General features: G+C 42.9%; 2 protein-coding genes across 2 annotated transcripts; one reads left to right on the forward strand and one right to left on the reverse strand.

Annotated features, from left to right (window-relative positions):
- Positions 1–5,757: 5,757 nt before the first annotated feature.
- RAC1 (Rac family small GTPase 1) lies at positions 5,758–21,833 on the forward strand. The gene is made up of 6 exons (XM_075830203.1): positions 5,758–6,081; positions 12,693–12,764; positions 13,118–13,235; positions 16,374–16,436; positions 16,780–16,939; positions 20,201–21,833. Exons 1-6 carry the CDS (start codon positions 6,047–6,049, stop codon positions 20,329–20,331), a joined length of 579 nt encoding a protein of 192 aa, XP_075686318.1. The 5' UTR covers positions 5,758–6,046; the 3' UTR covers positions 20,332–21,833.
- Positions 21,834–30,756: 8,923 nt separating this feature from the next.
- On the reverse strand, positions 30,757–57,772 carry DAGLB (diacylglycerol lipase beta). Its single transcript, XM_075830204.1, has 15 exons — positions 57,412–57,772; positions 51,427–51,578; positions 49,207–49,381; positions 46,570–46,831; positions 45,412–45,534; positions 45,123–45,250; positions 44,685–44,811; positions 44,520–44,603; positions 41,648–41,725; positions 39,525–39,605; positions 39,302–39,429; positions 37,474–37,542; positions 37,321–37,393; positions 35,319–35,569; positions 30,757–34,591 (listed from the first exon to the last, which is right to left on the reverse strand). Exons 1-15 carry the CDS (start codon positions 57,504–57,506, stop codon positions 34,393–34,395), a joined length of 2,025 nt encoding a protein of 674 aa, XP_075686319.1. The 5' UTR covers positions 57,507–57,772; the 3' UTR covers positions 30,757–34,392.
- Positions 57,773–60,948: the final 3,176 nt, after the last annotated feature.

Consider the following 60,948-nt stretch of genomic DNA (forward strand, 5'->3'; position numbering starts at 1 on the left):
GTTTGCATCATTTTTTTTCACGTACTTTTATTTTTCTAGGACGTCACGAGGCTTAGAACTTTAGCAGCAATTTCTCATATTTTCAATAAAATTTCAATAAGCCATTTTTTCACGGACCAGTTCAGTTCTGAAGTGGCTTTGAGGGCCTTATATATTAGAAAGTCCCCATAAATCACCCCATTTTGAAAACTGCACCCCTCAAGGTATTCAAAACCAGATTCAGAAAGTATTATAACCCTTTAGGCGTTTCACAGGAATTAAGGCAAAGTAGAGGTGAAATTTACAAATTTCATTTTTTTTGCCGAAATTCATTTGTAATAAAAAAAAATCTGTAACACAGAATGTTTTACCAAAGAAACACAACTCAATATTTATTGCCCAGATTCTGCAGATTTTAGAAATATCCAACATGTGGCCCTAGTGTCCTAATGGACTGAAACACAGGCCGCAGAAGCAAAGGAGCACCTAGTGGATTTTGGGGCCTCCTTTTTTTAGGAATATATTTTAGGCACCATGTCAGGTTTGAGGAGGTCTTGTGGTACCTAAACAGTCGAAACCCCCAAAAGTGACCCCATTTTTGAAACTATACCCCTCAAGGCATTTTTCTAGGGGTATAGTTAGCATTTTGACGCCACAGTTTTTTTGCAGAATTTAGTGGAATTAGTCTGTGAAGATGAAAATCACCTATTTTTCTGTGGAAACATAGAATTTTTTCATTTTTACAAGGAATAAAGGAGAAAAAGCCACCCAACATTTGTAAAGCAATTTCTCCCGATTACAGCAATACCCCATATGTGGTCGTAAACTGATGTTTGGACCCACAGCAGGGCTCAGAAGGGAAGGAGCGCCTTTTGGATTTTGGAGCGCAGATTTTGCTGGATTGGTTTTCAGTGCCATGTCGGGTTTGCAACGCCCCGGAGGGACCAAAACAGTGGAAACCCCCCAAAAGTGACCCTATTTTGGAATCTACACCCCTCAAGGAATTTTTCTATGGGTATAGTGAGCATTTTGGCCCCTTATGATCTTTTTTAGAGCTTTTGGCGCTTTAAATTCTTTATTTATTACAGCGTTCACCGTGCGTAATAAATTAAGTTTTAATTTATTCTGCCGGTCGGTACGATTACGCCGATACCATATGTGTATAGTTTTTTTTAAGTTTTGCAGCGTTTGCACAATAAAATTACGTTTCTATAAAATAATTTATTTTCTGAGACACGCTATTCTGAGCCGTAACTTTTTTATTGTTTCATCAAAAAAGCTGTGGGAGGTCTTGTTTTTTGCAGGACGGGTTGTAGTTTTTATTGGTACCATTTTGGGGTAAATGCGACTTTTTGATCACTTTTTATTCTATATCTTGGGAGGGGTGGTGACCAAAAAATAGCGATGCTGACAGTTTTCCGTTTATTTTGTTCACCGTGCGGAAAAATGAACATTATAGTTTCATAGTTTGGGTCGTTACGAACACGGTGATACCAAATATGTGTACTTTTTTTTAACGTTTTCATTTTTTCCCTATAATAAATGACTTATTATAGGAAAACAAAACCTTTTATTTTTACACTTACATAAAACATTTTTATTAACTTTTTTTTACTTTTTACAATTTATATTTTTGTTTATTAACTTTTTTTCTACTTTTTACACTTTCTTTTTTGACCTGTAGCTCTGATCGCTGCTAGAATACATTACACTACATAGGTAGTGTAACGTATTCCAACTGTCAGTGTGACGTCACAGTCACTCTGACAGTTGGTCTACGAGGATCAGCAAAGGCTGATCCTCATAGGCTTCCATACATGGCAGAACCGGAGGCTGTTGCCTGGCCTCCGGATGCCATTACAAGCATCAGCAGCCCCCACGATTGCATGGGGGCTGCTGATGTGCTACAAACCCGCCACATGCGGAGATCGCAATCGAGCCCCGCATGTAACGGGTTAATTGCCGAAATCAGCGGTGATGAGACGCTGATCGGCAACACTGGAGTGTCAGCTGTCGGGGACAGCTGATCTCCAAGTTCCCGATGCACACCTTGTCGCCGACAGTGTGCATCGGGAACGACACAGTGACTTCCTGTCACTCTGACAGGAAGCCTATCAGGACCAGCCGAAGGTTGGTCCTGATGGGCTTCCGTCCATGGCAGACCCGGAAGCCATTGTTTGGCTTCTGTTTGCCATACTAACTATCGGCAGACCCCGCGATTTTGGACCGGGGTCTGCCGATATGCTAGAAACCCCTAAAATTCGGCGATTGCAACCGATCGCCGAATTTAAGGGGTTAATTCGCCGAAATCAGCGGCAAAGGACCGCTGGCCGGCAAGAGGGGAGTGTCAGCTGTCGGCGACAGCTGACCTCCCGGTTCCCGGTGCACACTGTCGCCGACAGTGTGCACCGGGAAAAACTCAGTAACTATACGTCCTCGTGCGGGAAGTAACCTCCCGCAACGACGGACAGTTACGTCCTCGTGCGGATAGGGGTTAACAGGAAAGGACAGCAGTTTGCATATGATGTCCTTAGGAGGTTCACCTTCTTTTGGTTGTGGACGGAGGGCCCTGTCGGCTCTTTCAATCTGTAGGTCTGGGAGTGAGTCAGGGCTGAGAACGAAGTCAAGGATTTTCTTAGTTATGGACATAGTTTCATGCGGAGGGAAGTTTTCTGGCATTCCCCTTATCCTTAGATTGTTTCGTCGCCCCCTGTTGTCTTGATCTTCCAGCTAAGTGTGAAGAGAATTTAGGTGGGTTTGACATGCCAGGAGAGCAGAAGAGGTAGCGTCTCCGTGGGTGAGAAGAGCAGTTTGGGTTTCTTCAAGTAGCTCGACTCTAGCCCCAATGTGTTGGACTTCCTGTTTAATATCGGCAAGTTCTCACATCACAGGTTGTAGGGCTTTCTCGATAAACTTTTGTAAGCCTTTAGAAGAAATGGAGATCATTGAGGTTGGGTCAGATGTCGCCTCCTCTTCCACATAACTCTTAGCGTCTGAAGTGTCATGTCAGTCGGTGGACACCAAGGTCCCTTTAGCGAAGGTGTAGACCGCTGGGGCCAGTGTCTTTTCAGGTATTTATCCATGTCAGGTTAGGATTTCTTCTGTTTGGGGGTAGCGGGAGGGTCTCCGTGCTTAGCCTGACCAATTTCCCCATATTGCTTTGTATATACGTCAGAGTGCTCCGGGAATGAAAAGTCTGAGTTGCAATCATATATGTTTAATAAAGTTTGGACGTGTATGTTGAAGTAGGAACAGCAGGAATGGGGTAGCTAGAAAAGTTTGTTGCGGGCAGTTTTCCTGAGGGAACGGTAATTGAGAGCAAGGCTAGACAGATGTGCAGCTGCAGCCGCGTATCAGAGAGGTTAGTTCACCGTCCAGGTGGTAAGAAAGCCGTGCAATGTAAGGATGCTTGCGTGGAAGGCCAGGCCCTTCTCTCGGTTGGCTCCAGGCAGGGAAAGACAGTCCAGCTCAGGGAGTGGGACAAGGTAGTGTATAAGAGGGGGGGTGGGCACATCAGGTTTCTGACAAACATTGCCCACTGAAAAGTTGCCAAGTCTATGTAGGGGCAGGACCGACAAGTCCCTTTGGAGCTTCCCCTAGCAGGTAGGGGGAATCTGGGTAAATGGGGTGTTTGCACTTACCCCAAGAAATGCAGACCCGGAGACAGTTCTCACTCCCGGGGGAGGGAGGGAGGGGGGGGGGGGTCGGCGTGTATGGAGGCCAGTCAGCTACGGATTTGGAATGAGGTGAGGCCACCTGTAGGGTGTTGAGGCCTATTAGCTGTTGTGGGAGGCTGCCACTATGGGCAGTACAATTAATCTGGCACTGTGGGGGACATTATGGGCACTACTTTGGATATTGGCAGTACTGTCTCGAGGGTGTAACCTGGAGGGTTTAGTTGTGGAAAGAGTATTCAAGGGCAGGTCTAACTTCTGAAAACTCTTTTTTTGTGGAAAGTCACATGCACCCATCGCCAGAGGTAGGCATCATTTTCCTTTTTTTTTTTACCTCTGCAACAGAAAGGCTATAATAATTTCTGATGTACCGAACATAACCACTAAACATGCACACAACCTTATTCTCATTAATTTCAATGAAGAATAGCCATGCAAAAGCAGCAACCTCTCCACTGAATAAAAGGGAAGAGAACTTATTTTGTTCATGATGACAACTGCAATACTACCACTTATCTTGAATGACAGACCACCTTTGACCCATAGGGTCAAAAATGAATAAGTATTGTGAATTATGACCCACTTCATCACACCCCTAAATAAATACAGACACCAAGACCAGATTTTGCAGACACTCACCCTCCCTCATTCCAGCAGTCCTCTCCCCTCTTGATGCTGCCACAGGCAACGTCCTGATGCCAGCTCCTTCGTCAGGATGTCTGTGGTGGCGCCCAGGAGTGAAGAAGTCTGCTGGAACGTGGAGCGGTGAGTATTTTGACAAGACGCAGGGCACCCGGTAGACTTGCCTGCTCTTCTGGGAGCTCTCCCCTTTTTCTGGGAGCCTCCTGGACAGTACTATATGCTCTTTTGTAAAAATTAAAATGTCATTGGTATTACAAAAACTGGCAGAATACATGATAAATATGATATGATCTTCACAATTTTTATTTTAATAGTTGTACAGAAAACGGCAGTAATTGCATTGATAAATCTCTGCAAAAATTGATTTTGTGAAATTACAAAAAATAATGTATTTACACTCAAGATTGGCAGCTGAATTTCTTTATTTTCAGCCTGAATTTATATGTCGTTGAGTAAAAAATCTGATTAGCAATTCAGAAGTACAAAAAACCTTTATGATTGCGGTTTGGGTCTACTCACATTGTTTGCTTGAGGTGCGGTCGGAAAACCCGAATTGGCCGCATCTAAAAATGCATTTGAAAACCGTATCTTACTTGGCTGAAAGTACATGTGGTTTTGCGATGTGTTTTGTTTTTTTTCGGTAGTGTAGTTGTTTTTGCGGTTGTCATGCGATTATATGAACTTTTAAAGACATTTCTGATATAATTCCTTTCAGTATGCAGGGTGCTAGGTTTTTCAAAGTGGTTTCTTATCAGAAAGTCCAACATGTGGCTTAGCCAGTAGTGTGGCATAGCCCATGAGTACAATAGGAGAAAAACTGCAGTTTACGAAACGAAAGTTGACCCAATTTCCCATTCTACCTTAATAGGCGGTTTTGTACCGCTATAGTCTTCATTTTTAAAAACTTCAAAGCCACATTTATCAATAGTGTTGTAAGAGCGTCACATTATAAAGGAGACGAGAGACATTTTATTAAAATGGCGCTTGCTATAAAATACCTGCGGTACAATTTACGACACATGCCACCTCATGGCTGTCATACATCAGTATTTTGCACCTAATAATAGTGAGTCAATTAGTGTGCAAATAAGTGATGCAAATCTTTTAAAAATATGGCGCACGTCATTTGACATTTTTCTAACATACATCGCACCATTTTTGATGCTGCATGCATTAAATAAATTTGATTTTTCCACTAGTAATTTTTTATTTTAAGGGCGAAAAAGAAAATGTCTTATGTCCTGGAGAGAAATGCCACGTTGGAGTAAAAATATGTCTTTGTACATTGCCACAAATATAAAGAATTTCGCTTTCATACACTTGCAAGTCAACATGTAATGACCGCCAGGGGGCGTGTAACTTGTCCCCTGAGGTAACGAGCTCCCGGGTGGACGCCCCTTGCCCGCGTTTTCCCCTATGACGTCATCCCCTCAGCGCGTCCCCGATCTCCGGGGCGCACCCAGCGCGTTCACTGCACGTTTCGAGGCGCGGCCGGTAGTGACGCGGGTAGCGCGCTTCCTGTATTTTATTATTGAGGTGGTGCAGGTTCGGGCTCTGGGTGGTGGCCGCAGCCTCCTTTTCCTCACGGTATCCTCCTCGTTCTCACATACACAGAGGCGCAGCCGGTGTCACCGAGACAGGAGTGTGCTCATCGGGAGACGGTCGTAGCCTCGTCCGGCCTTCTCGGCGCCGCCTTTTTATTTTCTCTTTTGCCTTTTTCCCGCTACCGGGAGCGTCGACGCGGAGCAGCCATGCAGGCCATTAAGTGTGTGGTGGTGGGAGACGGGTGAGTACTGCATCATGTCTCTAGTAGCCCCTATATAGGCGGCGCTGAAAGGGTTACTTGTCACCACCTTTCCTCACCCCACTCGTGTTACCCCGGCCTCAGGGTGTTGACCCCTGCTCCATCCCGTACACATAGCAGTGCTGGAGGGCGCAGTAACCTGGCACTGGATGATGACTTCGTGGCCTCCAGTCATCCGCCCACCTCTTGCAGGGCCGTCGGCCTAGAAATGTATGGAGCAGAGAGGCCCGCAGGGATGCACAGCTGGCGGGGGAGGAGGCAGACATCCTCCTTGTGTAGCTGTATAAAACCAGGACACTTACACATCTGTACGTAACACAATGATGCAGGAGCTGGCACAGATTGCTATGCAGGTGGCATCTTACATGACTATCATAGATTGCCCATTTACCTGGAGGGGTGTATCAGTGTGATCAATAATCAGCAGCTGGAAGGGGAATCCAAGTCTAGTCTAGAGACGTGAGGTCACATTGCTGCAGATCGCTGCTGCTTTCCACAATGAAAGGTCTCTATAGAGGGCATTACACCCGTGGGCACTATTTAAAGATTTGTTACTGAAAATCTCACACCGCATTGCCAGCAAAGGGCCATTCACATTAATGACTGTTTGCTTAAAGGGGATGTCTGGTTTTGGTAAAGTTAAGCTATACAATTTTCCAATATACTTTCAGAATTCCTTATGGTTTTCAAGAACTCTGCTTGCTGTTTGTTGTTCAGTAGGAATAGTTGTCGTTTACCTTCAGTGGCTACAATTCTGCCCTGGTAGTGATGGACACACAGGTGCGGGGATCGTTAGTTTGTGTATCCGAGTTCTGTCTTCTAACAATCCCCACACCTGTGTCCATCACATGACCATGGACAGAATTTTAACCATTGAAAGTAAACAATGACTATTCCTACTGAATAACTGCAAGCAGAGCTCTTGAAAACCATGAGACATTAATACAGAAAGTATATATTAAAAAATGTTAACTTTTATACAATACAATAGCATTAAATTGCTGAAACCGGACAACCTCTTTAATGTTTCCAGATAACAGAAAGCTCTGAGCAGCGCCAAAGGGATACCCGTAATGTACTGGGGCCCGGCTCGTCAATGTGACCTTTTACATATCATATATATGTTTTCCTTGACTGGATTTCCCCTATAGGGTAATGGGTTATGTGATGGAATTGTGTTATTAGCAGTAGATATAGCTGGAATGGTTGCCTAGTAGGATAATTCAAAGCCATAAAGTGCAGCTTGTATGGAGAAATCTTCGGGGCTGGCGGACTGTAGTGACTGGTATCTGTCAGGTTCCCTTTTACAAGAGATATGCCATCTGTGGCACCTGCAGGACTTTGATGGGAATTTTGATTCGGTTGGAATGGTTCCCTTTTGTACAAGTAGCGATTGCTATGATACTATGAGGGACTATCTATATGGTAAGGAGGCTCTAAGGCTGGGTTCACACTAAGTTTTATGGCGAGTTTTTCTGATGCGTAAACCATGCCGCAAAACGCACCAGAAAACTACCAAGAATGCCTCCCATTGATTTCCCATTGAGCGTAAAAACCGTCTCGCGGGAAAAATTGACATGCCCTATATTTGGGCATTTACGCCTCTGACCTCCCATTGACATCAATGGGAGGCAGAGAAAGCGTATTTCGCGGCGCTCAGTGCACGTGGAAATTGGCTAATCTGCCTCAAAATTCCAAACTGAATTTTAAGGCAGATTTTCCGCCTGCAAAAAACTGTGTGAACACAGCCTAAATCAGTGCCAATAACGATCATTGGCTTAGTCCTGAAGTGCCACAGGCCCAACATTTTATGAATCGGTGGGTGTCACAGGGCGCAGATCCCCTCTGATGTTTCAGTGATACATCATTATCTCTAAATTAACAATTTCCTATTTGTCAAGGTTGGACAAATCCAATCATCCAACGCACCAAGAAATTTCTTACCAATGCTCAACAACATGGTGTTTTTTATTTTATTCAGGTTTATGGAGACCCTTAGCCGACCGTTAAAAAATAAAATCTAGCTGTAGTTTACAGTACGTCGTCTATCCCTGGGAGTTTGTTGCCTAGTGAAAAGAAACCGTATAGGAATGCTACTGCTTGTGATGTGATGTATAGTCCGTGTCTGTATCCTGCACATCCCTCTGCGTCATGTCTATGGATGACTGTAACACAGCAGATCATCAATGCTGCTGTGGTGACGACAAGATCTGGGAATCTGCCCTGTCATTCAGATTATACATTGGCCGTGTAGGATAATGTCATTGGTTAATAGCAATTGACTGAGAATTTAACAGTGCATTTATTCGATCAAACCGAAAAACACTGACCTGTAATTCCACACACAGACTGTGGTCATGAGAGGCACTGTCTCTAGTAGAAGGTAGGCTTCGTTCACATATCCGTTCAGGCTCTATTCTGACATTGCGTCGGAGGTTTCCGTCAGAATGGAGCCCTGACTGACACAACGAAAACCATAGGTTTCCGTTGCCATTGATTTCAATGACGATAGATCCGGTGCCAATGGTGTCCGTTTGTCACCGTTGTGTAAGGGTTCTGTCGTTTTGACGGAATGAATAGTGCAGTCGACTACGCCATTAATTCAGTGAAAACGACAGAATCCTTTTTACAAATGGAAACCATTGGCACTGGATCTGGCACCATTGAAATCAACGATGATGGACACCTTAGTTTCCGTTTGTGTCAGTCAGGGCTCTATTCTGACGGAAACCTCAGACGGAACATCCGAATAGAGCCCGAAGGGATATGTGAACGAAGCCGCAGCTATATTTTTCAAAGGGGTACACGAAGCTGAGATAGTATTTGTTTGGCTAATGCTTTTAGCTGTGAATATTAGTGACATGGAGGCAATAAAGTGGTCAGCGATGGTTCTCTTCTGGGTCAGGGAGCTTAAAATAGATTTTATATTTTACACCCAGTAGAGATACTTTAGTATTAGGATATGTATCGTTAGTCAGTGGTTTAAAGGCATTTCACATTCCAATATAAACTGTGCTGAATACCGGCATTACCCTGTTCAGGTGTGCTGTGTCTCGCTGTAGTTATATAAGGTGCATGAACCTGGATGACAGGAAGCTCCTCGTTCTCAGTATAGTAGGCTACACAGGTCATAATTCATAAATGTGAGGTAAAGCTCATTTGAGTCATTATTAGTAATCTAAGGCAGTGCAGGCATGTCATATACAAATCTGCATAGGTATGTGTTTGTGGCTGAGTTCACACGGGGTGGATACGCTGCTTAAAAGCCCTGTACACCACTGGGAATTCCGGGCGAAAAACCGCAACATTAACTGGACTGCTAGCTGGCCGGCCTAATAGGATAACGTTTCATCACAGAAGACTGCTGCAGCCTGTGATTGGCTGCAGCGGCGGTCACATGGGATGAAGCTTCATACCAGGAGGCTGGCCTGGAGGAAGAAACAGACTTCTGGATAAGTATAAGATTTTTTATTTTCTTTGAGTTGCGTTTTCTGCAGCAGAATCGCTGCCAACACGCTGCAAAAAAAAAGAAAAAGCAACAACTGCTATTTGTTGCGAGTTTAGCCTCCTGCAACAATTAAGCAGAGTTTACACAAATACAATTGACCTGCTGCCGAATAAAATTCTACACCGCAGGTCAAGTTCCGAGCGTTTTTCCCGCTCAGTATTTACGCAGTGTGTGGATGAGATTTGTTCTAGCTCATCCACTCTGCTGCTACTGTAGTTGCTGTGGGTTTTCCGTAACAGATTATGTAGCAGAAAATCTGCAGTATTTGCGCAACCTGTGAACTGACTCTCTTATGTACAGGCAGGGAAGAGTATTAGTAGCCAGTGGGGCGATTTATGGGTAAACTGGATCCACTGAGCATAGTGATCAATCAAATAACTGATATCTAATCTGCACTGGGATCCTATTGGTTGCTATTGGCAACTGCTTTAATTTTCACTTGCACATGTTTTATGCTTCTCTTCCACAGTATCTGATAAAGTTGCTAATCTTTATGGTCTTGTCAGTAAGGCCTCATGCCCACTTCAGTTATTTTCTTCAGGGTGCTATCTGTTTCTTTTCAGCGGATAGCACCCTGACACATTCATTTCTATGGGGCCATGCACACTTCTGTTGTTTTAACGGAACCGTGTGACCGTTCCGACAAAAATAGGAAAGGTTCTACTCCTGTCCGTTATTGACGGAACAGTCTCGGTCATTTCATTCATTCGGTCCGTTGAAATAAGACTGCATGCGGAAGTCATCAATGTGCGGTCCATGTTTCAGAGCCATCGTTAGTGGCCGTGCGACCTACAACGGAAGTGTGCATGGGGCCTTAGGCTACATTCACACGAGCGTGACAGATTTACGGGTGTAAATCTGTTCCGTGTCTGTTGCATTATTGCATCTGCTTTGTGAGTGGCATGTGTGTTTTATGCACTCGCAAAGCGCATAATTTATTTCAATAGAATTGATGCGCAAATAACACACAGCACACGGCTGTGCATTCGTGTGTTGTGCGTGATTTTCACCCACTGACTGTCTTCAATGGGTGTGTAGGTGTGTGAAAAACGCACCAATATAGGACATGCAGTGAGTTTCACGCAACGGACACACGCTGAGAACTCCTGCCTGTGTGAACGGCCCCATTGAAATGAATGGGTCAGTGTGCCTTGCGTGATTTTCACACATCGCACACGGACGAGTTTTACGTTAGTTTTAACGGCCCTAAGGGTATATTCACACAGAGTTGTTGCTGTTTGCCAGTCAGAAAAAATCTTCCTCAAAACTCGAAAATTTGAGACAGGTTTTGAAATACAAGCATTAATTTAGCAAAAACAGGTTGTTTTTTTGGCGCTCATCCCGACGTAGTTTCCAGGTCAAAATCCGCTGTGTGACCGGAGTATGCAAATTAAAAACTGATGCCTGTAATAGTTCAATATATAATGACCAGGGACTGCTGTAATAAATGTCACCTTTCAATTTTAGAGTTTTCAACTAAACTTAGTATTTAGTGGTTGTCCCATTTTCCTTGTATAGCACAAGGTGACTTCGGTCACACGTAACAATATTTGAGCGGTGGTCTAGAGGTGCAGCGTGTGCTTCCAGTTCACACTAATAGCGCTTTTAGTTGATCAGGACAGATCAAAAAAGTCATAGGACGCCAGAGGTATAAGTCCCCGATCTTTACATTACGACCCATACTACTACCACCAATGTTTGTCTATGGAGGTTGCATGCCTGTGTGCTTGATTTTATGCATTTGTTTGCAATTGGTGTAGGGTATAGGTGTCCATATACTTTTGTCCATTCACATGTTGCGGTGCGGTTAGAACTGCATAAAAAAAACATGTGTTTTTACCGCAATTTAAGTTTTTCAATGCGACTGGTAAAAAAAGAAACAAAAAACCATCGCATTGAATGCACTAAATCGCTGCGAAATCACACGTTGTTTTCGGATACTGTTGATGCGGTTCTAAACACTCCTCAACCGCAAAGTGTGAATGAACTCTTCCCACGGGGCAGATACAATGCGTAAATATCACACAGCATGACCTTGAACCTGCAGTACGTTCCGTCCGAAAAATCGTTCCAAGTTGTGGTGCAATATTTCGAACAGATTATCCGCTGCAGAAGAAAGCCGTTCATGCTTACCCCCTCCATCCTGACGTCCGCTCCGGCCTCCCCGGATGACGCTGCAGCCGTCACATGGGATGCAACGTCATCCCAGGAGCCCGGACTGCAGGAAGGAGGACGTTCTGGTTAAGCATGAATTTTTTTAGCGTAATCGCTGCGAGTACGCCGCAAAAGTCGCAAAACTTGGCTTTCTGTTGCAGGTTTTGCATTCCCATTGAATTCAATGGGGAAAACCCGTGAGGGAAAATCAACAATAACGCAGCATAAACTGACATGCTGTGGAATTAAATTCCATACCGCAAGTAAATTTTATTAACTTGGGCATGGCATGAGATTTACTAAATCGCATCCGCTTTGCTGCTACTGTAAATGCTGCGGAATATTAGTGCGGAAGTTCCTCAGCGTTTACGCCACGTGTGAACCCGGCCTTATTGTGTACTAAAAAGTAGTTCTAGAACCACAAAACTTAGTTTCCTATATTTTATATTCTAATCCTTCTTCGTCACATTAGTCAAATGTCTGCACTGAGATGGGAAATGGGCTGTTCATACGAAATGTCTAATGTTTATAGGGGGGCTGTACGTTGTGGAGGATGTTTATCACTTTTAGGCCCAGTTCACACGAGTCTTTTGACGTGGAAATTTTCTCTAAACCGCCTCCCATAGATTTCAATGGGAGCCTTTTTTGCCACGGCGGCCCCCCACCCCAATTATAAAAAATAAAAATAAAACATGCTATTTCTTGCTGCTGTTCCACCTCTAACCTCTCATTGAAAACAAGGGGAGGCAGAGAAAGCGTTTTTTGCCTGCAGCGCTCAATAGCCAAAAACGCTGTGTGAACTGACACGAAGTGTTATCCAGCCGTATGTGTTAGAGTAATATATATTTTGTTGTAAGCGTTTAAAATCAACAAATATAGATTATGGTCACTTCTTCAATATCTCATCAGAATTTTTTTTGTTATATTCCAGTGCGGTTGGTAAAACTTGTTTGCTGATCAGTTACACAACAAATGCGTTCCCAGGAGAATACATCCCAACTGTGTAAGTAAAATCGTGAACATTCATTTGTTTGTTCTGTATTTGTTCAGAATATATTGCATCCCTCTCGAATGCAGAGAACTAGATGTTTAATCAATAATTACTGGTCACTGCTAAACGATTGCATAAGTTAATGTTTCCAACCAGTGACCCTCCTGTTGTGAAACCACAATTCCCAGCATGCCATGTCAGCTGAAATTTGTTAAAGCATGGTGGAAGCTGTCGTCTTACAATAGTTGGAGAGCCACTAGTTGGAGAGCATTGCTGGAAACTTTGGAAGCACTGTATGCATAAATTGGTTTGCGTCGGTAGTAAGATTTTAACTTTGGACTTTTTTCTTATTTATCCATATTTAGATTTGACAACTATTCTGCCAATGTAATGGTGGATGGAAAACCAGTTAATCTGGGATTGTGGGATACTGCTGGACAAGAAGATTACGATAGATTGCGTCCGTTATCTTATCCACAGACGGTAAATATCAGTTACTTTTCTTGAAGACCCAGTTATTGGATGTTGTGGCGCTAGTACAGTGTTGTATGGTTCTAGAGTTTTTCTTTTCCTATCAGATGCTTTCACTCCTTTTTAGCGCTGCGAGTTTCTTCCTGTGTGCTGCGCTTGTATGAGTGTAAAGCTTGCCTTTTTTGAACTTGTGATGCGATCAGTTCCTTGAATACATTGATCAGAAGTGGTTGAAGGTATTAGCAATTTTGCACGAACTGTTAATGTTTGGCAGAACATTTTGAGCTTTGCATGCCAGTATTGTTTGCCAGTCATGCGTTTAGCTTGGAATAACAATAAGGATAGCTCAGACTTGTGCATTTTATCCGTTTGTAGCCAGTCAGCCTGTAAAATCCTCTGAGGCTGTGCCTAAATCACTTATTAGGATAAAAAAAAAAATAAGATCAACTCCTGAAAAATTTGTAATCTCCATAAAATAAGAATTGTGGATCACCTTTCATCAGAAGTCTGTTTTGTGCTGTTCCTCTATTATTCCTCCTAGAAATAAATTTGCCACTGGCTGTTGGCATTTCACTTGTCATTGGGGCGGTTTTCTACGTACCTACCCTCTTCATATATAATAGAATAACAGAGCATGACACCGTTATAAGTAATGTTTTTCGGCAGAATTCTTGTTTCATGTGAAGTACCGTATTTTTCGGACTATAAGACGCAGTTTTTAGCAAGAATAAATCTTATAGCCCGCAGTCAAGGGACCCGGCATCGCCGGGCGCCGTGACCGCTTCATTACTTAACCCCTTCCCGACCCATGGTGTACCGGCACATCATGGAGCTGGAGGGGGATGATGTATGGAGCGGGCACACGCGCTGAGCCTACTCCATACACTGCAGGTGTCAGCTTCTGACACGCTGCTATAATGGCCAGGAACAGCAATTTTGCTATTCCTGGCAGTTTAAAGGGCTTGTGCCATAAAACAAATGTATCCCCTATCCACAGGATGGGGGATACATGTGATCGATAAGGAGAACGGGGACCGAAAGTTACCAAGAGCGCTGCCTGAGAAGCTGTGACTTCTGTGTCCGGCAGCTTCATGGATATTAATGGGATTCTTCTGCGCATGCGCGAGCAGCTCTCCATTGATCTCTATGGAGCTGTGGAACAGATAAGCCGGACACAGAACCCGGATGTCCAGGCTTCTCATGTAGCGCTTAAGGTGCCTTTCGGTCCCCTGTTCTCCTTATCGCTGGAACCCCCAACAATCTCACAAGTAGCCCCTATCCTGTGGATAGGGGATAAATGTGTTTTATGGCAAACCCCTTCAGTTAAATGCTGTGGTCAATAGCGACACTGGTATTTATAGGGGTTTTTCTATGAAGGACATTTATGACATATCCACAGGATTTGTCATAAATGTAAGATAGATGCGGGTCACACCTCTGGGACCCGCACCGATCTCTAGAGCGGGGCCCTCTAAACCCGGTTCTAGCTTTCTGTGCTCTCCCGGACACTTGACTGCATGTGGAGTTACTGAAACAGCGTAACTTGCGGAGCTATGCTGTTTCCGTAATTCCCATAGAACTGAACAGTAGTTATGGAAGCAGCGTAGCTCGCATGCTACGCTGCTTCCGTAACTGTCATTCACTACTATGGGAGTTATGGAAACCGCATAGCTCAGCGAGTTATGCTGTTTCAGTAACTCCACATGTAGCCAAGTGGCCGCTTTCAGAAGTGTAAAAAAAAAAAAAATAAGTTAAAAAAAAAAACAAACCTTTTCCCATTTTTCCCCAAGCACAATGTAAAAAATAAAATAATTTGGTATCGCTACACGCTGGTGTCCGTAAAAGTCAGATCTATTACAATATACCATTATTTAACTTGCACGGTGAGTTTAGAAATTTAAAACCGCAAAATAGTTTTTTGGTCAACATAGTGCTTGAAATTAATGAAATAAAATAAAAAAAAAGTGATCAAAAAAATCATGTGTCAATAAAACTACAGCTCGTCTCGCAAAAAGTAAGCCCTCACACCGCTCAATCGATTAAAAAAAATATAAAAAATTGTTGGCGCTCAGAATTTGGTGAATAAATTATTTTTTAACAAATAATTTTTTCCCTATTCTCTGTCTAAAACCTGGGTGCGTCTTATAGTCCGAAAAATACGGTATTTATTACTCACATGTACCCCTCTGAGGCAGATTTCTGTATGGGGTGTCTATTGGGATCAATAGGAGTCTTACAAATTAGTCCCCCTTAGGGTAGTAACAGGCAGATACATTTTTCATTTATTTTATTTTTTTATTGGGGATGGGGGGCAGTGGGAATGTTACCCTGTACAAAGAAATTGAACACTGAGCTTTTTACCAGCAGGATTGATAATGCTCAAACACTAATGCTGCTGATTTTTATCAACTTCAACACAAAGCGCATCCACACCCACCCGCAAATATGTCCAAACCAATGTAGAATTGCTGTTGAATGATTGATCTTGGTATATTTTATAATATCCATTTACTGTGTGTGTAGATAGAGATATTATTTGTTTATTTTTAATACTCTGGTTTAACAATGTGGAAGCCTACATCTAATTTTCTGCAGCTTTTTTTTTTTTCTCTCCTTTTCTTTCTGCATTTGCGTTAAGTAAAAAGCAGAGTTTACCGCTTCCATCTGTCTTATTTTCGCTTGGTCTTCAGTTTTGTGTAAGGGGCCAATTTAAGATTGTATGAGTGAAGCGCTAAACTCTGCTTTTGAATCTAAATATTTTTTGTTAGGCTTTAAGCCCGAGCCCCAAAGCTTCCAATGTTTCGGTGAGTTAATTAAAACCTTCAGCTAATGGAGTGGTCTGCAAATTCTCTCTGTTTATGCCCCTTCTGTCGGTGTAGGCTGCAATTTGTGGAACATGTCGCCTTGCTTGCAGAAAACAATTAATGCTTATGTCCCTTTTGATCTACAATCTAAACCACCCTGACTGGGAAAATAAAGAGGAAGAATTAATTTTGTTTTCATGTTCTCCTTCTGGTTTTAATGTGGTTTGCACTTCGCTGATTGTAAATTTGGAGCACACTTTTTTACCTTTCAAAATTAGCTTTTCCGATCTTTTTAAAATCTTATGTTCATTGAAAAATGTTAACATTTCTTTCCCTTGTTTTGTAGGACGTATTTCTAATTTGCTTTTCGCTTGTGAGCCCGGCTTCCTTTGAAAATGTCCGTGCTAAGGTAAACACGCGTTTCCACTGGGGGTTTGCTACAGTCGCAGGAATGTTGGGATGTTTATACGCTGTGCGTTTTTGTTCTGGGGGTGAGCAGTTCAGAGTCTGGTGAAATGAATCCACGTCAATGAGGCACTGACCTAAATAGGGGTATGCTGGAGCCATGGGCTTTAGTGTTTGGACTGGCGGCCAGCAGTGAGTCCTGACTTATGTCATGGTGTTAATGTTAAGCTGCTTCATTGTTTAGCAGGCAGCCTGTGTGCTTATTAGTGTAGACATGACACCGAGCTCTACATGACCCTACTGATGATGCAGATTCTTATTTTATTTGCCTTGTTTTTCTTTCGTAGTGGTACCCAGAAGTCCGACACCATTGTCCTAACACTCCCATTATCCTTGTGGGTACAAAACTTGATCTGAGAGACGATAAAGACACAATCGAGAAGCTGAAAGAGAAGAAGCTTACACCTATTACCTATCCTCAGGGACTTGCCATGGCAAAAGAGATTGGTATGCAAATGCTGCTACTCTCTTAAAGGCTATGTACAACTTTGCACTGAATTTTTATTTCCTTGATCATTTGCTTCCTAAATTAAGCAACTTTAATAGTCCTACCATTTTGTTGCTGTAGAGTCTACGACATCCATACATGGCTGGCTGTGCTGCTGTTTCTGTCCTAGATCCGACTACTCACTGCTCCTATCTGCTCGTTGCTGACTTCATTATCTGCTTTATTCCTTTCTCCTCTCACGGCAGTGTTGGAGATACCAGCAAGGAGGGTGGAGGAGGTTGTACCCACCAGAGCATGCAGTATTGGATTGTAGAGAGAGGAAAGCACTCACGGCAGAGTATTCAGGGAGTGAGGAGATCACGCGGGTTGTAGTGCATCAGAGTAGAGAGGGGCAGGAGAACACACACCAGGAGGGGGAATTGCACATTCTGTCAGTATTTGTTTCTATATTAGGATAAAGCAGTACAGGTATGAAGCTGTGCTGATACCAGAAAGTTAATGAAGACCTCATCCGGGGCGCACAAACCTCAGACCCAGCATGCATTACTGGAAGGGCCACTCGCACAGGAGAAAAGTCTGAAATTAAGAGCGTATTAGGGAGTCTCAAAATAAATGAAGGAATGGAGATTTAAGCCTAAAGATATGTTCACATGCTGTGTTTTGGGGTGTGAACGCCCGAGAAACCGGTAGCTGAACGCCTACAAACAACTGCCCATTGAATTCCATGGGAAAAACGATCTTTCGCTCTGGTGGGGCGGTTTTAAAACGGCGACTAAAAACGCCCTGTAAAAAAAGTAGCATGTCACTTCTTGAGCAGATTTTCATTGTCAATAGAAAAACCGCTCCAAAAACGCCTGTAAAAAAAAAAAAATTTTCAGCTTCAAAAAGGCTCTGAATCAGAGGTGGTTTTCTCTGAAAACCGCTCTGTAATTTTCAGCCATTTTTAATTGAACGTGTGAACGTTTTTAAATTCAGGTAACCCAAAAGTATATGGAAAAAAATGTGTTCTGGATGGGAAAAGCAGGCTCTCCATCAATGTAGGTTAGTGACTTATTATAGAAAAACTCCAGCAGGGGAATACAAAGGCTCTTACGCATTAAAACAGTCCATGTTGTCCACAGCGATCAGTCAGATCACTTATTTCATTTCCAGCACTGCCCTGGTTGCTATGGAGAATACTGCCTAATTTTAGTACTGCAGTTTCCATGCATGGGGGGGGGGGGGCATCCATTTCTCTCGTTATGTGCATGACAACAGAGAATCTGCACAAGAATGTGTCAATCTGGTGTTACCTGCTGGCTACATTATGAGTAAATGGGAAAATCTTGAAAGAGGAAAAAAAGCTTTTGTTAATATCCTTGTGAAACTTTCCTGTCAGACGGTCCTCTCTATTTACTAGGCTTTGGGGATATTGTATCCGTGCGGTCCAAGGCCTTGTTCAAACAACCTTTTGTTTTTTTCCATGCGGATTCCGATACTTTTTCAGCGTCTGAATCCTAGTGTAAATTTTTTTTTTTGTTCCGCCCCCCCCCCCCTCTCACCATGCTGTTCATCAATGCTGGAAAAAAATATATAGCCTCCTGATCTATCTAGGTGCCATATCTGTCCAAAAACACCGTTTTTGTTTTGTGTGCTTAAAGGTTTTGACTTTTAATGTTAACATTTAGTTTGCTGTTTTTTGTTTTTTTATTTATTTATTTTTAAAAAAACCTGCTGAAAAGCAGCCTAAGGGTACGAACACACAGCGTGTTCAGGGCTGATACGCTGCATCAAGCTGCGCAGCTTATCCGCCCTGAACACCACAGGGAATGCTGTCTGAAAATTCACACCAGACAGCATGTGGTTTTCCGGGATTTCCGCTGCATAAAGCAGTGCCGGAAAATAGAAAAAAAGTTCATACTAACCCCCTCCCTTTTCTCTGTGCGTAGTCCGGCGGCCTCCTTGGATTACGTTGAAGGCCATGTGACTGCTGCAGCGGTGACATGGGATGAAACGTAACCCCACGAGGCAGGACTGGAGAGGAAGCAGAGAACTCTGGGTAAATAACTTTTTTTTTTTATTTTTTTTCCTTACTTGCAAATTTTGCAGCGGAATCACTTCGTTGTGGGTTTTAGCACCCCATTGAATTCAACTGGGAAAACCTGCAACAGAAGAGCTGCGATTCCGCAGCATTAATTGACATGCTGCGGCTGAAGAAACTGCACCGTGGGTCAATTTCTGTGCATTTTTTTTTTCTGGGGATTTTTTTTCTTCTGCTGTGTGGGAAAGTTGAAATCTCACTCACTGCTTCTATTGTACTACGCTGTGGATTTTCAGCAATCAATCTGTTGTGGAAAATCTGCAGTTTACGCTATGTGTTCCTACCCGAAAAATCCGCGTTTAAAATCAGCCTGGAAAACACGCTGATTTTGGAAGGAAGATTCTGCTTTTGACACTTTTACCCCTTAATCTTATACCATGTGAACGTTCCCTAAAATACCCTAGCAAATAGTGTTGGGTTTTGTGGTGGTTTTGCCTCGCTCTATGCTTATAGATCACCTGACATCACAGGCTCTGTCACATGACTGATGCACTTTAATATGATTAGGACTGTGGTATTTAATGTTGTGTGGCACCTTATAATTCATAGGCTGTTCCTACTCTGGTATACGTTCTGCAAGGTGATATGACAGATATCAATATAAAATGTCTTGAGGAAATGAAAAAAGGCAGTGACTTCTTTGTTATCTGTTCCCAGCGTCAATAGACTCATTCAGTAAGATTGCTCAGAAATCGACCACATCCTTCTCTTGTTAGAGGGAGATTGTGGTCATTCATTAACATGCACTGATCCTTCTAACAAGTAGGGATTGTCCAAAGTGGACAAACTCTCAGAGTATTGTATCTGGCCGTATGGTTTGTGGTAGGATTGAGTTTGTTAAATTGGGTAAAAGGTGGCTTTGCTGCCTCTGGTAACAAACTGTGCTTGAATTGTGGACTGTAGTTGCCAGGGGCAATTGTCTAACTATATTGACTTGAAGCCCAATGTATAGAACAGTCCTGGTATAATAGTGATTGCTGGATAATATGGTCTCTATTCCAGACTTTGGCAAGTTTGGCCATACTTTTATCCTGCATCTTTGATATAACAGCGGTGTTGGTCCCAGATAAGGATAAAGCTGCTTAAAGGAACATTTTCCTCTTCTACTCTGGGATCTGTTCCTGCTTTGTATAATATAATCCCTGTAGAACAATCAACAATTTTGTCTTTCTTCCAACAGGTGCAGTGAAATACTTGGAATGCTCAGCACTTACACAGAGAGGACTGAAGACTGTGTTTGATGAAGCAATACGAGCAGTTCTCTGCCCACCCCCAGTGAAGAAGAGGAAGAGAAAATGTCTGCTTTTGTAATCCTTGCACTCCTCATCCTACCCCAGTCCTAGACGCCAACAATGCCAACTCCCCCAGCCCTATTTGTAATAATTCATTCTCTGCCTATAATCTTGAATCTACAAATACTACGTTCATTTCCTCGTGTGACATGCATCTTTTCCAGATTCTACTATATACCTTCCTAAATGATAGAATAATCTATTTAGCCTTATTTTCCTCCTGAAAACGGTTTTCCTTTTGCTTCCACTAATTAAATGTTGCCAAAATTGCCCATCCAACCCGGTTGCATATTTTGTGCTACAAACATGAGCCATTAAAACTCTTATTATAAAGATATGACTTTTTACTCAGATATGACTTCTGACTTTAAAAAGAAATGAACTGTAGCTAGACAAGTTGATACTGTTCATATATTTGCCAGAAGGCGAGGGCCTAACTGCGTATATTAAAACACTTTATTAATAATCACTGTATTGCATTGTAAATCTAAATGGTTATTTAGGAATGTTAGAGAAATTATGTATCTTTTTACTGCTTGGGTTACAAATAAAGTTTTGGTTAAAGGGTATTAATCTGCTCTTTTGGACAAAAAAAAAACTATTAAGACCGCAATGTAAAATAGGTTTCAGGGTTTTAATAGTAAACATAAGCAACAGTATTTAAAGGTAACACTACAGCTTTGAAACTAGGTTAAAAAAAAAATGACGTGTTATGGATGCAGTCGGAAAGGTTACTATAGGGTGAGTGTTTCACCAGCTGACAACCCCCCCCTTCCCAATTTCATAGGGCATTTGATCTTCCATCTTGCTCTAGGTGGGCAGAGCACGTATATAACAAGGAGTGCACAATGGTATTCCATGTTAGATTGTAGCACTTCGCTGGTTGCCACCCGGCCAGTGCAGTGCAGGGGCGTCCTTACAGTATAGAACAGTCATTCCCACAGATTCTGAGATGTACATGCTTTCCATAGTGGCTTGCGCATAAAATAACTTGTATTCTAATATCTAATTATTGTATCTTTTTTGTAGTTTATAAAAGTTATACCTAATACTGACTACTTCCATGTTATTTTGCTTAAAGTTGTGTGCGTAATACTTTTCTTATAACACTAGATGTACAATTCATGTGAAACTGCTAAACCAGTGTAGACCTTGTTGTTTTGGCGACTGAGGTGGCCATACAGATGCAGTAACTACTAATTCTTCTTATTGTCATCCTTCTTTTTTACGTTGTAAATTTAGCATTGCCTTAAATCGGTTCTGCTCTCTGGGGTCTGTGAGGTTTTAATTATAGGGCGAGTATTACTGACATGCTGCACATCCCTAACCAAACCCAATTACAAACGGCAAATGACGCAACCTTTCTACAACACGAACAAAATCAAAGCGCATTTCCGAATGTTGCAAAAGCGAAAAGGATAAAAAAAAAATTGTGAACAGTGTTTTTACATCGATCTTTTGCTAATGCAAATTAGTGTTTTACATGCATGTTTGAATTAATAAATCCTTAAACTACAAAAACTGGTGTACCGCTTTTTAATTAATTTTGTATGGTGTTATGTTTGATACTTGGCGTATTCAATAATTGCGTGCACTTGTCTGATACCTTTCATGTGTAGGTGGAAAGTGACCTTCATTATTGATGTAATTTTAGTAGGGGGAATAGCAGACCCTAGGTCCTCATGCACACAGCCATATTACGGGTGTGTTCTTAGCGCCTACTTTCCTGGCTTTATATGGTGAGCGTGAGGTTGTGTTTAGTTTATTTACTTTTCTCATGAATGCCATAATATAGACACTGTCCTAGAAGCATTGCTTCTATGGGAGAGTATGGGGCATCATTGAGGCACCAAACAGCGACCCCGTGCCTACAGGTCTGTAATACAAAGCCAAAGGTCTTTGCATGCCAAGTACATGGGCCCTTTAAGTACATTGTGCGAAGACACCAGGAACAAGCTGAGCAAGTGTTTAAAGGGACACTAAATCTAAAGTTATCCCATTTCCTTTAACTGCAGTTGGTTGCAATGTGTTCCCTTTTGGCAAGGTTCACACTCTGTTTTGGGGCAGTTCTTGTGGAGGTTGTTTGAGTTTGCCAATCAGGGACATTTATGGCCTATCCACAGAATGTGCCATAAATGTAAGATGTGGGTCCCACCTATCTCCAGAATGGGGCCCCCTAAACTCTGCTGCCTCCTAGGCCACTTCATAATTTCCAACCATGTAATGAGGAAAATAGCGCAGCTCGTTGAGCTACACTGTTAACGTAACTCTCATAAAAGGGAATGGCTGTTACGGAAGCGGTGTAGTACGCAAGCGATGCGGTATTCGTAATTCCTGACCATATCAGGAAGTTGCCGGGAGGCAGCAAGAGCCGTGAAAGGTAGAACGGGGTTTAGGGGGCCCCGTTCTAGAGATCGGTGTGTCCCAGAGGTGGCATCCGTGTATATCTGACATAAATGACATCCTCTGGGTATGCCATAAATGTCCCTGATGAGAGAAGAGAACCCCTTTAAGCTAGCTTAGTGGTCTGTTTTTTTTGGTTGTTTTTTAAATGCAGAAAGTATTAAAGGGGTTAATCTCTTTGAGAAAAATCTGGCTGCTTTTCTTAAGCAATGCCTCACCTGTCTACAGTTTGTATATGTATTGTGCTATTCACTTCAATGTAGCTGAGCTGTAAGAAAGACGCATGGACCGGTGTGGTGCGGTTTCTGACAAGCAGCTCGGTCTTCGTGCTTCAGATCTGAGACTTGCTGTCCCCAAAAAATGTCTTCCTCTTCACTGGGCAATATTCTGGCAATTCAGCATTGACTGGTATCAATAATTCCTCGTAATGCAGCAGTCATGCTCTAAACAAAAGTGGAACTGGACAAAATCAAGTTTTATGTATAATATATTTTTTCTCTTTTATAATTTCTGGAAACTTGGCTTGCGTTACCCGGAATCTGATTCCCACATTCTGTTACTCGCCGGCAATCTGGATGATAAGCAGATGTTCTCTCCAGTAACAAGACATAACTAGAATGGAATTCCAGAGTGTTCTGTAAATGTTCCAGGAGAGCCTCATAGTTACACATCCATGAAACTTTCCAGCTTGTAGCATGTGGGTGTTTAAAGAGCCAGCTGTTTCCCAGATATACAATGGATGAAGACAGGGACTTAGAATTCTCTAGTTTATATTCATGTTAAATTGAATGCACTATTTTTTTTTTAGCTCATAACCAATATGGCAGCAGAATGAATGGTTGGAGAAGGTGGGAAGTTTTACTTTAGGGAGAATAAGGTTCTTTGATTTCTTTTTTTTCTCTTTTTTTTTTCCTCCCTTCTGTTTACGTTGGCGATAAGGTTTTGAGTATGTGATCGCTCCGGTTTTCTCCTTTCCTCCAATATCTCATGATTCATCTCTACTATTTGTCTTTCTGTCTTGCAGGAAGTAAGAAATAGAAGAATGTAGACAGGTAAGATGCACTATATCTGGATATGTCATCAACAACAATTGCTGGAATTCCCCTAAAAGCATGTTCGTTAAATTTCTAGTTCAGAAGGTAAACACTTCCTTATCGTACCCCCCCCCCCCCCCCTCCTGTAAGACATCAATGCACTAGAACGTTCTGTTCTTTACATAAATTCTACAAAAAATAAAATTAGGGACACGAGAGTATGCATGAAAATAATAAGGCCTCTAGTTATTTTATTACTATATATTGTCCCAAACCAATAGTTTTGAAACTGAAATGGACAACTGCTGACCCCAACAGACTCTCACACTCTCTGTATATCCTATTCACATGGTAGGTCATCCATATATGATCAGTGGGGGTCTGACACCTGTACCCCGCAATGATCAGTTGTTCCGGCTGCCTCTGGGCATCGGAAGCTATTGCTGCAGCTATGCTCCTATTCAAGTGAATAGGAGCAAAGCTGCAGTAACCCAGCACGGCCGATATACTGTAGTCAGAGCCATCTGCGCCAGGCACCGACCCCTGTATAACTTAGGCCGCCTTTGGGTACTGGAACAGCTGATCGATGTGTCTGACCCCCCACCAATCATAGACTGATGAGCTATCCTGTGGATAGGTAATATAAAAAGTATTAAAAAAAACAGGCCTGAATGTGGACTGCCGCTTTAACCAAGAAGCGTGAAGTCTGAGGGTATGTGCACACACACTAATTACGTCCGTAATTGACGGACGTATTTCGGCCGCAAGTCCCGGACCGAACACAGTGCAGGGAGCCGGGCTCCTAGCATCATACTTATGTACGATGCTAGGAGTCCCTGCCTCGCTGCAGGACAACTGTCATGTACTGAAAACATGATTACAGTACGGGACAGTTGTCCTGCAGCGAGGCAGGGACTCCTAGCATCGTACATAAGTATGATACTAGGAGCCCGGCTCCCTGCACTGTGTTCGGTCCGGGACTTGCGGCCGAAATACGTCCGTCAATTACGGACGTAATTAGTGTGTGTGCACATACCCTGACAGTGGTATTGATTTCAAAAGTAATTTTTTTGTGCAAGTGAAGCACATCTTTTTCAGAAACTCCTGTGATTTCAATGGTACTTACAAAAAAAACAAACAAACACTGTTTCAGAGGAGAGAATTTCATCATCTTTAGGCCAGGATTACACAGTTTTGGTGCAGTTTTTTTGAGCCAAAGCCAGAAGTTAACACACAAGAAATTAGATGCATCAGTCTTTTCTTTATACCTTTCCTTCCTTCTGGATCCACTTCTGGCTTTGGCTCAAAAAACTGCATCAAAACTGTGTGTGTGTGTGATCCTGGCCTGCAGACAGGAGAGCGTGGCTGAGAGGAGTGCTACATTGAGCTTGCCAAGCACACAATACAGCGCCACCTCTCCCCTGGTGTTCAGCGCTGCCAAGCAGATAATTCAGCACCGCTCTCTGTGTGTTCGGCACCGCAAAGCACACAGTGGTGCTGGACACCGGGAGAAGGAAGCGTGCCAGAAAACTGCCCCACAGGTTGCTGACCCCATGGATATACTTAGGCCTTATTCATACAGTGCAGTTTTTGTAACCGTTTATGAAGCTACAACCAGTGAATAAAAAAAAAAAAAAAAGAGTAGAATCTTTCCTATATTCAATCCCTACCTTTACGATCCACTCCTAGTGGTGGCATAAAAAAAACTGCCCTTGTATCAATAATGCCTTATTCACAAACACCAGTTCCCAGCAGGATGCAGACAAGCCCTAATATTACATGTAGGGGGATTGCATAGGTTCAGCATTGTGGCTTTTCTGCATCTTGTTAAGCACCTGTGTTAAAACCTGCCCTCATATCGGTTTGTCCTTTTTCAGTGATTTTGAGGTGGTCTGAGATTAGAGGGGACAAAGAAGGGTCTGCAATCCCCCCCCCCCCCCCCCCTCTCTCTCGAAGCAGCACCACTCTTGTCTATGGATGGTGTCTGGTATTGCAGCTCAGCCCCATTCACTTGAATAAGGTGGAGAATGCAGACCTTCTCCTTTAGTAGTCTGGTTATGAAGCCATTATAGGACCTCGTATTCCCAGTAACTTCGAATGGAGCCCATCGACAAGCTAGAACTACAGATGTGGCCACCTACGGGTGGCTGTTGATGCTGTATGGAGTTTGCAACTCAGATTATATAGGGTTTCACATAATGGAAGTTAAATGTTTTCCCCAAACCAAAAGGTTCACTTTAAAGATCACTTTCATGATTTTTTTATTTTTATTAAACCACTGCACATTCCCCTATGACCTACTCTGTTACCACATGATAATTACCCAACTAGGCGACAAAGGTAACCAAACCAGATAAGAGTGCAGAGCACACTTTGTAAGTCTGGCTGGCATGTTATGCACTTTCTATTAATATAATCGCTGCCACTTTATGGATTTTGCCTTTTATCTGCAATAAAGATACTAATTGGCAGCAGTTACCACTAGATGGCAGTACAGCATTGCCAGTAGTCAAGTCATGGCTTTGAATTGATTGGGTACTTGTACAGCTCGCACTTTTATCCATTTAAAAGATTTCACAATTTGATCCTTCAGAGCTGATTTCGGGGACTGTTTCAGAAAAGCAAAAGCTATAAATATAGAAATGATGTTACCCCAGGTGTGCTTCACCTGTACTTGCTGCAGAACCACAGCAATTCACAGTACGCCGCATGAGTCTGCACGTTCTGGCTAAACAGTATATATTGCAATGTAATGCCACTAGAAACGCTTTCTCTTTTTAACCTCTTTCCTGCCACAGCCATTTTTGGGTTTTTAATTTTTGCATTTTGATCCCTACTTTGCAAAAGTAACTTTTTTTTTTTTTACATCAATATAACCAAATCAGGGCTTGTTTTTTGCATGACGAGTTGTACGTTTTCATGGCGCTATTTATTGTACCATATAATGTACTGGGAGAGTGCGCAATGTGTCGTGGAATGGAAAAAAAAAGAGATTCCTCCATTGTGTTTTGGGTTTAATTTTTACGGCGTTCATCACGTGGTAATATGTTAACTTTTATTCTGCAGGTCAATATGATTACCGCGATAAATTTATAAAGTTTTTTTTTTTTTTTACATGTTTTACTACTCTTACAAGTAAAAAAAACGATTAAAAATAAAATCTGTTTTGTGTCGCCATATTCTGACAGCCATAACTTTTTTTTATTCCGTCAATTAAACGGTGTGAGGGCTTATTTTTTTGTGGGCGAGCTATAGTTTTTATTTGTATCCTTAGGTCAGCATCGGACTAGCCCACCGGGGGATCCAACTAACTCCTCACTGAGCTGCTAACATACATATTATGCTGTAGAGCTGCTCGGCACTGTGTATGCAGGCAAGTTCCAATAAACGCTCTGTCTGCACCAAGTAAAGCGCTCATTGATCCGAACAGAGCTCCTGATCCACAGCCACAGGCTATTCACGTGTGACAGGCAGCTGCTTTAACCAATCGGCGCTTTCTCTGAGTGCAGAGAGGGGGGAGCATAGCACACCTGTTTATATGATGGAGATTTTCTATTACAGCCAAATATTCAGAGGCTGCAGCAGCAGTGAGGAGTCAAACACTGTACAGAAGCTGCATACAAACCCCGCCCAGGACACACACTGCTAGCGAGCCCCACCCAGGACACACACTGCTAGCGAGCTCCGCCCAGGACACACACTGCTAGCGAGCCCCGCCCAGGACACACACTGCTAGCGAGCTCCGCCCAGGACACACACTGCTAGCGAGCCCCACCCAGGACACACACTGCTAGCGAGCTCCGCCCAGGACACACACTGCTAGCGAGCCCCGCCCAGGACACACACTGCTAGCGAGCTCCGCCCAGGACACACACTGCTAGCGAGCTCCGCCCAGGACACACACTGCTAGCGAGCCCTGCCCAGGACACACTGCTAGCAAGCCCCGCCTAGGACACACTGCTAGCGAGCTCTGCCCAGCACACACACTGCTAGCGAGCTCCGCCCAGGACACACACTGCTAGCGAGCTCCGCCCAGGACACACACTGCTAGCGAGCCCTGCCCAGGACACACATACCAAGCTCAGAGTCCCTGCATGAAGAGATGGCTGCTCCTTCTCAAGCAGCCCCTGTGTCTCTGTCTCCCCCTTCTTATCTACTGTCTGTCCTGGCCTCATGAAAGTCCTGACCTTCTGTCCACTTTGACAATATTGTGTAAGCTCACAGGGAAGGTGGGCAGATCAATAATGAGGGCACACTAGAGGCACCAGCTCCAGTAGCTCAGGATTTTTTTTTTTGTTTTTTTTTCAGTCACAGCTTTTGCTAGGATATGTTGGAATCTGTAGTTCCACAAGTCACACTGATCTACAGAGCACTTTACTAGTATATTATTACTGAAACGAGGCCTGTGGAACTACAGACTGCAGCATATCCTGCTAGAGATGGCATAGGTTTCGAGAGAAACTGCATTTCCTACTATATTAAAAGGCATAGTAAACCTTTGAGACTTTTTTTTTATAAAAAGGTCAATCTGTGTGATTGGTGCAACTTTATAATTCATTTTTATTATAACACTTTTTGAGATACAGCTGCTCTGTATTCTGTATACAGAGCAGCTGTATCGTGCACTAAATTGTTCCCTTCAGGTCAGCGGGACTGAGTGGTTCAGTGAAAGCAGGTCCTGCGTGTCTGACTTTTTTTTAATAAAAACAGATTATAAAGTTGTATAAAACAGACCTTTTTATAGGAAAAACAAAAAAGTACCTTTAGAAGGTTCACATAGCCTTTAATCTTATGGCTTTATTTGGGCGCTACAACATATCTTATGTGCACTGCAGGGTATTCCCACCTTTGACACAGGATATGCCACAAACCTCAAAGATGTGGGTCCCAGCTCTAGGAACCCCATCTATCTCCTTTATTTACTTCTATGAGAGTTCATGTCATGCAGGATATTTGATGTCCCTATGAATGTGATCTATGGTGTGCAAGTTTGTTTATTTTGTTTAATAGCTTTTCAGGTGGTTTTGTGTTTGTTTTTTAACTAAGGATGCATAATGTTTAGCATTTTATTGTACCTACTTTTAACAATAGTTTAATTTAATTATTTTTAGTAAATGCCAATTCGATCACTTTTGCCAATATTTGCATTTAGGGGTATGCTTAGGAGACAGTGTCTTTTCAGCTTCTCTCCCAGCCTTTTATGTCTTGTGAATAAGTGACATGGTCACAAGTAATATGGTCCACAATTACGGACCCATTCAGGTCCATTGGCCGCAGACACCTTTCCATATCGCTAAGGATGAGTGTCCGTGCGTAGAAATGTTCCGAAAATTATGGAACATGTCCGTTATTTTGCATTGTATGGGAGCACAGCCCGAAAATGCGGACGACAGCCGGACGTGTCCGCAATCGCAGGCCATGATTACGGGCACAGCCGTGTGCATGGAGCCTTAGGCTGTGTTTGGCATAGTTTTGAAATCGGGTGCAGCCAAACGCAGATTAGTTAATGGCAACGCAGTATTTCTGCACTCAATTTTAAAACTGCACCAACCTGCATGCCAACGCAGTTTCGGCAGCACCGCCTCTCATTAAAGGCCAATTCTTAAATGAAGTAAAAAAAACAATTCGTTACTTTGCCCTAAAATATACATATTCAGTGGGTCCTGGATGTAGTCATTTACCTCCACACAGTGCAGTCCCCAATAAGCCCATGGAGTGTAATGACATGGGGAGCACATTGCCAAGTTTAACCAGTTTCATCCAGACACGAATTATTCCCGTTTTTATTTCCTGAAAAAAAAAACTATCATACGTTCATAACTTAGATATGACTAAATAACAGCTGGATCCCGCGTGTCAGAGGCTGATGGACTCTGGTGAGACGGAACGATACAGATCTTATTTGTATACATAAGTGTATCTTATTAAATTCTTTTTACTTTAAGTGATTTGTAAAGTTGCTAAAAACACTAGATACATTCATTTAATTAAAAATAAAAAAAATAAAAAATAATTCTTGCAAAGCTGTACATTGCCCTTAAAACCAACTGAAATGTTTGATCTCCCTTCTCTATTTTGTCCAAATAAGTGAGTTTAAATGTTTTTTCTATTTTCAATGGTGCAAAGGGGGCACTATTAGTGAAAGAAAAGGGCACTTATCTACTCTATGGGGAGGCACTAAAGAGTAGAATTACTATATGGAGTCACCAAAGGGGACATTACTACAATTTGGGCTGCACTAAGGGGAGCACAATTACAGTGTGGCGCCTAAGGTGGGCATTATTACAGTTCAGGGCCTAAGGGGGTAAACTATTACTGTTTGCTGGAAAATCAGGGAGACAAAGATGCACTCTCCCCACCTATTCCCAGAGACAAGTTGCGGCTGGAAGAAGTTGTCGTGGTGGTCTGGCCCAGCTGTAGAGGAATGTAAACTACAATCTGAGAAGACATCACCTGTGAGTCACAGGATGTAACTGTACTGTATGCACACGACAGTATTTTCATCTATACTGAAATATTGACCGTAAATTGATCAGTAGGCATCCGTATATACGGATCCTTACAAAAAGAGGGAGGTTGCAAATTGTCATCAACATGTTGCCTTGCAAAGCTTCCGTAAATACGGACGGTTTACAGATGCACATCAGTAGCCGTCCGTATTTACAGAAGCTCCCATAGACTTCTATGGGAGGGACCTTGTCTGAATTACTGACAAGAATAGGACAGGTTCTATAATTGTCGTCAGCATGGACACCCATCAGTAAAAATACTGAAAGGTGTCCGTGGCCAATAGAAATGAATGGGTCCGTAATTACTGATGAAAAATAGTCGTGTTCATGGGGCCTCACTATGTGGAGGTTTTATTCCATTAGCCCACTTACGGACCTCAATACTGCTGTGTGAATCAGTATTTATAAGCCACAAGCAGGAGTGGGTCAATAACATGAATATGCCATACATGTCTAATATGGGAAAACCCCGTTAAGAAGGAAATAAAGACCACACAGTTTTTCTAAAATACTTTATTCCTCTTAGCGGGATATGAAATATTTATACAACAGAAGCAGAATATTCACAATGTATAGGCAAATCTATATTACACACAATTCAACATTCTTAATTCACAAAATAAAATTGTGCAAAACCCATTAATAAAACGTAGACAAGTCAGAATAAAAATGAATACGGCGAAGAGTTTGGAAAAAGAGGATTGAGAAAAGCGATTCTATAGGTTTTAATCTGTGTGAAAGGCTCATTGACTGTTTATGGTACAGAACAGGCGTCTTTCATGAATATGGTCGTACATTTGTAGGCAGCAGGTGTCATTTTGGCGTCAGACCCGGGACTCCGTGCAGACATAGCTACTGCGGACCAGAGATTTCTATAGTTCTTGGATGGCTTTACACTGGCTTGCCTAAACCTATAAAGCCGTAAGAACCCATGTCAGACACATATTGCACTACAGTACGGTCTAATATCTGCATGCCACACCTGGAGAAATGCAAGACAGGCTGACGAGAGTAAGTCACATGGACAACCTTCACCAGGGTGCTTGGATGTTACAAAACTACTACTACTCCCAGCATGCTGTGACAGGGGCTTGTAGTTTTCCAACAGGTTGGAGACCCCTGATGTAGACTCTAAAGATCACGATGGACCTGATGAACATTTCATAATTAGCTTGGATAAAAACGGATTCTGATCTGTCGCCTGGACGTTGTGATTATTTTTAAGCTTATTTTTTAAAATTCTTTTAGTTGAAAACAATGGCTGATAACAGAAAGTAACTGCATGCAGCACTTTTTACTTCTAGAAAAAAAGACAATAAGTAGTTACTATGGATGACCAGCTTTTTCCTGTGCACTAAGTTGAAGTACAAGAAGAATCAATCGTGATTGCTGCCATCTCAGCCTCGGACATCTTGTTGTACCCACTGTTAGGATATAGTGGGGGGCCGTTATATAGACAAATTGAGATTTTGTTGCTCATGGCACCACAGACCATGTTTAGCTTCTCTAGTGCGTTTGAGAAAAGTGGCGAGTTTAGCATTCATTTTCTAGAGACTTAACATCTAGGACATAATTCAGTCTGATAGAAGTGAAGCACGGGTATCTCAGCTTAGACCTTGACTAGGGCCTCTATATTTTATAGAAGATGAAGGCTCGGGAGTACATAAATTTTGCTATAAAACCTAAAGTTTTGTAGAATTGTTTGGTTGACAAGAATAAACCAGTCTTCGAGTTATTAAACACGCCTGTTCAGCTAGATCAAATTGGACATTTCATTTCTGTGGGGGAGGGAAGGAGAATGGTGCCCATGCTGAGGAGTGTGATTTTGAGTTTTCTTTCCAGACATGGGACCCAATAAGTTTTACTGCTGTACCAAGACATATTGGTCTACCCGTATCTAGGGTACATTTCAGGGGTTGCTGTAGTTACATTTAGTATTTTTTTCCTGTTATTAGAGAGGGGTCCACATTCAGGACCCGCATCTATTAGCCAGGATGGAGAGGGGCTACGAAAACATCCCTCACTTGGGAGGACTCAGCCCTACACTATGCTACAATTCGTTTCATGGACAGACCATTTATTTCAATAAGAACTGTGTAGTGCTTAACCTCTCCTGCGGTGGCGCTGCAACAAAGTAACTCACTTGCTGCCAAATTCTCCCACCGATTATGGTGGATCAATGGGGCACCCAGCAGCAAGACCTCTTGTGATAAGGGACATAATTAAATGTTCAGAAATTACATATCAACTGGGATAAATAATTGCTATTTCATAATGGATGCTAAATATCAGCAGGTTTAGGAACCAATTGAACATTCCTATGAGTACACCATCATTAGGACAATGGACGGCTGACATTAGGAAAATAATGAAAAAGACTAGCGGTGGTGTTCCCCAGGTAATCAGAATCCAATTGTCAGATCTCTAATAGTTTTATTTGGTAATATCTATCTCTCCAGCGGCGTTGACACTACCACTAGCCGCCTGCCCCAACAGCCCGCAGGTTTTTGGTCAAGCTGAGAGTTGTACTTCAAAAAATCTGGAAAGCCACAGGTTGAAGAGCACTGCTATCTGCAATACAATACTGATTTCTGTTATCTAACAATTTTTGTGTATGTGTTGCAGACCTAACTTTTTGCACAGGGAAAGACGACAGGCAGTTAACAGAGAAAGCGCATGGAGAAGAAAAAATAAATAAATAGGATTCAACGCCCCCATGTTCTATGGGACACTACTTTTATATTTCACTACAGTAAGACTGGCGGGAAGTCATGCGATCTTCCTGATGGCGGTTGTCTTTACGGTTAAGCTCCTAATACATGGCCCTCGTTGATCAGCGCTTGTTTGCTTCTTTCATAAGGAGCAATGATTGGTTATGTATGGGGATGAGCGACGGAAACTAAGCTCAATCGTCCTCATACATTCCCATCATGTCGGCAGCACATTTTCCTGTTTACGCTTGGAGATGTGCTGCTGACAACGATAATATTTAATGCTTATTAGCCAATTAACACTCATTTGCCCGATCACTGGCCCGTGTAAAAGGGCCTGAAGATTGACCACATACATCATTACTATTGTGTATGGTGACATATGGGTGACTATCCCTTTGAGCCCTGTGACATCTTATGTGCTGCTATAGGGAAAAAGAAAAGTAACTATTCCCTTTGAGTAGCCATTGCCAAGGTCTCTGCTCTATAAAAGACCACTGGGGTCTACAGAAACCAATAGACGCCCTGCATTGCTTCAAAACTAAACACTTGCTGATTAGTTCCCCAAGAAATCCAGGATCTCAGGTGATCAGCAAGGAACCCTCAAATCTAGGCGAAGGTTTCCAATCTGGAGTTGTGGTTCTAATCGTTGGACTCTGGATCAATAACGTTTATTAAACATTGGATGTGCTCACGTCTCACAACAGATTATCTAGTGGTTTGGTTACTGAGCATATATCTTAAGGACCGAGGCTACAGGTGCTGCTGTATTCACGTACTTTTTGTCCAAGGTCTAGGATTGCACAAGATACCACAATGAGCCTTATTTCTAATATCTTGGAAAATTATAAAAGCTGGTGCAAAAGCAAAAAAAAAAAAAAAAAAGGTGCTATATCAAGTTTTGTGCTGTTATTTTTCCAACCACCAACAGAGAACTAGTAAACTGGTAGTACGGGTACAACACCATGCCAATGTGCACCTACGTTCATAATTGCCCCAGGTTAATTCATTACACACATCTAGATATGTGTAATATTCTATGTGAATACACACAACAGTATCACACCAGAACATACACTAACCAGCCTGGTGGACGTGGACATGGGTAGCCCACCCCCCCCCCCCCCTACTGTCGCCATAGTTAAGACATCTTTACTTATTCTTTCCATTTAACAGGTGGCACAAAGGGGTTCACTAACAATACAATATTAAACTCACTTGTCCAAAGAAACGATTGTGCAAAATGCAACTGAACGGGAGTGGGTTTCTGGTCACCAGGATCATTTCCCAGCTGCATCATCATCATCATCCTGTAGTAAAGGGAAGGTTATTGTGTCATTTCTTATACCCACGGTAAGCCGCTTGACTTGTCCACCATATCCGCAGAGCTGAGAACGTGCACTGCTTGCAACAGGGCAATGGCTTAGACCCGATTTGTAGGTAAAACCTGTGGCGGAGTCTGACAGGGCACACAACCGGCTCTCTCCTGACCCAGGCTCCTGAGAGCGTTCAGCACAATGTCTGGCATGTGATCGGTGATCATTCTGGGGCTGATGTAAATGCTGCTGAAAGAAGTCTCTATCGACCACCGTGCATTGTATTTCACATCCGACAAACAGAGCCTGTAGAAGAAACACCTAAGAATGAGATCTATCCATAACCAACCAATGACTGACCCCATACTAGCAACACTGTATATATGGGAATGATTAGCCACAGCTACAATATTAATAAAACTTTATTCATTGAACAACAATTATGTAACTTTCTCACCATTTTGAAGATTTCTTCTTGCTGTCAGTGAATAGAAGCAGTCATAGTTTACATGCCGAGACTGAAAACCTGTCCAGAACTAGTGCTGCTCACACAGCTGCACGGCCTGATACAAAAGAAAGCTCCAATATACTGCAACTATGTCAGGGGCACTAGGTCAGGACAGGTGTTTTAGCCTTTGTATGTACAGATTGAAGTTTCCATTCACTGACTACAAGCTATGATCTTTAGATTATATTACGAAGTTACATAACTCTTTATGATGAATTAAAACAAATAATAGATACTATTCACAGATATTAAACGTTAAAACTCCTTTACATTGACTGTCCTTTAAATACAGAGTAAATCCGGACACCAGGTGCTATGTGTGGATAAGAAAGTCTTCTCTATATTTACTGTGCGTGTGCTGCTATTGCTCTCTGTTATCAGCCATATTGTGCTGAGCAGATCCTGTCTATCGTCTATGACTAATAGGAAGTCCGGATGTCCCCATGATCACTACTTTATAATCGCATATTTCCAAAAAGGTGTAAAGCCTTACTGTATTCCATGCAAAGAATGGCAGTTTCTTACCATCCTGATCGGAAGTCTTCTGTAATATGGATGATTTTCCCTGGTAGATAGAGAGGAGGATGTCGAGGAGAATCAGCTGGAGACCCGTCTGTTAGTGCGCTGTATGAAGAGGATTTCTGAACCAGCAAGGTCTGCTCAGCCAGCAGCGGCTGTGTTAGGGATGCCATGTTTCGGCCATCCAGTTCTGTTGGGAAGTCATCTGGATTGCCACCAAATATTTCATACCAACATCCACGCAGCAGGATCTGATACTGAGAAGGGTCAAGGAAAAAAAGAGAATAAATTATTACAGCTGTTAAATTAATATATTCAATTGTATTACTAGAATCTCTTCTATGAATGTGCAATTAGAAAGAAAAACAAAATAGTGAATCTCAAATGGACACAAACTTTTCAAACAATTGATGCTAATCTAATAGTATAACTGATATAGATCAACTTTGTAATTCACATACTGCTAAAATGTAGTTTTATTCATGCAAATTCTGAGTGACGTTTATGCCACTAGGTGTCTCCCTTCCTGTAATCTGCTGTCCACCCCCTGTCGTCTAAGGGTATGTTCACACGGTCTAATTTCAGCCGTTTTTCTGCTGGTAAATGTCGCGACAAACGGCTGAAAAATCAGAAGCAGAACTCTTACAAACATCTGCCTATTGATTTCAATAGGAAATACTGCGTTCTATTCCGACGGGGCATTTTTTTTACACCTCATTTTCAAATAACGGCGCGCAAAATGACGCCCTGTAAAAAGAAGTGCAGGTCACTTCTTGAGCCGTTTTTGGAGCAGTTTTTCATTGACTCAATAGGAAAACAGCTCCAAAAATGGACAAGAAAAACGCTAGTTTGATTTAAAAACGGCTGAAAATCAGGAGCTGTTTTCAAACATACCCTCACAATGTCTGTCCCCAGTAACAGAGCAGAATTTATGGGCTGCAAAAGGTGGGGGAGGGATGTCTCTTCACTGCATGCCAATAGAAGTCTATGGAGAGGGGAGGGGGAGCAGGGAGAGAAAGACAGATACGCTGCCCTTACAAGTCTATGGAAAGTGGAGGGGGAGCAGAACGCGACAGACATGCTGACAATCCAAGTCTATGGAGTGAGGAGCAGACAGAGACACACACAGACATGCTGCAGCTTCGGAGAGATAGGTAGATAGATGTGGTAAATATAGGAGAGGAGAATCCTGCTCTCTTGTCTCTGCGTGCAGTGTATAGAAGATCTGATAGCAGTTAGGCTCCGCCCACTAGTTCAGAGACAACTGAGAATTACAAAAAGAGCCTGCAGAAGTTAAAACCGCTAAAAAATGCAGAATACAAGTTATATAATGGCCAGCAATAGTGTTATTTCTCATATACACACACATATGACAGCTTATTCTAAAAAGGTCACCTGGAAAGTTAGATACGCCTTAAGGGCTCATGCACCCTGCAGGGCCCTGTGGACAGATCTATGCAGCAATGCACGGGGCTACACCCCTAGGATACAATCTCCCTGCACAAACATCCGACGAAGCTCGTCATGATTATTTTTTTGTCTGACTTTTACAGAATGTGATGGGAAAAATAACTCAAAAAAAACTTTGTATAGCTCTGTAAGAAATCAGAGGTAAAGTAGAGAATTCATGGAATGAAACGGAGCTGTTTTTCTACCAAGTATAATGCCAGCGCCAGGCAGCTTCTGATACAATTGGAGACCTATCTGAGCACATAGGCTATAGCTCAATGGTGATTTAAAATTATGAATAAATTAACTGCAATCTCAATGTTTATCAATGGGGGGGGGGGTCTCAGGCAACTTGTGATGATCACAATAATTCTGTAATTGTCATGTGACTTTTCCCTCCTAGGGAAAGATCGAGGTGGAGAAATTTGACCACAACCAAAAGTTGTTTACGAGCGCTGGCCATAGTCCGTTTTCTAGATCAGCCAGACTTTCCATCATGGGTTTCCTCACACTTTATGCATGAGTTTGTTATTTTATTTCTTAATCCACCATCACACACCTTGGGTCGGTTACAATTGACCACCATCCTTAATATTCGGTTCTTCAGATCTTCCATGTTGGGTAAACTCAGTCTGTAGAGGACGATACACGACAGTGAATGAAACAGAAGGTTATTACTGCATAAGGAGCATTCAAAAGACAGAGTCCTTACCTTGGTACAAGATCTTTCCCAACTATTATCGAGATGATGAAATTCTTTGAATAATCAGCAAGAGCTTTGCTAGGAGAAAAAAAAAATAAAAAGTTAAAACCACTATTAACCATGTCATATTTTGCACAAGGGAACATATAACAACACGGAAACATCATGAATTTTCCATTCTGCATAGATAAGAATAGGTTATCAGGCTGGGGTTACTCCGCGACTTTTTGTCGTCCACCAGTTATTAGTACGACCTGCGGGCAACCAAAGGTCACTATGTAATTTTAAGGGCTTATTCACATATGAAAGGGTTTTTCCAATAATCTTAATTTATCACCTATCCATAGGATAGGTGGATAAATATCTGATCAGTGGGGGTCCGATCGCTGGGACCTCTACGGATAACGAGAACAGATTTACTTTGCCGTTCCTGGGAGCCCCATAGGAATGGAGCGGTAGTGCGCATGCTCGGCCATTGCTCCATTCATTTCTAAGGAGCTGTTAAATATAGCAGAGCGGCAGCCCCATAGAAACGAATGGAGTGGTGGTCCAACATGCGCAACACCGCTCCATTTCCAGGGGCTCCCAGGAACGGCTAGGAAAGCCTGTGCTCGTAATCAGTGGGGGTCCAGAGTCAACGCAGCCATCTGCCAGGAATTTTTAGAGCACTTCATGCTTCATAAAGCTTGTCAGCAGAGGGGAGATACGGATTTCATTTTCCAGCAGGAATTGGTACTTTTGGCAGGTGCCAATACCTGGTTTAATAACCACAGTATCGCTGCGCTTGATTGGTCAGCAAACTCGCCCGACCTAAAATCCATAGAGAATCTATAGGGTATTGTCAAGAGGAAGATGAGAGACACCAGACCCAACAATGCAAACGAGCTGAAGGCCGCTATCAAAGCAACCTGGGCTTCCATAACACCTCAGCAGTACCACAGGCTGATCACCTCCATGCCACGCCGCAGTGATGCAGTAATTCATGCAAAAGGAGCCCCGACCAAGTATTGAGGGCATATACTGGACATACTTTTCAGAAGGCCTACATTCCGGTATTAAAAATAATTTTTTTAATTGGTCTTATATAATATTCTAATTTTCTGAGACACTAAATTTTGGGTTTTCATTAACGGTTACTATAATCATCAACATAAAAAAAAAAAAAATGCTGGACATAGATCGCTCTGTGTGTGATGAATCTATAGAATATAGGAGTTTCACTTTTTGAATTGAATTACTGATATAAACTAACTTTTTGATGATATTCTAATTAATTGAGAAGGATGGAGCCAAATCCGTCAGTGAGATGCTCTGACAGCTCGGCTGACTGCGCTTTCGGAGCGATCTTCTCAGTTCTGATCAAGTCAAAGTAGATTCACTTTGTCAGGACAACAAAATATGCCCCAGCGTACTGCAGGCTTGCATTCAGCAGGTTCTTTACTATAATGGAGGGCGATGGCACATGCAGGAGCACCCACATACTGCAATAGGGGGACAAGGGACATAATGTATAATGTGCTGCCCTCAGCTTGAGAAAAGGGACACATCCAAGGCCCATAATGTAGAGAGGTGGCCACCTCTGCCCCACTGTATAGGTTAAAACAAATCAAAAATAAAATTCCTGGCACCCCATGGTCTGATATACCATGAGTGTAGCAATAAAATTTTTAGAAGCATTGGAAAATATTTCAGAAGTCCTTTGGTGACAAATTTGTAGAAAATTTGCATGCGAGACCAAACTGGTCTCGTTTATTTAATGGATTATGATAGTAAACATCACACTGCTAATAACGTTTTACAATGGGGATCGTACATTTACACAGCTTTACATTCTCACCTGAAAAGGCCCCCTGGTGGTGAAAATGCATAGCATTTAAGAGTAGGAAAGGAACTTCGAAGCTGCACTGCCAACACAGAAGCTGCTCCGGCCCCCAAGCTATGCCCTACGATGACAAGCTTGTATTCCTGGCAAGAAAGGTACGTGAAAACATTGTTGGACAGCGCATTCTGCACCATCACAAATGGAAAAATTTGTTACGTCTATGGCGGTAAACACTTACTGGTGCAACAGTGAACGCTTGATTCAATATACCATCATTTATAAGCCTTCTGTAGATATAACTTGCAGCTTGACTTATACCCTAAAAACATATAAATTGATACAGATTATGTACCATGAACATGAGAAACGCAAATACAACCTTAACGTAAAGCCTTAAAATGTCACTGGCAGGCAGAGTTGCCGCTAATCCAGCTCAACTGTTGCAAGGAAACGGCAAACTGCAGCCTAGATCTTTACTGCGGGGTATGACTTACATGGGGAAATTAATGCTTGGGCTTAAAATCCACGCAAACATGAACTTTCAGGGTTTGAATGGAACTCAGCTTAAAATATTCTAAAAGGCCCAGAGGCCCCCCCCCCCCCCCCCTAACCGATCTCCTCTTCACTCACTCTGAATTGAGATATTTTTCTGTCTCCCCAAGACAAGACGGACTATCAGCTCACTGAAGGATCAGGTTACTGCTGCCCATAAAAGTCTATGGAGAGGGGAAGGAGGGGCAGGAAGAGTAAGATAGAGGCAGAGAGAGACTCAGAGATGCTGCTGCAACTTCCTAGTAAGTGGTCTATGTCACACCAGTGCTGGATTCACAGCTACACTGCTCATTACTGCTGTATAATGTCCTCCATGCTGCTGCAGCTTCCTAGTAAGTGGTCTATGTCACACCAGTGCTGGATTCACAGCTACACTGCTCATTACTGCTGTATAATGTCCTCCATGCTGCTGCAGCTTTTATATATGTGATAGGAGAGCAGGATTCTCCTCTTCTATCTCTTATGTATGCAGTGTATAGAAGACATGATAGCCGTTAGTGTCCACTCACTAGCTCAGAGACAACTGAGAATTAGGCCTAGTTCACACAGAGTTTTTTGGAGAGTTTGACATGGAAACCGCGCCAAAAAAACGTCCAAAAACGCCTCACCCCGATTTCAATGGGAGGCGGTGGCGTTCTTTTTCCTTGCGAGCGGAAAAAAACACACTTGTGGGACAAGGAAGCGTCATGCCCTTTCTTCAGGGGTTTCCGTCTCTAACCTCCCACTGACATCAATGGGAGGAAGAGAAAGCGGTTTTCACTGCGCTTTTTTCCCGCAGCACTCAATGGCTGCGGCCAATAAACGTGGCAAATGTTCCGCCGGCAGATTTTTCCGCCTGCAAAAAAATCCATGTGAACAGGGCCTTAGAGATAGAGCCTGCAGAGGTCGTCATATAATACGACATCGTCAGAAATAGTGTTATTCATGTACACACGTATCACAGCTTATTCTAAAAGGTCACCTAAAAAGCATAAAACCAGACCAGGCAGGCAGAAGATGCGAAAAATGTATCAGTGTGCATGCTTTATAATAAGTTTGGCACATTTGGCTAGACATTTTTCCTTACGCCATCCCTTGCCGAGATGCACTTTGGCACATTTCAGTCCACGCCCCTTTAAGTCACTTTTCAAAACTGTCTAAACACGCTAAAAAGTCATGTACGCTGTTTTTTTGGCACAAATTGAGCCAGAATTCTGGCGCATTTGGCTTAGTAAAATCTCTCTGAACGTTAGCAGTATTTTAAAGCCTCAGTGTCATAATATGTTTAAGCATAAATGCTACAAAACTTGTTCGATCCCTGGAGACCATGATAATGTTTCACTTCATTTACAATCTTTAGTAATTCCTTCATATGCGAGAGACAAACTCTCAAAAGATGTTTTCAGCGGATGAGTCTCTTAGATGATGGTAACTTTACTACATACAGATGTAGCAGAGCTGACATTTTTATTTAACGGTTTCCATTGTGCACCGAGTTAGGATTATGCGATAGATTTACCAGATGTCCTATGGAAAACCACTGAAAAGACATGGATATCACAGTGCATTGTGCGAAATGACAAACTCAGCTCTGTTGTATCTTTATGTGCTGCAGAAGCTATAGCAACCCCAATATAGGATACAAAACATCTTCCAGGAAGGGTTGTCTCAGTTGTTGAGATTTTCCAGGAAGTCAGAAAAGTGTTAGATTGCCCCATCATAGATTTGGGCCATAAAATCAGGAATAGTATCAACAATGGACCCAAAGTACTTTATAGTATGTCCTGCATAATTCATAAACCGCAAGGACTACACGCGCAGCTTCTTTACCTTATGTGAAAAGCAATCTCCTTCCACCCCATCTGTGTGTAGATTTTCACAGTCCGCTGACAGGTCGGTCAGAACATCCTGCAATGGGCAGAATTCGGGATTACTAGAAGTTATAATGAGGTATTCCCGATTCTATTAAATACATCTGTATGGACAAAAGTCAAAAATATCATGCCTGTTGGTAATACACAATCATTTCCTTATTCTGGTGCCCCCTCTCCAGTGCATGACCTGAAATGTAGTCCTGTTGGTCACTCTCCCAAAGGGGGTTTTCCAGGAGTAAAAAAAATAAAAATAATTGATTGGGGAGAGTCCGACCCTGATCAGAAGAATGAAGCAAATGGAACTGTGCTGCAGTACCAGACATAGATGCATATACGGACAAACCGATGACAATTGATTTTAATGGGCTCCATGTAATACTTCATTTGCCCTGGGGTGGTGCTGCAGAGAATTGAACACAGGCTTCGTGGCCCCTCCACAGATTGGAGGGGCCACGCAGTGGAACATCCTGTGATCAACTTATTTACGGGAAGACTTCTAACAAACAGGTTGTCTAAAGTGTACAAACCTTTTAAGCCAATGTTAATTTTTTTAAAGATCTACACCATTATATATATATATGGTGTTATAGGCAATATCAAAAGTATTTTATTAAGTGGTCAGTTCATAACCCCTTCTGACACAGAAGATACATCTGTTTTACCTAAGAAATGCATATCTTTGGCCATCAAAGGACGTCCACTGTCAGGCAAATGTGTAATTGGCCCTCTCCTCACCAAGGTGCGAGATGTGTTGATTAAGAATTTGTCACTCGGGCCTGTATCTGGCATCAGATAACATTCTCACCCAGGGTTAGAAGTAATTGCCCCCACAAGGAAGGAAGAAGGTAGGATCCAGCGCTAAATGCTATTAAAACGGAATCTTTGTTCCAAGTTTAATGGTGATGGATTAAAAGGAAGTCCAGTTGCATGTAGTCCAGGGTGAGTGAGAAGTGAAAGTGCTTGTCCTCGGGGCCTACGCGTTTCGGACGACTGCCGCGTCCTTAAACTACAGCCAAGTTTAAGGACGCGGCAGTCGTCCGAAACGCGTAGGCCCCGAGGACAAGCACTTTCACTTCTCACTCACCCTGGACTACATGCAACTGGACTTCCTTTTAATCCATCACCATTAAACTTGGAACAAAGATTCCGTTTTAATAGCATTTAGCGCTGGATCCTACCTTCTTCCTTCCTTGCTAGCCTGCCGTGTGCCGACACGAGGATCCGAGCGCCATCCATTATCCACACCACACTGGAGTGTCAAGGTGAGCTGGAGGTCTCCTCCCCAGTTTCTTTTTTTTAATTGCCCCCACATCCTGACCAAACATCTAAAGCTATGCAAATAGCTGCCTGTGGTGTGTCTCCCATGTGGACCAGGTGAAACATGTGACAATGGCCTACGCTTAAAGGGACAGTGTCATGATTATTTTTTTTTAAATTCATTTATGTGTTTTTATTTAATAAAATATTATATTGACTTTATTTAATTTTTCACACACAAAGTTTTTTTTTATTAACACTTTCTTACTTTACTGGGGGCTGACATGTTTTTTTTCATCTGTGTATGTGTCTCTTAACGACACATACACAGATGGAATACGGCAGCTACAGGGCATAGGACACAATGAACGTCTCCCGTTCAGTGCATCTGCCTTCTGGCTCTGTTCTAATCCCCCCAAACATGATGCAAAATCAAGTGTAATGAATCATTTTTTTATATGGTTTTTGGCAGATAAAATGCGAAAAATAAACGTGTCAAATACACGCCGTGTGAACCTGTCAACTGAAAAGTCATTCACTTTCATCATTCTAAGGGTATGTTCACACGCAGTGTTTTCAGACATTTTTCGGGCTGTAAACGTCCCGAAAAACGGCTGAAAATCAGGAGCGGTTTTCCCTTTGTTTAGTAAGCGTGTGAACATACCCTTAGCCTTTTGGTGTGTCCTATAGCTTCTGCCAGCTGCCATTTGTACAATCACACCCAAAAGGGCAGCCGGACACTGCTTAGCAATTTGAAGACACCTTTTCCTGGCTTGTGGGAGGGGGGGGGGGGCGCGGTGAGATTCCCTCCCACATTTACGGCAGCTGTGAGCCAGGTTGCTTTGTTATGATCAGGAGAAATCTATATATATAGGCCATGTCAAATTCACATCCCTACACCCAGAGGAACTACCTGGGATTGGCTATTGGCTAAAAACATGGGCCTATTATAGTGGTGTTTGATATGCCCTGGTTGGTAAATGGCTGCACAGGTGAATGCAGGTAATATTATATTTCTAGGGGATTCCTGCAAGTACTCATGACCGCTTTTATGTTTCTCTATAGAAATACAACTGTGTAATGGGAGGAGTCGCTTCATTATCATATGAACAGCCTCCTCTCAGTGACATCACCAGCCAGTGAACTGGAGGGAAAAACTGAGGAAGGGCTATTTAAACTTACCTTTGTTGCATGACCGAGAAAATTAGGTTTAAGTACCCGGGGCACCGCTAGCAAGTGCCACTGAGGCGGGACTTGAGTTTCAAGTGCTCCTGCACTGCACGCTGCAAGCCCCGCCTCTCTGCTGAGTGACCGCTCTAGCGGTCTCTTAATTAACAGCTAGAGCCGTCACTTAGGCAAAGAGTTGCACCTGCAACCAGCATGACGGAGAAATCAAACATTGGTTTCTCTGTCATGCACCTTGAGTGACCAAGAAAAATAAGGTACCGTATGTTTAAAATGCTCGTCCCCTCCCCTTAACACCCTGTCAGCAGTTTTAAAGCCTCACAACTGGTGGCCGGTTCCCTTTAAACACATATACAAGTAAATGCTCCACTGATCATCAGAGTTACCTGAAGGGACAATGTTCCTCTTATAGCTACCAAGATGGCTTCGGTTTTGTGATCCAGGGCAACAAAAAATGGAATTTCATAGATCTAAAAACAAAACATGAAAATATCAGAAGGGCTATGGAAACACATTTTGCGCACTGCTGGGACATGATGGCTGTATCTTACCCGGTTATGAAAGCAGATGTGGATGAAGTCCCGGTACTGAAGTCCTGTTGTTTGCAAAATGGAGCCAAAATGGCAGTTGAGGTCGTCACCGCCCACAATATCACGCTGCGCTCTTCGGTTTTGGCAACTAGAGAAGACAACCAAAAGGATACGATTCAGAACAACACAGAAATAAAATGGGAGAGAGAGTTCTCTATGTAGCAGACGGACCTGCGGTCAATCACTGTGTGGCGGGGGAAGCAGGACTCACAGGCTCTTTAAATCTTGGCATTTAAACAGATTTTTACATAGAAATCAATGAGCGCTAAATATTCTCGAAGCCAGAGTCTCCCCTCTCATACTATGCTGCCCCTTTTTTTGATCATCAAATTTTCATATGGACAGAAAGACCCCCATCATCCTAAAATCAGAACAACACTGGTGACATAAGACACTCACCATTCTCCACACAATTTACATAATCCAGTGAAGGGGTTACTGTATACATAGAGGGGCCATCCGTAGGCAGCCGCTGCAAACTGCATGTAGTGAGCGGCCTTACCCAACTCCACTTCCAGATCATCTCTCTAAAAAAAAAATACATAAAATAAAAAGGTGTGTGTACACACACACACACACACACACACACACACACACACAATAAATATATATAAAGCACATAATAGATACAAAACATTGGGGAGGTCATGGGCAGATGAGGCTTCTATAACTGGTGGTTAGGACTAACCTCAGGATGTGATGGCGAGAGGGATAACACTTCATCTGGATCCCGGCTGAGTTCCACCTTGTCCTGCTCCTGGTGAAGGAGAGTCAGTCCAGCGGCTATATCACTGGGAACCAAGTCTGTGTCCTGAAAAAGAAAAAACACAACCAATCTAGACCAGTAGACAACGTACATTATTTCTCAAAAAAAAATATTAAAAAGGAACAATGTGGGCAAAACTGTTATACATAGTGCAAGGGCTACGTTCTGCCAACGACCTTAGATTAAAATTCTCCATAATCCGAACCTCCCACTCCCGTCTCCAGGATTTCTCTCGTGCTGCACCCGTCCTCTGGAATGTGCTACCACAGACAATCAGAATTATTCCCAACATCCACAGTTTTAAACGTGCCCTGAAAACACATCTATTTAGACAGGCCTATAACATTCCCTAATCTGACTCCTTTCCATGGCCCTCCTTTTAGATTAGTCATCAGAATAAGATTCCCTCACACTCCTTCTCTTCATGTCCGTCATACATGGATACTGGCTGGTGACCGGATCACGCAGCTTTATGTTACCATCCCATGTGTATAAAAAATGGCCGGACCATTGTACAGAACAAACACTGTTACACTTTGTGTCTCCCTTATTTCCTCATCATAGATTGTAAGCTCTTGCGAGCAGGGTCCTCACTCCTCCTGCCTGAATTGTAAATTAGCTTTGTCACTATGTAACGTCTGATATTGTCTGTTCAAGTTCCCTCTGAATTGTAAAGTGCTGCGGAATATGTTGGCGCTACATATAGATTATTAAAGGGGGCGGTGTCTGACTCAGGGATTTAAACAACAACAAAGACAGATTCCCTGCGTCATACACCGCCCTTCAGGACCCGGCATCCCTTTCAATTATTTAGCCATAGAGTAACCACATTAAATTTAGGGGAGATTGGAAGATTAAACACCCCAGCCTGGCTGGTATGCTCAATAGTTCTGTCTCATGACTTGCCCTTAAGGGGTCCATTTAGTGAATGCAGCGGCACCCACTTATGTAGCTTTAATAGGGAATTATACTGAAGCCTAAATTTAAAGGGAAAGAGCCCACGCAACAAGTTCCCTTTAAGCGAAATCCGTTTCTTATGCAATAAAGCTACAACCACCATATTTGCATAGAACAGCTTACAGAAAAGTAGCTGCTGAAGAGTTGTGCAATGCTGGAGAAAGCCATCCTGTTGTCATTGTCATTGCCTATACAGCAGCAGAGCAGGCGGATGCGAGTCTCCCACACTCTAGTAGCGGTCTTCCTGAAGTTGTACAGAAACTGCTCTGATTGGCTGCTCTCCAAGTTGTGATCTTCCTCTCCCACATAATACATAGCTTTCTTGCGTCCCAGTGGATCAAACACGATGACGACGGCTATAGTGGTGAACAGCATGATGATCCAACTGTAATACAGAGAGAGACAGTGGGAGGTGACATCCCGCTTCTAGTATATATATATTTTTAGGCATTCGTATCTATTATGCACCCATGTTTTGATGGTCTGGTCTGGCAAATATATCTATTATAATTACCCTAAATAAGAACACCAAAACACGATATAAAACAACATTACATAAGAATGCACAAATGTTCATGATACAAATTAAAAAGAAGATAGCCGGTTCGGAGTTCGTGCTCCTCATCAGTTGTTTACACATGGGACATCCCTAGTCATATTTTGAGGCCCTTTAATAGGCTGGACATTAACTTACAGGATAGTCAACTATAGATGATAGAAGAGAGCTCATTTGCATACTATTCCCAGGCAGCATTGCCTGCAAGACTCGCTACACTAGCTGATCTCCACAAGGAGAACCAGTATTCACACCAAAGCAAATGTTCATTAGATAGAGCACATGAATGGGTGATGTGTAATACTACCTTTAGGCCCTATTCACACAACAGGGACTCTCTGCCGTGTGACGCCAAAAACTGGAAGATGTCCTATTTTGGGCCACTCTCCCGGCCCCCCATAGAAGTCTACGTGGCCGAGTAAAGCACAGCTACCACTTGGATGTGATTCGAGTGACGGCCGTGCATTTTGCCGCTCGTTCGCTCTCTTCTCCTCACAGTGCGAAGTGCATGTGAGGAGGAGTTTTTTTTCCTGGAGTGGTCCAATCTACAGGAAGGGGGGGGGGTGCCATCTACAGGGTGCGGGCATCTACAGGGCGTGCTATGTACAAGGCGGCTGTGAGGCATTATCTACAGGGTGGCTGTGGCAGTATCTACAGGGGCACTGACCCTGTCGTGTGAATATATCGGTCGCTGTAGCTTCCCGCACCGATATCAGCTAATCGCCAGTGGTTAGAGACCAGCTGATTGCGGAGGCGGCTTCGCTCCAGTTGAGACAAACCCTCTAAGACCAGGGGTAAATGGCTTTCTGACCTCACGGAAATCTGCATCTTTTGTTATTTACATCAGAAATTGTACAAAGTCACATATTCTACTGAAAGTAATGCCAATGCCCATTGATCCAGCGCTATAGCATGCAACACACTGCATTCCTATGGATATGTTCAATGCATATCAGCCACATATTACTGTCCAGCCAGGCCCTTAAACTTACTATACATATATTTGATATACCATATAGTATATAACGTCCCCATCTATTACATTCCTCGATACAAGTTAGTGTATGCAAAATCACCGAAAGCGTGGCAAGGAATACTATGACGTCTGTAAAACAGTGCAACCCTCTTGGGTGATTGGTTGAGGAAGATCACCTGACCTGCTAACATCCACATTTTCAGTCGTTGGCACACTTTTACATACAACAATCTGATGCCTTAGGATTGGAAACTTAGGGCCCATTCAGTTGGTGCAATTATACCCACAAGTTTAGTATTATTATGACATCTAATAGATGTCATAATTTAAAGAGCTCTGTCCAGTGAGGTGGCATCAAAATTACATTATGGCCCTGTTCACACAGAGTTTTTTTTCACGCAGAAAAATCTGCCTCAAAATTCCATCTGTAATCTTGAGGCAGATTTTGACCTCCCTGCACACCATTTGCTGATTTTCTCACAGCGTTTTTCGACCGCGGCCATTGAGCGCTGTGGGGCAAAAAACGTAGTGAAAAACGCTTTCTCTACCTCCCATTGAGGTCAATTGGAGGTCAGAGATGGAAACGCCCAAAGAAAGGGCATGTCGCTTTTTCCCCTCGTGGGAAAAAAAAACACCTCCACCTTCAATTGGAAGCAATGGGAGGTGATTTCCTCAGCAAAAAAAACTCTGTGTGAACAGGGCCTAGAAGTGTTTTTCTACTTATTAGTCCGGGTCCCTTGACAATAAGCAGATCACAAAGTGTCCCCCTGCTGGGACCCCAATGATTACCTGATATCTGTGGGAAACCAAGTTAGCAATTTCCCTACGGCACCCCCACAGGGGAAATCTTGTATTACACATTCCCCATTCAGAATAGGGTATATGACAATAGGTCTTCTAAACTGGACAATACCTTTAAACAGGTTGACACATGATCTAACACTAGGTATACTGGAAAACAGCTGCTCAGGTCTTAAGAGACTCTGCTTTTGCTGGGGAATTCCAAGAGTGATATCAGGTCTCTCAAGCAGCCGCTAAAAAAAACTTCTCTGAATTACTAAAGAAGTTACTAAACCAAATGTTTGACATCGCAATGAAATTTTTTTCTCTATGTGACCCATATCCTACCTTTTAGCCTTAAACACGTACTATCTTCTGAGTGCAGTAGGGACTCTCCAAACTGCTCTAGAAATGAATACATAAGTCAAAATCAGGTTCCAGAACTTACCTAGCGATAACGGTAAGCAGAATGACATGCACCACTGTTTTCTCACACTGGACGCCATTGTCCGACACCCAGATTGCTCCCATAATGGCCCATGCAAATTCTGGTAGATACAGGGCCAGACGGATGTAAACTAGTTTAGGCATGCACTTCCTTGGCCCTGGGTTGGAGATTGTACCTACAAAACATCATATAAAAGATAAAGTTACTATAAACATATCATAACCATAACACAACTAACACGTCAGCGCGTCTACTCCAGTGCTAAAAATGGATGGCGAGACAACCCCTTTAAATTTGATTAGCGACAGTATAATGTCTATGAGGACTACCAACAGGTCGGATTTAGAATCTTTTGAATTATATTGTTTTCTCCCGAGATATGCGGCGCTAGATCTGTCTAGAAGCTGCTTATCCACCATCATCTATTGATATGTCATGCACATTTGGCCAAAAGATACCTGGGGGCTTTAACACAAAGGTTTTACACTGTGACAATACCAATCTCATTCCTTGTTTGTTTTGTGACAGTCGAGAGTTGAAGGATACAAGTATGAGCATGCTAGAAATTCCATTGGAATTATGCCTGAAGCTATTCACATATACAGGAGATCTCCAGTATCACCCCGAGCAGAGAAAAGCCGCTCTTCAGATGAGACAGAACATGCAGAAAATTATACAATACAATGAAAGACCACACATAAATGAAAATTATTTCAGGAGGCCGTAGATTGCATTCACACATGTAGCATTGCTTACTAATGAGAATTACATTTTATTACTATTTAAATTCACTTCTTTTCTTTGACCTCCACCTTACATGTACACAGGCAGAGCAGTAAACGAGGGGCAGCACGTCAATAATATATTATAAGTCAAAAGGATAAAACCCCCAAAAAATGGATCTGTTGTATCGGTCATGTATCCTGTAAAAACGGAAATGATATTTTCTAAATACACAATCCGCTACACTGTAGGCCTCTTATTTAATGACTGTGATATTAGAATGTTTCCACATATCTTACATGTAACTGCCACCTCACAATTCTCGGTTAAAGGGGTTCTCATCACAGGCAACCCGTTAAAGAGAACCTTTCACCCACCCATACATGTGCAGCATGTAAATCGGCAGGGGTGCACAAACCCTGGGGCACCTTAAATTTTTTCTATCTCCCTCCGTTATTTAGATATCAGTGCCGTTATATTTGGCACCCGATATTTAAATAACCCCCTGAACTGTCAATGGGGCGTATAATTGGCAAGGGGGCGTGTAACATCGCTGTGACACCGTCCAATCAGCTACGGACAGGGTCGCAGCCAGACCTGGAGAGAGTGTGCGTGCACGCGCGCGGCTCGGAGCTGTGCGAGCATGCGCTCGCACACTCTCACTCTTTAGCTTTCGGCAGACAAGCTGAACAAGACTATGATCTCTCGCGAGAGATCACAGTCTTGTCCTTGTCTGCCGAGAGCTGAAGAGTGAGGGAGAGCGTGCGCACACGCACGCATGCATGCGCGCACAGCTCCGATGCCGCTGCTGAAGATACTCCCAATAGTCACATTATTCTTCTCCTCTTCTGTCCCGTGGTTGCGGCAGAGCTGCACACGCGCGCACGCGCACCCACTCTCCTCTCTCCAGCTCTTGCTGTGACACTGTTCGTTGCTGATTGGACAGTGTCACAGCTATGTTACACGCCCCCTTGCCAATTACACACTCCATTGACAGTTCAGGGGGTTATTTAAATATCGGGCGCCAAATATAACGGCACCGATATCTAAATAACAGAGAAAGATAGGAAAAAAAATGATAGTGAGACAGGGTTTGTACAGCCCTGTCCATAATGTGCTGCACATGTATGGGCAGGTGAAAGGTTCTCTTTAATATGAGAGCTGCCACAGCATCAGGTCTGTCTCCAGTTGTTGGCTGCTCGTTTGCCCTGCTGCGGCCTCTACAGGGGAAATGTAGTATTACATGTGGCCGTATAAACGAATGACCATCGCCAGAGTGAGACACATTGTTTGCAGGGGTTGTCTAAAAATGCTCAAGGTTACAGAGCTATATCCATAGGATCTTAGTACTAAAGTACCACCCTATATAGCTCATATTCACTACCTGGATCCTGGGAATTCTCTTTGAAAGGGTGTATAGGAAAGCAAAAAGAAACTGCTCACTGAAATAAACTGGACCCAAAAATAAATAATCAAGTTAGAATAAAATATTCTCACCTTGCATACTGATGTAGACTATTGCTGACATTGAACAGATAATTGCACCCAGCATAACAAGAAGTACAATGAAGTAGCTCTGGAGTAAGGGTCCCCCGGGACAGTCAAAGTGCCCTTTATGGAAAGAGTAGAGGACTAAAACCCCAATCCACCTGGAAGAGAAAAGAAAACAGTGTGAACACGTACGATTTGATCATTTGTGTTAATATCATCGGTCTTTACATGTTGGAAAATTCTTTCTATTTTAATATTAATTGGGAGAAGCCACAAGGGGAAGGGTACTTTTTGCCTATCCACTTCAAATATCCATCGGAATAGTCATCCTGAAACTCCTGCCATGGGCACCAAGAGAGCTTATCCTGCTGTTGTACAACACATCTCCAAAATCCAATGCCCACATAGACATGGCAAAATATCATACTGATGGAGATTTGGAACCCTATGGCTGCTTCCACATAACACATTTTCCGCAGAAATTTTCCGCAGTAATCAGCAGGGGCAAATCTGCACCAAATTGTGCAGATTTTGCATGTGAAAAAAAAAAAAAAAAAAAAAAAAAGGAAGAAGGAGGTATACTCATTTTACCAATCCCCTGGCTCTCCCGTGATGCCGCCTCCCTGGTACCCCGCCAGACGCAGATATTAACTTCCCCACTGAATTCAATGGGGAAAATCTGCAACAAATCCGTGCTTATGCCACAACAGGAATTGACTTGCTGGGTTCCAGAATCCACACCGCAGGTCAATTTGTGTGTGGAAAATGACTGCAGCATGTGGGTGAGATTTGTTAAAATCTCATCCACTTGCCCGCTACTGTATTCCGCTGTGCATTTTCAATTTGCCATTCCGGACAGAAAATTTGTAGCATTTCTGTCCCGTGTGGACTTAGTCTAATGATTCCCAAAATGAAGGTCATTGTTTTCATAGCAGTGCTGAACCTCTATGGCAGTGCCATAAATCTCAGAGCACAGCTTGAAATGTCAGAATAAAAGCGTAGATGGGTTATCACATTAAATGTCAGAGGACAATCTGTGTGTAAGGGGCTGTTCACATCTGCATTGGAGGCTCCGTTAGGGGCCTCCGTCACAGATCCGGCAGAAATCGTGCACGATTGTTTCCTGTAAAATCACAGACAACCCAGACGGAAAGCTGATGGAACCCATTAGACTCAATGGGTTCCATCGGCCGCCGATGGGGTCTGCGTTACATTGGAACCGTTGCGTCCGGCATTTCCTTGTTCTGCTCCTCTGACGGAATGCCCCGATGCAGATGTGAATAGGGCCTAATAAGCTCTCAAATAAGGCAGCATAAATCCCTGCCTAGGGTTAGAGCAACAACCTGTGGCTCTCTAGCGGTTTAATAACTACAACCCTCAGCAAGCCTACATACATAGGTAGAAGGGAAATGAAGCTTGGTAACGTAACTTCCTTACTGGATACAACTTACAACATTAAATTTTTTTGTAATGTATTTCACAATATTTGATTACACAGAGATTGTTACAAAATATATATAAACTGGTAAAAATTAGCACATTACCCATTTACTGGGCCCAGAAATAGAAACGACATGATATGGTGGACTAGTAACTAGTGTGGAGAAAACCTGTGTAGAGAATAGGGCTGGGCGATTATGACCTAAATCAAAATCACGATTAATTAAACATGTTATCTAGATTACAATAAATGAATGATTATTTAGGCCACGCCCCCTATTTGCATGCTACACCATTGAATTAATATTTATTCCGAGCCTCCTGTGTACTACTGTATATAAGATACCTCCTGACACTGCCCCCACACAGTATATTGCCCTTATAGCTGCCTCCACAGTATAATCTCCCCCATAACTGCCCTCCAAACAGTATATTGCCCCCATGACTGCCCTCCACACAGTATATTGCCCCCATGACTGCCCTCCACACAGTATATTGCCCCGATAGCTGCCCCCATGCTGTATAACGCCCCCACACAGCCCCAATAGTGCCTGATAAAAATAATAATATACATGCTCACCTAACCCCGTTCCAACGACTAGGGGAGGATATCCCTCTGCTCCTGTGGTCTGTGCAGCACGGCGCAGACAGGCGTGATGGCGTCACTGCCTCGCGTCCGGCGATACATAGTGAATGGTAGAGCAGGTACTCTGCTCTACCATTGGATTCAACTGTATCTGCGTCCTGAAGATGTAAATACAGCTTAAACCAGGAAAAAAAAAAAATGATAAAACTGAAAATTCACAAGATGACATCGATTAATTGCGCTGAATTTCGGTTTCGCCCTTTTTTCCATTAATCGCCCAGCCCTAGGAGAGGATCAATCAGAACTATAATGCCTTGTTCACTCAGTGCAGAGTGGCTGCAGATTTTGCATGTTTTTTTTTTTTTAATCCAAAATTAGGAACGGGACCTAAACAAAAGAAATATTTCAAGGAAAGTCTTGTGTGTCTCTTTTCTGGATCCAATTCTGGTTTTGGCTTAAAAAATGAATGCAAAATCTGCACTGCGTGAACAAGGCCTAAGGGTGGATTCACACGTGGCAGATTTTGTTGCACAAATTTCTGCGTCTGAAAATCAGTCCCATTCGTCTAAGGAGCCTCACACACTAGCGTGTTCGGTCCTTGATATACCGTATGTCGGCCGCATTTCCTGGACCGAACACACTGCAGGGAGCCGGGCTCCTAGCATCATAGTTATGTACGACGCTAGGTGTCACTGCCTCGCTGCGGGAAAACCGTCACGTACTATAATCATGTTTTCAGTATGGGACAGTAGTTCCGCGGCAAGACAGGGACACCTAGCGTCATAGATCACTATGATGCTAGGAGCCCGGCTCCCTGCAGTGTGTTCGGTCCGGGAAATGCGGCCGACATATTGACCGGAGATCGAACACGCTCGTGTGTGGGAGGCCTAAATACAACCCCATTCAGATAAATGGAACTGATTTTCAGTCGCAGAAATTTCTGCGACAAAATCTGCCGCGTGTGACTGCACCCTAATAGACGCTTCTTCCCAGTAGGAACCGGACATGAACAAGTCACCAGCCATGTATGCTTTTCTAGCGACTTTCCTCTCACCACCGACTATTGCATGTAAAATCTTTTCTATACAGAAACTCTACACAGCACTCTTTTCTTTTATTTGGCGGAAATTACTACATGACAGAAACTGTAAGCAAAATGACGCGCTATATTTCTCTGCCCCAACAATTCCTAGCTCTCCATATAGATTCAGTTATAAAGCTGCACATTATTACAAGCTCTGCCTGAAGCAGCGAGATTCTTATCTAGACTCATACACAGGTAAAAAGGTAAACCGTACAGGTATGGAAATCAGTAAACTGGAAATCCAGTAAAAAAAAAAAAATGGGCCTCATTTATCAAAACGGTCCTTGTTGCCCATAGCAACCAATCAGAGCTCAGCTTTCATTTCTCAAACTGCTCTGCAAAAGTGAAAGCTGAGCTCTGATTGGTTGCTATGGGCAACAAGGAGTTTTTCTGTGAGACAGTTTTGAGAAGTGTGTTTTTCATTATAAAGGTATGCTCACACAGGTGGGATACGCTGCGTAAAAGCATGCAGTGCATCAGACCTAGAACGTGCAGGGAAATCCGCACAAAAAATTGCACCGAATTGTGAATTTAGGTTAGAAAAAGCCGTTGCGGAAAACAGAGCTGAAAAAAAAAAAAACAATACTTGTCGCTATGGCAACGCCAGTGAACGTGTGCCCCTCTCTTCTCCATGCAGCCCGGCCTCCTGTAATGACGCTGCAGCCCATGTGACCACTACAGCCTGTGATTGGCTAAAGCAGTAACACGGGATAAAAAAAAGTCATCCTAGGACGCCGGGCTGACTGAAGAATAGCCGGGAGAACAGGGAGGCATCGCGATGACAACACCAGGTGGGTAAGTATAGCATTTTTTTGTTTTGTTTCTGTTTTTTTCAGATTTAAGATTTTTGCGGCCAAATTGCAGCTTTTCTGCTTGCAAAAATGGCAAAACGTGCTATTTGTTGCAGCTTTTACCGATTTAACAATTCCACAGCATAAATGGATGTGCTACGGATTAAAAAATTGCACCGCAAGTCAATGTATGAACGTATTCTCAGATTTTTTTTCCGCCACGTGTGGATGAGATTTGTTCAAATGTCATCCACTTGGCTGCTACTCTATTACGTTGTGGAAAATCCACAGCTAATCTGCCCAGTGTGCACATACCCTAACTATTCATTAGCCAAGTGGTCTCTAAAGTGTCAGGGCACGCTGAGAGTTGTAGTTGTGCAATAGCTGGAGAACCACGGGTCGGAGACTAATGCCCTCATGACAGGGAATGCTGGTGTTTGCTAACTGTGTTAGAAGGCTAATGGATGATTAGAAAACACTTCAAAACCCTTGTGCAATTATGTTAGCACCGCTGTAAACAGTTTTGCTGTTTAGAGGAGCTATAAAACTGACCTTCCTTTGAGCTAGTTGAGAATCTGGAGAATTACATTTGTGGGTTCAATTAAAATCTCCAAATGGCTAGAAAAAGAGAGCTTTCATGTGAAACTCGACAGTCTATTCTTGTTCTTAGAAATGAAGGCTATTCCATGCGAGAAATTGCCAAGAAACTGAAGATTTCCTACAACGGTGTGTACTACTCCCTTCAGAGGACAGCACACACAGGCTCTAACCAGAGTACAAAGAGAAGTGGGAGGCCCCACTGCACAACAAGACAAGTACATTAGAGTCTCTAGCTTGAGAAATAGACGCCTCACAGGTCCTCAACTGGCAGCTTCATTAAATAGTACCCGCAAAACGCCAGTGTCAACGTCTACAGTGAAGAGGCGACTCCGGGATGCTGTCCTTCAGGTCAGAGTGGCAAAGAAAAAGCCATATCTGAGACTGGCTAATAAAAGGAAAAGATTAATATGGGCAAAAGCACACAGACATTGGACAGAGGAAGATTGGGAAAAAGTGTTATGGACAGACGAATCGAAGTTTGAGGTGTTTGGATCACACAGAAGAACATTTGTGAGACGCAGAACAACTGAAAAGATGCTGGAAGAGTGCCTGACGCCATCTGTCAAGCATGGTGGAGGTAATGTGATGGTCTGGGGTTGCTTTGGTGCTGGTTTAGTGGGAGATTTGTACAAGGTAAAAGGGATTTTGAATAAGGAAGGCTATCACTCCATTTTGCAACGCCATGCCATACCCTGTGGACAGCGCTTGATTGGAGCCAATTTCATCCTACAACAGGACAATGACCCAAAGCACACCTCCAAATTATGCAAGAACTATTTAGGGAAGAAGCAGGCAGCTGGTATTCTATCTGTAATGGAGTGGCCAGCGCAGTCACCAGATCTCAACCCCATAGAGCTGTTGTGGCAGCAGCTTGACCGTATGGTACGCAAGAAGTCCCCATCAAGCCAATCCAACTTGTGGGAGGGGCTTCTGGAAGCATGGGGTGAAATTTCTCCCGATTACCTCAGCAAATTAACAGCTAGAATGCCAAAGGTCTGCAATGCTGGAATTGCTGCAAATGGAGCATTCTTTGACGAAAGCAAAGTTTGAAGGAGAAAATTATTATTTCAAATAAAAATCATTATTTCTAACCTTGTGAATGTCTTGACTATATTTTCTAGTCATTTTACAACTCATTTGATAAATATAAGTGTGAGTTTTCATGGAAACACAAAATTGTCTGGGTGACCCCAAACTTTTGAACGGTAGTGTAATTTGTGGAGAAGGATCTTATAAGTGGAACTATTAAAACTACAAGTCCCTGCATATCCTGTCATCACAGATGCATTGTGGGGTTTGTAGTCCCACAGCTGTAAGACATTGCAGACATCCTGATCAGTAATCACTAAAATTATCTGCATGTCACATGACTCATTATCATGACAGGTGTCACGTGTAGTATGCTGGTGAGCTCAGCTGTCACGTTACCGCAGGAGCACTACAAGTCCCAGCACACCTCGGAGATCCCATTGACAGAAACAATCACTTACCAAATTAATCTGATCAGCAGCTCAAAGGCTCCGGGAAACACCAGATCATCACTGGCTATAGCCCAGCGCCGGCCGAATAGTTGCAGCCCCGGCATTCTAACGGCTGGGTGTCCGGTCCGGAAAAGACAGCGCTGCTATCCGGTGACAGGAGCTCTACGCCTCAGCGCCCCGTACAGCGATACCAACACACAGCGAACTGAACCCTGCCCGCTCCCCGTATGACACAACCATCTCTCTGTCACTGCCTGCCTGCAAGTGCGCAACGCTCAATACTCTCCGACCGGAAACAGCGGAACCCAAACATGCCGTCCGTTTGGCATTGTGCAGCTGACGTCGCGTGTCCGCCCTGTCACTGGTGTGGAGTCTTCTCTTTATTAACCCCTTATCGTCGGAACTGATTTTGGTCTCTGTCGTTCTTCACTCCTCATTATTCCAGAGCTTGTGGTTTTGTTTTATTCTTCCAGTTCCAGTTTATGAAGTTGTATAATATCTAGGTTCTTTTTCTGGGATTATTGTGAGCTACATATGAATTTTCATTTATAGTATGGGGAAAGTTGTAAAAATGTATCAACAAAAAACCTAGCGACATAATTAATTTGAAAATAATTTTGCCATATTATTAAAAACCCTCCCCCAACACTTTTTCGACACCTACAATATTTTTGTAATTGTTAGAATAAAAGGGTGGCTTGACCGGAAAATTGTTGGCGAACTCCCCCCGGTACAACCTGGCATAGCCCAGTAACTTCACCGCGCAGCCTTAGGTAATGATGATCGCAGCGAAAACTCGTGATTTGCGATAATGTCTATAATTCAACACTGTTGGATGTTTTGCAATGCTGCGGACACATGACATCGCATGTACACTGACGTCATGTGATCCCATAACATTGCATGCAAGATCACAATGCGATTTAGTGGGAACGCACATGTGTGCAATAACCGGGTGCATATAATCGCCATGGATCCCTGGCCATATACTGGTGGATCACTTGGCAGTACCAGTTTTTGTGCCCCGTTATCTTTTTGGCCGCTTTCATTTTTATAACATTTGCTGACCCCCATGGATATGATTATAGGGATAACAAGTACAGTTGCAAAAAAAAAAAAAAAAGTTAGTGAACCCTTTGGAATTACCTGGATTTCTGCATCGATTACTAATAATGTGTGGTCTGATTGCTATATCATAGTCACAATTATACAGACACAATCTAACTATACTAATAACACACAAATAGTCGTACTGTTTATGTCTTTTATTGAGCACATTAAAGGGGTTGTCCACTTTCTGAAAATTGATGACCTATCCAGTTGAATCCAATGTTGAAGCAGGGAACCGTCAGCTCGCTGCTTCAGCATTCAACTATGGAGTCCCGGGCCAGAGAAGCGCAAGCTCTCTGGCCGGGGACTCCTGTCTTGGAAAAGCCCTTGATGTCACTGTCCATATATAAACAGTGACGTCAGTGGCTCCTTCAGGAGTGAAATCCCTGGCCAGAGCGTTGCCAACGCTCTGGCCGGGGATTCCAACATCTTAAAAGCCCCTAACATCACTGTCCATATATGGACAATGATGTCAGGGGCTCCTCCTGGAGCGGAATCCCCGGCCAGAGCGTTGCCGACTATTGGCTTTACGACTATTTGGGACAGCTATAGGGCATTATACTGTATGGAGGCGTCTGCGTGGGCATTATACTGTATGGGGGCATCTATGGGGCATTATACAGTATGGAGCATTATGCTGTGCAAGGGCAGATATTTGGCATTAACCTGTGTGGGGGGCAGCTATAGTGGCATTATACAGTGTGGGGGTTCTATGGGGGCATTATACTCTGGGGAGGCACTATTGTCATACTGTGTGGGCTGACCCAGGTGTGTATGGGCGGGGATTGGGTGGGGTTAGAGGCGTGGCTTGAAAGGAAAAAAGTTGTCGCTCTTTGCGATACTTGAAAGTTGGGAGGTATGACTTAGATAACAGTCCAACCACATTTTATTAGTTATCAATGCAGAAATCCAGGTAATTCCAAAAGGTTTATGTCATGAAGACGTATGTCATAAACACCTAATAAAACGTATTAAATTGACTGCAACTATTGTATGGCCCAACTCATTTACCCTCCATTTCAGCTTTGAGACACTTGACGTATCATCATTTTCAGCATAGAACGTAATTTGAACACGGGAAAAATAAATTCAGCAAAGTTGCGTAACCTTGGCAAGACTGGGAATGATGCATCGAAAGTCGCTATGCAGACCTAGCTGAAGACACAACCAAAGGTATTGGTGGATCATGTAACTATTTTATTCCATATGTACATGTGTATGGATGTCCCTTTAAATGATTATCCTGCTTGAATATTGCTGAAGTGTCGTCACTCTGTTAACAATCGTCAGGAAGCTTGTAATGTTACCACAGCAGTACAATAACCATCCATTGTTTTTGACTGAAGAACCAAACAAACCCAGACAATGGTATCCACGCCTATGTAGTCCTGACATTATTGTGAGGTTAGTCCATTCAGAAGGTCAGATTTGCTAGGAATAAGCTCCTGAACAATAATTAATCTCTTAAACATGTGTCCCGCATAGCGTAATGGCAAGGATCCTAGTCAACATTCACCTAGGATCCTTGCCACTACGCTATGCTAGAGACATGTTCTTCACGTGAACATAAATGTCAGCAATGAATATTCATGAGTGAAGAATATGCCATGATGCGGAGGAAGTAAACGTGCTCTATATAATTAATGGTAATTAAAGCTAATTTATTCCCGGAAATCATTTACTTTACTGCCCCCAAACAAAAGGATCAGGTAAATGCCCGTTCCTTTGTACCCGCAGTTCTGCCATCAGGTATCTCAAGTGTATGGCCGGCTTTCATGTATATGGTTTAGCGCATGAAGCACTCTAAATGAGGTATAACCAAATTCGGTTGGTAGGACAGACAAGTTATCAGACAACAAAAATGTATAAAAAATTGCAGGTAAAAATAATAGACTTTGGTCTCATCCCACTAATGTCGACTAAAGTATATGTCCCCCTCTAAACACTATTTCACAGTTTATATATAACAGTATGCTACATAAAATTGAGTAACTTTGTAATTACATGGCATTACCTCTTTTGTGAATTCTGCTCTGGTCAATAATACAGACTGTAACTACAGATCAGTACAATTCTGCAGGCTCAGACCTCTGATTTACACGGTACAGTCATCAGATGTAAGCAAAAGTAACTAACCCACTGCACTGTGGGGGCACTGCTAGGCTGTTAGGGGTGTGTCAAAGAACAAGCTTACTGACAGTTTCCAAAAACAACCAGCAGAATTACAAATGGAGTTCTGGAACATAACAGGCAAATCTTACAGATCGGTAGAGTACATGAACCCTGTGTGCGCTGCCTATACGGAAACAGCTGCGAAAGCGTGCTGAGATGGCGGTCAGGGTATTCCTTTTTCTTGACACAGGTGCGGTTTCCAGCACTGGATATGCCACAAATGTCTTAGATGGGACTAACCCTTGAGGAAAGAATCACACACAC

Source organism: Rhinoderma darwinii, chromosome 6, assembly GCF_050947455.1.
Source record: "Rhinoderma darwinii isolate aRhiDar2 chromosome 6, aRhiDar2.hap1, whole genome shotgun sequence".
NCBI classification, from domain to species: Eukaryota; Metazoa; Chordata; class Amphibia; order Anura; family Rhinodermatidae; genus Rhinoderma; species Rhinoderma darwinii.

Coding starts and splice junctions, on each gene's coding strand:
- RAC1 (XM_075830203.1), top strand. CDS start 6,047: ATGCAGGCCATTAAGTGTGTGGTGGTGGGAGACGG. Junction 12,765..13,117: donor GGAGAATACATCCCAACTGT/GTAAGTAAAATC, acceptor ATCCATATTTAG/ATTTGACAACTATTCTGCCA. Junction 16,940..20,200: donor TGCCATGGCAAAAGAGATTG/GTATGCAAATGC, acceptor TTCTTCCAACAG/GTGCAGTGAAATACTTGGAA.
- DAGLB (XM_075830204.1), bottom strand. CDS start 57,506: ATGCCGGGGCTGCAACTATTCGGCCGGCGCTGGGCTATAGCCAGTGAT. Junction 46,832..49,206: donor CTGCTTACCGTTATCGCTAG/GTAAGTTCTGGA, acceptor TCTGTATTACAG/TTGGATCATCATGCTGTTCA. Junction 41,726..44,519: donor GAGGAACATTGTCCCTTCAG/GTAACTCTGATG, acceptor TGCCCATTGCAG/GATGTTCTGACCGACCTGTC.